The sequence below is a fragment of the Hemiscyllium ocellatum genome, chromosome 18 (genome assembly GCF_020745735.1).
Source record: "Hemiscyllium ocellatum isolate sHemOce1 chromosome 18, sHemOce1.pat.X.cur, whole genome shotgun sequence".
Taxonomy (NCBI): domain Eukaryota; kingdom Metazoa; phylum Chordata; class Chondrichthyes; order Orectolobiformes; family Hemiscylliidae; genus Hemiscyllium; species Hemiscyllium ocellatum.
Window position 1 is genome coordinate 54,568,104 of NC_083418.1, and position 62,016 is coordinate 54,630,119.

General features: G+C 40.3%; 1 protein-coding gene across 1 annotated transcript; it reads right to left on the reverse strand.

Annotated features, from left to right (window-relative positions):
- Positions 1 to 1,070: 1,070 nt before the first annotated feature.
- On the reverse strand, positions 1,071 to 41,433 carry olfml1 (olfactomedin-like 1). Its single transcript, XM_060839035.1, has 4 exons — positions 41,392 to 41,433; positions 41,056 to 41,280; positions 37,203 to 37,488; positions 1,071 to 7,270 (listed from the first exon to the last, which is right to left on the reverse strand). Exons 2-4 carry the CDS (start codon positions 41,185 to 41,187, stop codon positions 6,471 to 6,473), a joined length of 1,218 nt encoding a protein of 405 aa, XP_060695018.1. The 5' UTR covers positions 41,188 to 41,280; positions 41,392 to 41,433; the 3' UTR covers positions 1,071 to 6,470.
- Positions 41,434 to 62,016: the final 20,583 nt, after the last annotated feature.

The window sequence follows — 62,016 nt, forward strand, 5'->3', positions numbered from 1 at the left end:
ATGGAAATAAAGCAGGGTCAATGGTTCAGGTCTAGTGACTGTTTATCAGAACTGGCGTGTTACTGGAGAAATCCAAATCTAATTCCAATGAACTGCCACTTACCCACAGCCATCTACTTTTTAATAATTATTCAATTTTGCTTTAAAGGATGCAGCAGTCACTGCCTTCACAACTCCCTTTGGCAAAATATTCCATACTCCAACAACACAATGTGCAAAGACATTTCTGCTAATCTCCTTCCTTACTCCTTAACACAACTTCAGATTGATCAGGATTCATAACAAGCTTCTCAAATAGAAGAAATAGTTTTTTTCTTAATTTGTCTCATCTACGACTACCTAGCTCCTCCTGTTGCACTAAAATGAAAGGAGTAGGCCATCAAACTGTTTCCCCATTCAGTGGGTATGTGCATGATCCGTAAATTTAACAGTATCTTGACCCCTTTTGGCTCCATGTATCAAGCAAGAATCTATTGATTACTGATTTAAGGATATTAGTTAAGGTCACATCTATAGCTTTCTGCAGGAGCAAGCTCCACATTCTAATATACACTGGAATGTTGTCTCTTGAAGAGTACTGCAATGGGAAGGCAGCTGTGTGATGTTAATGTCTCTGTACTAATAATCCAGTAATCCCAACCTAGAGTTCTGGAGACAGAATCCCACCATGGCAGATTATGAAACGAGCATTCGACAAAACGTCTGGAATAAAAAGTTAGCCTAATAGTGACCATATCACCACTGTCAATCCTCACAAAAACCCATCTGATTCACTCGTATCCCTTACAGAATGAAATCTGTCATCCTGACCTGGTCTGGCCTACATTTGACTCAGACCAACAGCAATGTAGTTGGCTCTTAACTGTCCTTTGAACAAGTATGTTATGGCAATAAACAGCCAAAGTTGTCCACATCCCATTAAAGAATATTAAAACACAACTATTCCCTTGAGTTTTAATTAACACCCTCTAGGTTGGGTTTGGCAAGACATTCATTTTGATAAGCAACCGCTTGGATCAGTATTGAATGATAATAAATAACTGAGAACAAATTGAAGGAGAGAGAATATATTTTGGCATTGTTATTTATTTGTACTTAGCATATCTTACAGAAAGCTGAAAAATAGTCAGTCACAGGTTATTATTTTGCTTACAATTTAAGCTGATGAACTGGAAGATGTACAATTGATGTGCTACTGTGCCATCATTAGTTGGAGGATATAATTACAATGTGACAGAATTACATAGGAATTTTGATTGAAAATGTGAAAGCATGCAGAGATAGACAGCTTTTGAAATATATAGTTGGTTTTGGCATCTGTTGAAAGGTTGAAGGGTGTAGACTGGACCTGGCTCATTTTCAGGTAGAAGAAAATTCTTGCTGAATAAGATTCTGTACAGTTTGTGGGGGTGGTGTGCTTTGTAGCTCAGTATGTGGTACAGTTTCTAGCACTTACATTAGAAGTGTTGTTTAGACTCAATTTTCTCACTAGAGTAGTGGACAAGAAAGCTCCAAAGCATAAAAAAAAACTGAGTTGAGATTGAAATTGAGCAGAGGCACTAGCCAGACAACTTTTTACCAGTAAACCATAATGCCAATATACTGAAATACACAACAGGGTAACTTGTAGATGAGCAATACTGTACTGCAAATTTAAAGTTAATTAAAGATACTAATTAAAATCCAATTTCACCCCTCAAGTATCAGGAGCCAATTTAGCTTAAAGTGTCATGTACGAACAATTAGCATCCTGAGGAGGAAAAGGTGCAAACCTTTGCTAAAAAGGTTGGGAAGACAATGACATCTTACAACTCAAGCAATATTTCCCCAACATTCAGTCTTTAGCACATTCTCCAATATGGTCAGCAATGCTATGGCACTGAGAAACTCAGTTCCTGAGCTGAATACTTGATGGTACAAACTAAAATTCACTGAATGCAAGGGTTCTCTGCCACCTGCTTCGGGCTTCAGGCAAAGGTTTCACAAGGTTGGCTACGAAGAAAAAAGACTGATGTGATGATTAGCCAATTAAAATTGGAGTCATGTGAAATGTTAGCTGAGACTTCTTACCAATAAAAGGATGCTATCCAATGAAAGTGTGTTTTTTTTTGTTTGTTTTTATACAGGCATTGGTTGGTGTTTGACAACAGACAGAGACAGAGACAGAGACAGAGACAGAGACAGAGACAGAGACAGAGACAGAGACAGAGACAGATCAAGCTGATCTGTAAATGAAGCAGTGGTGTGGTTGGTGGATGGCTGCAACATATGAAGGGAGAATCCAGAGTGAGGAAACACATTGGAGCACTCAGCAAATTTAATCCACATAATTTTGATTTGAAAAATTATGTTTTGGTAAAATGGCTGCTGGCGAGAGCTGGGCCTGTTGTAGATATTACATCTGTGAAGTAAAGAGACTTGCATTTATGTAGTACATTTCATGATCACCAGATGTGTCATAGTGTTTCAAAACCAATAGAGTGAAGGCATTCAGGTAACTTAGGGAACATTGAATCATTGGGCCCATCGAGTCTGCACCAACCTACTGAAGAGCTTCTTGCCCAGATCCACCCTATCCCTGTAACCTTGCATTTACCATGGGTAATCCACTTAGTCTGCAGATTCCTGACACTATTGGGCAATTTAGCATAGCCAATCTACCTAACCAGCATATCTTTGGACTGTGGAAGAAAAATGGGGCACCCAGAGAAAATTTACGCAGACATGGGGAGAATGTGCAAACTCCACACAGTCGTTTAAGAATGGAATCAATCCAGGTCTCTGGCACTGAAAGGCAGCAGTGCTAACCACTGAGCCACTGTGCTTCCCTTCTTCACTCTGCAAACTCATAAGAGTCAGATGATGACAAGATAAACTGTTTTTGTGATGACAATTGAACATGTCATAGGACAATTCATCTCCTCTCCAGAAGTCAGACAGGACCTTGATTTAGTGACTCTTCAAAAGACAATATCTCCAACAGTACAGCATGCCTGCAGTACTGCACTGGAGTGTCAGTCTGGATCAAGTCCTGAATTAAGCTGGAATCCAGAAAATTCTGAGTCAGAGGCAAGAGGGCCATCCACTGAGACAGAGCTATATGGCTGGCAGTTTCTGAAATTCCTGTCTGGAATGTGGCAAATACAGCATTTGTTGAATGTCCTTAATTGCCATCAAGTAGTTTACTTGGCCATTTCACTGGGCAGCCAAGGGTCAACAACATTGCTGTGGATCTGGAGGCACATGTAGACCAGAAGGCCGGTTTATTTGCTTTTTACCAGCTGCCAGGATGAGATTTGTACCCCTACCATTGGGAAGTAGAACTCGGTCTAGTGCCATGTTTTACACGGTATATGCATTAAAAAATGCTTGCTTAAGCCATAAAGAACTTGCATATTGGAAAGATTATTCTATGTAATATCTTCAGACTGCAGAGAGGAAAAAGAGAATGTCATCACAAATAGGGGAAAAACTGGAACATAGCAGGGAAGATGCAAATAAAACAAACTTAATGACAAATATATACATTTAATTGTATAACTAACTTTTATACAGAAAAATGCTTATGTTACAACCGGGGTCAGGAAGTTTTATAGCACTGGGGAGAGGCCGTAGAAGCAAAATGGTTGCAAACCATAAATGCGAGGTGCTTCATTTTGGGCAAGCAAATCTTAGCAGGACTTACATACTTAATGGTAAGGTCCTAGGGAGTGTTGCTGAACAAAGATCTGGAGTGCAGGTTCATAGCTCCTTGAAAGTGGAGTCGCAGGTAGATAGGATAGTGAAGGCGGCGTTCGGTATGCTTTCCTTAATTGGTCAGAGTATTGAGTACAGGAGTTGGGAGGCCATGTTGCAGCTGTACAGGACATTGGTTAGGCCACTTTTGGAGTAGTGTGTGCTATTCTGGTCTCCTTCCTATCAGAAAGATGTTGTGAAACTTGAAAGTGTTCAGAAAAGATTTACAAGGATGTTGCCAAGGTTGGAGTATTTGAACTATAGGGAGAGGCTGAACGGGCTGGGGCTGTTTTCCCTGGAGCGTCGGCGGCTGAGGTGTGACTTTATAGGAGGTTTATAAAATTATGAGAGGCATGGATAGGATAAATAGACAAAGTCTTTTCCCTGGGGTCAGGGAGCCCAGAACTAGAGAGCATAGGTTTAGGGTGAGAGGGGAAAGATATAAAAGAGACCCACAGGGCAACTTTTTCACAGAGGGTGGTACGTGCATGGAATGAGCTGCCAGAGGATGTGGTGGAGGCTGGTACAATTACAACATTTAAGAGGCATTTAGATGGGTTTGGAGGGATATGGGCCGGGTGCTGGCAGGCGGAACTAGATTAGGTTGGAATACCTGGTCGGCATGGACAGGTTGGACCGAAAGATCTGTTTCTGTCCTGTCCATCTCTAGGACTCTATAACCGCTGATTTATAGAGATTTCAATTTGCCTGAAATCAGATGAACTTTTAAAAAGGGGAATGGAGAGGATTAAGCAATGAAATCAATTGTGTTTTAATTAAGTGCTAAAAGCTTATAAAAAGCTGAAAAACCAGTGCACTGAACACATTAAAAACGATGCCTTTGTAATTTTATCCAGTTGGGATGGAAAAAAGGTGATGGTTAATTGTCTAGTATAAAAGGTTACCTCTTATTAGACATAGTTAGAAATCACACAACACCAGGTTATAGTCCAACAGGTTTACTTGGAAACACTAAGGGCGGCACGGTGGCACAGTGGTTAGCACTGCTGCCTCACAGCGTGACTTCAATTCCCGACTCAGCTGACTGACTGTGTGGAGTTTGCACGTTCTCCCCGTGTCTGCGTGGGTTTCCTCTGGGTGCTCCGGTTTCCTCCCACAGTCCAAAGATGTGCGGGTCAGGTGAATTGGCCATGCTAAATTGCCCATAGTGTTAGGTAAGGGTATGGGTGGGTTGCGCTTTGGCGGGTCGGTGTGGACTTGTTGGGCCGAAGGGCCTGTTTCCACACTAAGTAATCTAAACTAGTTTCCAAATAAACCTGTTGGACCATAACCTGGTGTTGTGCGATTATTAAACTTTGTCCACCCCAGTCCAACACTGGCACCTCCACATCATTCTTATTAGATATGATAGAGACATCATCATTTACAAATGAAAAGCAATTTCACAAGATTTTAAAGTGGGGAAAAATGGATTCAAAGCAAAATCAATCAGCATAAAACATGATGAAAAGCAGCTTGTTCAGGAAAAGAGGAGCCAATTTGTTGCTCCTTTATCAGGATCGAGAACCGGAAAGTCAGCAATGTCTCTTAATAGAACGGAAAGATTTTGGGAGGATGTGATGGAGTAGGAAGAGGGAAGAGCAAAAGACACAAACAAGAATCTGCTCTTATCATTCCCTCTTTCTATCATTTTGGCACAACTTTAAACATTGCCTATTCCTCATCACCACTTTGTAGTCTTTCAATACAAGTGCCTAAACTTGCTGCCTCTCTGCAACAGGTGGAAGCTACCTTGCTCTTGACTCTGGAGTCAAAAATGCACAATAAAAGTGACAAAAATACTTGAATTTAGTGAGTTGTGTTGCCAAGATATTCCTCCCTTTGACTCCTCATAGATGATCCTTTCTGGACAGAGTAGTTAATAGTTACAGGAGGTGATTAGGTCAGCCTCTTGAAAAATGTAGGTGATACACAGAAGATCTGTCATTGTCTATAAACAGCGAGGACACTTCTCTTCATTTGCGCAGTTTCCCAATCCCATTTTTAAATACCCACCATTCTCTCCATACAGATATGGTCAGTGCTTCTGTGTACTATTCACATTTTCAGTTTTGTTTTACCTGTCTTATTTTGTTTCATCAGAATAAATTAGCAATGTGCTAATTGGCAAACACTGGCCCTGTTCCCAAATTACCCTTGAAGGTGAGTTACTTTCTTGAACCACTGGAGTCCCTGTGATGGAAATATCCCCACAGAGCTGTTAGGAAAGAATAATGAATGAACAGTGATGTATTTCCAAGTCCCAATGAAATCTGACCGAGAGAAGAACTTGCTGGTAGGAGGTGCTCCTAAATATCTGCAGCTCTTGTCCTTCTAGGTGGTGGAAAATGTAGGTTAGGAAGGTGCTGCTAAACGAACCTTGGCAGGTTACTGTATCTTGTAATGGGTCCACACTGCTGCCATTGTGCGCTGGTTGTGGAGCGATTGAATGTTCATAGTATTTATTGGGATGACAAATGCATGTATTGTGTCTTGGATGCTATTAAGTTTCCAGAGTGCTACTGGAGCTGCTCCCATTGGAGAGTGGAGAGAATTCTGTCACCTTCATGACTTGTGCTGTATCAGCAGAGGAGAAGCTTTTGGTAAATTTAAAAGCCAGTCATTCTGTTTGGAGATTGAATGGATTATATGGTCAAGTTGCAGGTATGATAACCATTAGTCAGCAGTTTAGGCCACTTTATAATAAAGCGTGTAAATATAAAAAGATGCAATTATTAGAAAGAGGGTCGACTTTCCAATTTCTTTTTTGTGATGAGTTTGTAAATTGTCTGATAGCCTTCATCCCAGGCATACAGTTGATGTTCCCGGGGGTTGTAATGAATCATGGAGTGTTTGCCATAGCGCTTGGGGAAGTACAGGCTTGGCACATCAGCGGTGGTGACCACATCAGTGACATCGTACAGGCACTGGACATGGGAGCGACCACCATGACGGGTGTTGTAGACAACATAAAGGGTGCCACAGATCATGAAGGCCGCCTCAGCTCCCTTGCTGGAGCAGGAGGTGTCCCAGGAGTGTTCCACTGCCAAGTTGTTGTGGTCAATCTTGGTGACAATGATGCTGCCACCTCTATCGTCTGGTTCGGCATGGATGGACCAGAGGCCCTGTTCATCCACAGCCAAGTCGATGAAGGTGTACGGAGAGAGTTGGTAGGCAGGTACTCGGCCTGCTCCCTGCAGAAGCATACGGTCTTTGACTGTCCCATTACGGATGTCAAACTTGACAATTTGGTTGAGGGTGCCATTGCGATGGAAGTATAGGTAGCCGTTGTACACCACATGACCCGTCCCCTGCCAGGCAAAAGGGAGGGTGACTCTCTTAGCCAGTTTTCTCCCTGCGCTCTCCGTGAAAGCCTTGATGCCAGCAAACTCGGTGAAAACATCACCATTGATTCCACTCAAGATATAAATCTTCTGAAAATCTCGGGAAGGGTCCTTTATCCAAGAACCTTGGTTCGCACCTATTTTCTTAACAATTTTTAATGACTTGATTCCAATGAGCAAGAGGTCGCAATCTGCAAGAGAGGGGTGAGGGCAGAAAAGGTAAAAGACAATAAAGATAGCTCTTTAGTAAAACCTAGATTAAAAGTCAGAAGAATATAATTCATTTTGCAGAGATTACTGATGCAAACTCTCTTTTTCATAATTAGACAACATAGGAATACAGGTTCGAAGGAGGCCATTTAGCCCTTGAGCCCATTCTATCATTTGATTAAATCACAGCTGATCTACAACCTATCTGCATATTCTTGCTTTTTCCACATATCCCTAAGTGTGTTTAGTTAACAAAAGCCAATCAATCCAGAACTTAAGATAGTAGTCAATGAATAGGATGAAAATTGCCTTACAGTAGATGAATCACCTGGTTTGGATAGCTTGATAAGAGAAGTAAGGGTGGCAGGAGGAAAAGTCTCAACATTATCTCCCAATCTTCTATAGATATGGCAAAAATGTGACTCTATTGATCAGGGAAGAGTGTAAAGGATATTAGTGACTTTTTAAATCAGTAGTTTCAACATCCATGCAAACGACAGTGCCCTTTGGCCCATCAAGTCTGTGCTGACCTACTTACATGAATCCCACTCTTCAGCACTTGTTATTACATTTCAAGTGCTCATCTACATACATTTTAAAGTTTGGTAGGTTTCCTCCCAGGCAGTGCATTCCAGATTCCCATCACCCTCTGGATGAAAACATTTTCCTATCTAAACCTCCTGCCCTTCATCTTAAAATTCTGTCATCTCATTATTGGTCCTGCAACTAAAGGGAAAAGTTAATTTCTATCTTCCTCATTCATGCCCCTTACAATCTTATACATCGCAGTTAGAACCCCCTCAGCCCTCTATGCCCCAAAAGAAACAATTTGAGCTGATCCAGACTCTCTGCATGGCTGAAGTGCTCCATCCCAGGCAATACCCTGGTGAATCTCCTCTGCACCTTCTTCAGTCACATCCTTCCTGTAGTGTGGTGACCAGAACTGTGCACGCTACTTCACCTGTGGCCTAAGCAAAATTTCGTACAGCTCCCGCTCAACCTCACTGTTCTTATGTGTCATAGATGTCCACGGTAGAGAAAATAACTTTTGGCCATCAAGTCTATGATACTTGAAAACAACCACCTAAATATTCTAAGCCCATTTTCCAAACTTGGCCTGTAACTTTATATACCTTGACATCACGTGTGCACATCTAAATACTACTTAAATGTTCTGAGGGTCACTGCCTCTACCATCTTTACAGGCAGTGAGTTCCAGAATCCCATCACCCTCTGAGTGAAGAGGTTTCTCCTCACATCCCATCTAAACCTCCTGCCCCTTACCTTAAATCTAAACCCCGGTCATCGATCCTTTTACTAAGACAAAAATTTCCTTCTCGTCTACTCTATCTTTCCCCTTCATAATTATATACAACTCAATAATGTCGCTCCTCAGTCTCTTCTGCTCCAAGGAACACAATCCAGTCTATCCAATCTCTCTTCATAACTAAAACTCTCGAGCCCAGGCAACATCCTGGTGAATCTCCCCTACATTCTCTCTAGTGCAATCAGATCCCACTTATAATGTGGATCCCAGAACTTTAGCTGTAGCCTTAATAATGTTAGAACTGTAGAAAACATAACCTCCCTCTCTTAAACTCTCTGTGCCTCAGCATGGTGTGTAAATTTTCAGAAACAATAATCAGGGAAGAAATGAACAGGTACTTGGAGAGGTTTGACTTCTTCATAGAATCATGGAGTCACAGAGCTATATAGCATGGAAACAGACCCTTCAGTCCAACCTGTCCATGCTGACCAAGTTTCCCAAACTAAACTAATCCAACCTGCCTGTTTTGGGTCCATATCTCCTTGGAGAACTGCTGTTCCAACTTGTTAGCAGAGAGTCTCTCCCACATGTCTACTGAGCTCACATTTACATCACAGCACATCTCAGATGCTCATCTAAATACCTATTAAGCCTCATCTCCACAGGATTGAAAGCAACAAGTTATGGGAGCTGGATATTTTTCAGATCAGTTGATGGTAGACATTGGCATTGCCAAAGGGTCAGTGCCAAGACCGCTGCTTTTTAAAGTATTTTTATAAATGACATAAAATTGGAACACAGTAATATTTAAAACATTGCAGATGACAGCAAACTTGGATGTATGAATACAGAATCTCTTGTTTAAAGCTGCATAAGGTCTGGAGATACTATATGGGGAGAAATGTCATGGATGCTTTTGTAATGAACAGTATGTGTCAATTAAAATTAAATCTGATGGAGGAGGTGATAACAATCAGTGGCATCCTGGTAACAATGATTTCTCTATACGTGTTATTTCAGGGTATTTGGAACTCACGTTAAGTAGAATTAGAAGAATTCATCAATCTCCGTAATAATTATTGACCCTCCTTAAGGTTAAAGCCACAATACACAAGAAAAGCATTCATATCAGAGATACCACTCAATTTAAATTGACACACGTCAACAGGCATCAGCAAAATTTTATTAAATAACTGACACATCCACCAAAAATAAAGCCATCACACTCCTTCCGGAGAGTTGCGAGGTCGCATATGCACAAAGCTGGAACATCTTAATTGCAGTTATTACCCTTTTTATAGTATCTCGGATCTCAATCTCAGATTTAATTTTAATTGACACACAGTGGTCATTACACAAGCATCCACTAAATTTCTCCCCATATAGGATCTCCTGACCTTATGTAGCTTTAGACAACAGATTCCATTTTCATTTGCAAGGAATTCATCACCTCAGTGATTTCAAGGTTTCTTAGCGCCCACTTTGGTGATGATTTGTTACCATGTTAAAAATTGTTCTCCTTCTCCCCTTCTAAGCTCCCTCTCCCTACCCCATTTAAATTCTCTCTCACCACTTAGAAACCTTGCAGGTTTCTTCTCCCCAACCCCTTACACCCTCCCTTTTCCCTAATCTTGCAGTTTCTTTTTAACCCTCATCATGTTTGCAGCCTTCATCTTCACCCCACTTGTCTTACAGCCTCTTTTCCCCCGCAACTCCTTTTGTAGGCTCCTTCTCCCCACTGCCACATCCCTCCCACAGCCTCCTCCTCCATAAATGCTCTTGCAACCTCCTTCTCCTCCGTAACTTGCTTTGTAACATTTTGCTCCCCACACCACTCTTGAAGCCACCTTCTCCACTCATACCCCAATACCCCATTTATTTTTTATTGTTCTGTATTTTTGATTGTGGAAATAGCAAAACTACACTTTTGAAAACCAAGGAATTTAATAACCTTGTACAATTGCAGTAAGAAGTCCTACTCTTGCACACCAACCCCTTTTGAAACAAGGGGCCAACATTCCGTTATCCTTCCTGATTATCTGCTGCACCTGTGTTAGCTTTCTGCGTTTCATGCACAGTTGAGGCACAGGTAGATAGGATAGAGAAGGTGGCATTTGGTATGCTTTCCTTTATTGGTCAGACCATTGAGTTGGGAGGTCATCTTGCAGCTGTACAGGACATTGATTAAGCCTCTTTTGGAATATTGCGTGTAATTCTGGTGTCCCTCCTATCAGAAGGATGTTGTGAAACTTGAAAGGGTTCAGAAATGATTTACAAGGATGTTGCTTGGACTGGAGAGTTTGAGCTATAGGGAGAGGCTGAATAGACTGAGGCTGTTTTCCCTGGAGCATCAGAGGCTGAGGGGTGACCTTATAGAGTTTTTTAAAATCATGAGGGGCATGATAGGGTAAATAGACAAAGTCTTTTCTCTGGGTTGAGGGAGTTCAGAACTAGAAGGCATAGGTTTAGGGTAAGAGGGGAAAGATTTAAAAGGGACCTAAAGGGCAACATTTTCATGCAGAGGATGAGCTGCCGGAGGAAGTGGTGGGAGCTGATATAATTACAACATTTAATAGGCATCTGGATGGGTATATGAATAGGAAGGGTTTGGAGGGATATGGGCCAAGTGCTGGCAAATGGGACTTGATTAGGTTAGGATATCTGGCTGGCGTGGACAAGTTGGACCAAAGAGTCTGTTTCCATGCTATACATCTCTGTGTCTATGACCATGACTCTAAGTACCAGGTCCCTTTGGTTGCGCTTTCTGCAGTTTCTCATCATTTAAAACATGCTAACATCATTTTTTGCTTATCTATGTCTGTCTGATGTAATTTTAGAAAGGGGTTAAAGTTTTGATAGTAGAGTTATTTGTTGACTGTTTACCTGTACCAAGAATCTATTTACTTATAGTAAATAGAAATTCTCTCAGTATAAAAACTTTTTTTCTGTCAACCTGGATTTACAAAGGCAAGTAAATTGGCGCATTTGTATGCTTTGTTAAAATCTTTAACTTTTGGGACATCTCTGGGAATAGTCGGGTTTTCATCTCCAGCATACTACCCCAATGTGGTACATCAATTTTGGTGTTCCTTAGATTATAAATATTGATTGTGGAGAGCACTGCAGTTGTTCTTCGCGCTACCACTATGGGAATTTATTTACTGCACTGGGAATGCGTGGCTGAATTATTGGTTAAAGTCACTGGGGTGCAGCATGAATGCTAAAGTTATTAATTCAAAGGCAGAAGTGCTACCTACTACAATAAGGTATCATAACAGTTTTGACCGGAATTTATTTTAAAAATAGCAATGTTGCCAATTATTAACAGGTACATTGTCCAGAAACTTGTGACAAGGAAGGGATATCCCATAAGTTGTGAAGCTGTGTGTTTTGGGACAGTTTCTTAGTGAAGAATGTGTGAGAGATAACCAGAAAGCAGACTCTTCCAAATCTGAATGCGCAATGAGACCGGATTAATTCATGACCGCATTGTGAAGACATTCCTGGTAACGATAAATGTAAGACATTTTAAATTTGCATTCAGTTTGAGAGAGAGAGAGAAGAGTGTGTCTAGGGCAAGGGCTTTAAACTTAAATAAGGCAATAATGAAGGAATAAAGCATGTACTGGCTAAAATAGCTGAGAAAATTGGCTATGAGATAGTTCGGTAGAGATTCACTGGCAGACATTTAAAGAGAATGTTATATATCTCTCAGTAAAGATACATTGAAAAGTAAGACTCCAGAGGAAGGATTCACCACTCATGGCAAACTAAGCAAGTTAAAGGTCCTATCAAATAAAAAACAAAAGGATGCAATTCCATACAAATTAGTGGTAGGTCAGAAGATTGGACAGAATATTTTGAAAAAGATGATGGAAATAGTAATGAGGGAGCAAATAAATACTGGAGAAAGCAAACTATAAATACAAAAACAGACAGTGAGAGGCATTTTAAAAAGGAAAAGAGAAAATTAAATGAGCATTAGTTCCTTGACAGAATGGGTCTGAAAAGTAAAGAAATGGCAGATGAAGTGAACAGATATTTTGCATTTGCCATCACTATATAAGATATGGTTGACATCCCAGAAACAATTTTGTATTAAGAGGTGAAAGGAAAGGCAGAACCTACAACAATTACAATCACCATGAAAAGGATACTGAGAAAATTATTTTAACTAAAGGCTGACAGGTCCTCAGATCCTCAGCTGAGCATCTTGAAAGAAATGGCTGGCAAGGTAAAAGATGCACTTATTTTAATTTGCCAAAATTAGATTAGTAGATTAGGCCACTTGTAGGAAAGGTTGGGTCTGTATTCATTAGAATTTACAAAAATGAAAGCATCCTGTTGAAATCTAAGATCCTGAGGGTATGGTTCAATATGGATACTGTAAAGAAGTTTCCCTTGGCGGGAGAGACTAAAACTCAGAGGCACATTTTAAATAAGGAATACTGCATTTAAGACTGAGATGAGAATGATAGAGTAGGACAGGAGTGGTTGTTGCAGGTTCCAGGATTTAGATGTTTCAGTAAAAATGGAGAAGATGGTAAAAGAGGCAGAGGTGTGGTATTGTTAGTCAAGGACAGTATTATGGTGGCAGAAAGGACGTTTGAGGACTCAACTACTGAGGTAGTATGGGCTGAGGTTAGAAACAGGAAAGGACAAGTCACCCTGTTTGGAGTATTCTAGATACCTCCAAATAGTTCCAGTAATGTAAGGAAAGGATAGTAAAAATAGTTCTGGAGAGTATATTGACTAGAAATAACTATAGTTCGAGTACTTTAGATGGGTCAGTTTTTGTCCAATGTGTGCAGGATGGTTTCCTGACACAGTATACAGATAAGCAGCAACGGGCGAGGCCACATTGGATTGGGTAATGAACCCGGCCAAGTGTTAGATTTAGAGGTAGGTGAGCACTTTAGTGATAGTGACCACAATTTGGTTATGATTACTTTAGCGATGGAACAGGATATGTATATACCGCAAGGCAAGAGTTATTGCTGGGGGAAAGGCAATAATGTTGCAATTGGCAAAATTTAGGAATCATAGTATGGGGAAGGAAGCTGCAGGGGATGGGCACAATTGAAATGTGGAGCTTATTCAAGGAACAGCCACTGCATATTCTTGATAAGTATGTACCTGTCAGGCATGGAGGAAGTTGAGCAAGGGAGCCATGGTTTACTAAAGAAGTTGAATCTCTTGTCAAGAGGAAGAAGAAGGCTTATGTTAGGATGAGACATGAAGGCTCAGTTAGGGTGCTTGAGAGTTACAAGTTAGCCAGGAAAGACCAAAAGAGAAAGCTAAAAAGAACAAGGAGGGGACATGAGAAGTCATTGGCAGATAGGGTCAAGGAAAATCCTGAAGCTTTCTACAGGTATATCAGGAATAAAAGAATGACTAGAAAAACGTAGAGCCAATCGAGGATAGTAGTGGGAAGTTGAGCGTGGAGTCCAAGGAGATAGGGGAAGCGCTAAATGAATATTTTTTGTCAGTATTCCTACTGGAAAAAGACATTTTTGTCCAGGAAAATACAGAGTTACAGGTTACTAGACTAGAGAGCATTGAGGTTCACAAGGAGGAGGTGTTAGCAATTCTGGAAAGTGTGAAAATAGATAAGTCCCCTGGGCCAGATGGGATTTATCATATGATTCTCTGGGAAGTACAGAGCTTTTGGCTTTGATCTTTATGTTGCCATTGTCTACAGAAATAGTATCAGAAGACTGGAGGATAGCAAATGTTGTCCCCTTGTTCAAGAAGGGGAATAGAGACAATCCTGGTAATTATAGGCAAGTGAACCTTACTTCGGTTGTGGGTAAAGTGTTGGGAAAAGCTAGTAAGAAAGCGAATTTATAACCATCTAGAGAGAAATAGATTTATTACAGATATGGGCAGCAGGGTGGCTCAGTGGTTAGCACTGCTACCTCACAGTGCCAGGGACCTGGGTTTGATTCCCACCTTGGCTGACAGTCTGTGTGGAATTTACACATTCTTTCAGTGTCTGCATGGGTTTCCTCTGGGTGCTCTGATTTCCTCCCATAGTACAAAGATGTGCAAGTCAGGTGAATGGGCCATGCTAAATTGCCCATAGTGTTTGGTACATTAGTCAGAGGGAAATGGGTCTGGGTTGGTTACTCTTTGAAAGGTCGGTGTGGATTTGTTGGGGTGAAGGGCCTGTTTCCATACTGCAGGGAATCTAATCTAATCAACATGGTTTTCTGAAGGGTATGTCATGCCTCACAATTCTTATTGAGCTCTTTGAGATGGTGACCAAACAGGTGGACGAGGGTAAAGTGGTTGATGTGGCGTATGTGGATTTCAGATAAGGTTTCACACGGTAGGCTATTGCACAAATGGGATTGAGGGTGATTTAGCAGTGTGGATCAGAAATTGGCAAGTTGAAAGAAGACAGAGGGTGGTGGTTGATGGGAAATGTTCATCCTGGAGGTCATTTACTAGTGGTGTACCATAATGATCTGTTTTGGGCCCAATGTTGTTTGTCATTTTTATAATGACCTAAATGAGCGTGTAGAAGGATAGGTTAGTAAATTTGTGGATGACACGAAGGGCAGTGGAGTTGTGGATAGTGCTGAAGAATGTTTAGGTTACAGAGGGACATAGATAAGCTGCAGAGCTGGGCTGAGAGGTGGCAAATGGAGTTTAATGTGGAAAAGTGAGAGTTGATTCACTTTGGAAGGAGTAACAGGAATAAAGAGTACTGGGCTAATGGTAAGATTCGAGGTAGTATAGATGAGCAGAGAGATCTCGGTGTCTATGTACATAGATCCTTGAAAGTTGCCACCCAGGTTGATGGGGCTGTTAACTTTTCTTGGTAGAGGGATTAACTTTCGGAACCATGAGGTCCTGCTGCAGCTGTACAAAACTCTGGTGCGGCCACACTTAGATATTGCATACAGTTCTGATCACTGCATTACAGGAAGGATGTGGAAGCTTTGGAAAGAGTGCAGAGGAGATTTACTAGGATATTGTCTGGTATGGAGGGAAGATCTTATGAGGAAAGGCTGAGGCACTGGAGGCTGTTTTCATTAGAGCGAAGAAGGTTGAGAGGTGACTTAACTGAGTCATATAAGATAATGAGATGGTTAGATAGGGTTGATAGTGAAAGCCTTTTTCCTTGGTTGGTGATGGTTAGCACGAGAGGACATAGCTTTAAATTGAGGGGTGATAGATATAGGATAGATGTCAGAGGTAGTTTCTTTACTCAGTAGTAGGAGCATGGAACGCCCTGCCTGCAATAGTAGTAGACTCACCAACTTTATGGGCATTTAAGTGGTCATTGGATGAAAATGGAATAGTGTAGGATAGAATGGTTCCACAGGGTGGCGCAACATCAAAGGCCGAAGGTTCATGAGTCTTTGGATTTTCTTTTCTAGAGAATGGTGGATGCAGGGTCATTGAATATTATTCAGGCTAATAGGGGAGTCAAAGAGTATTTGATTGGTTGGCAAGTGGACTTGAGGCTGCTCAGATCCACTATGATCTTAATAAAGGCAGCATTAGGTTTGACGAGCCAAGTAGCCTAATCTGCTCCTAATTCTTATGTTTGTATGACTTGCATCACCCTGCTGTTTGCTTCATAGAGTTGGCATCTTCAACTTTCCTTTGAGTTTCATAGAATTGCTGGATTTGCATGTGAGTATCCCATTAGGCTGTCCATGAGAGATCAGTCAAGTAATTAACAAGTATCCAAAATAAGTATCCTTATTTAAGCAACAAATGAATTATTGCTAACGATTGCCAATAGTGAACAGTTAAAAATGTAATGTCTCATACGGTTGTTGTTTGGAGAGTTTTAAAATGTCCATTTTAATCTGAAGAAGAAAATAAACCCCATCTTTTCATTTTGTCTAATGTTCTCTCCCTCTTAATCCTTTGTCTTTTGCTCACTTTATCTCTTCTTCCTCAGAATGATTTGACTTTAATTCACTTGATTTCCTTCTCTGTCATTGCAATGCTTCTTTCACAATCCTAAAAACGTATTTGTTAAGTGGTTGACTGGTCTCATAATACACTGAAATTCTGGGGGCCCTGTTTCCCCACACCACAAGCAGCTCACACTACCAGCAATTTGATGGGCAACATCCTTTGACCTAAAGCACTTTGGAAAGGGTTTAGCTAATGGGCGATGGTGTAGTCTGACCCATTCCACCAAAATCCATTTCACTAAAGCCTAACAAATAATATCAATGTTTTAAAACCAGTATTCACAAATTTTTTTTTTAATCCTAGTGATTGGTGACAGCATTTTAAAAAGCAAATCTGTTTTGGCTTACACAATGTTGGATGAGCTTATGCCTCATTTCAGCATTTCAGGAACTGCCACGAACTCCAGCTGTTAGTAATAGCTGGATCCATGCTCTGAATGTTCGACTCGGACTTGAAATTGGAAACAGACTGCAACTTGGACTACAGTTGGGTAGCTAACCTTGAACTGTAAGAGTTGAAGCTGCTCCCAGCTCTGTACATTTAGAGGTGATTTTCTCCATAGAAGCAGGAAGAAGCCATTCAGCCCCTCAACCCTGTTCTACTTTTTAATTAGATCATTACCTTAACACTACCTAGCCACCCTGCTTCTGTGAGACTTAAATATGTTTAGCCAACAAAGGAATCTATCAATCGCCATTTTGAAATTTTCATTTGACCCCCCTGCTTTAACTGCGTTTTTTGGAAGAGCAAATTTGAGATTTTACTTCTGTGAAAAAGTGCTTCCTGACAACCTCCCTGTAAGACCTGGCGCTAATTTTAATGCCACAATTTCTTTATTCTGGATTTTGCCCACCAGAGGAAATATGACCTCCTATCAGTCCTATCATGTCACTTTGTTCAGGTAGGTCACCCTTTACTCTTCTGAACTCAAGGGAATATACGCTGAGTTCACACAAACTCAATTTAATTCTTTAGCCACCAATTTGGTGAATCAATATTATACCACTTTAAATAACTATTTAATCTTTTGAGGCGTGGGTGCACTGAGTTGAATCAGATATGTAAGATGAGATCTAAACAAAGTTGCTATAGTCTTACCAGACCATAGGCTACTCCCTCATTAGAGAGACACAACTGATGGTGGTTTCCCCGAGGATCACCATGCCTCAGGCGAGGGGTGAGGTTGAGAGGGAGAGTCCTTTGTGGTAACGTCAGCCGGTGTGGGAATTGAACCCTCACTCTTGCCATCATTTTGCATTACCAACCAATTGTCCAACCAACTGAATTAACTGATTCCCCTTTAGTGAGGTGAAAGTGAGTACTTCAGATGCTGGAGATCAGAGTCAAGATTTGAGTGGTGCTGGAAAAGCACAGCAGGTCAGGCAGCATCCGAGAAGCAGGAAAATCGATGTGTCGGGCAAATGAAGGGCTTTTGCCCGAAACATCGATGTTCCTGCTCCTCGGATTCTGCCTGACCTACTGTGCTTTTTGAGCACCAAACTAATTTCATCCCCCCCATTAGAGAGGTCAAAGCAATACTTTGTAACATTTATATTCCAGTCATCTTATGATAATGAAGTACACATAAATTTTTAAAATTTGTTTTTGAGGCATGAGGTACATGTCAATTGATGATGACTTACACACGAGATTATTTTTTAGGCGAGTCACAATCGAGGTTGTCAACAGTTTCCTGAATGAAAATCAGACAAAGCATGCAACTAACTGCTGATCCAAGACTCTCCTTTCTGTTCCACGGTCTGAATTTTCATTCACAAATCTGGTGCACAGATTGGAAAATTGTCAGTTCCACAAACCTGATTTGGGAACAAGTTTCTGTAATGGTCTAATTTCCATTCTGGGTTAGGAGGGGTGGGTGGAGTGGGGCTTATTATAGGCAATGGGTTTGCTGCACTGGGAACATTCTGGAAGCAGCCAGGTGCAAAGGAGAGGAAGAAAGAAAGTTCTGCCTCGATGCTCCAGCACTTTGTTCCAGCTGTAGCAATAAGAAAGTAAGTAACGCCCTTCTAACTCTCGCCACAGCATCCTCCACATATATCCTATCCCCTATCCGTGCCAACTTTTGGCATCTCAAGACATCATCTAGCTATCTAGGTACCACATAACCTCCAATCATTGCACTGATGGCCCCTTGTACCTTCCATGCCAAACAATGTTCCCTCAAACACTCTATGCCATGTTACTCCCTCTACATACTCCTTGGCCCATAATACATCCTATTTCAACCTAATGTTGACTCATGCCAACCCATTCATCTTTCTCCCTAATACCATCTCAGCCAGATTCTACCATGGAAAGACCTCAGGACCCATGCTGAGACAAAAAAAAATGAAGGACCTGTTGATGAATTCATAATGTTTTTTAAACCCTTTGATTTTAAAAAACGCTACATTTAAGTTCTTTGAACTAATTCTTACGAATACAAACATTGGTATTCACAGGTCCACAAAGACGATTACCATTTGGAGCTGTCAATCAGATGGTGAACTGATATGCACCCGACCAAGATAGTGCTAGTTGTGAAACTGATCCTACAACACATGTCCAGTAATTATAGTCTTCAGGCATATATCAATAAATAAAGTTAAATAAAGTTTTTTTCATAATCGCAGTAACTTTTCCCCAAAAAATGTAAATGCCAAGACATTTAACCATAATGATCACCTGACAATTCTCCTCACACGTGGACAGTGCCAATGAGTCTATTTTCTTTTAATAGAAATTCACATCTACTTTTAGCAATGCAAAATGGCAATTGTCTTTTACCAAGGGACAACTTACCTCTCCCAAAGGTGTCCTAGACCTAACTAAAAGGGCACCATATTCTCCAAAAAGACAGTCTGCATCTCCAATAGCTTTGAATTTCACCTGGAAAGTATAAAGCCTAAAAATCATGTTTTGGATTTCCCACTGGGGAAAACTGTATATTTTTGATGTAAGCTGCGCTTCAACATGAGTGGCTGCCTCCCTGAGTTATTCAAGCGCAAAGATCAATGCATCTTCGATTACCCCAGTGAAAATGGTGGGTGCTGAATATTGCTTCTGGAATTGGGACTTGGCTATGGCTTAGGAAAAAAAAAAGAGCTCTTTGTCATTAAGAAAATACAGACCAATGCCTAAAACTAAAATTATTCTGACAAACAGGGAAGACCTGAGTGAACAAGATTACGGAAGGGCACATAGCCTTAATTCAGTCTCTAAAGGCAAAACTCCAGTCTAAGTTGTCTTTTTATCATTCTATGAGAAATGTCTATGTACGTATTTGTAATAGGAACTGTTTATGCAAACTTGTCCCTGAAAATACTTTCCCCCACTAGCTGCAGCTGTATATAGAATCACGTGTGCATGTGTTTCTCATCAGATCTGTCAAACATGCTCAAATATAATCTGGGAAGTCAGCTACCTTCTACAGGTTACTAATGTTAAGATCACAAGCAACATTTGGCATTTCAGCACCGATATGTCACATCCTTGCTAACCTTCCTGGTGGCTCAGTGGTTACCACTGCTGCCTCACAGCAGCAGGGACTCAGGCTGGAGTCCCACCTCAGGTGACTGTCTGTGTGAAGTTTACACATTCTCCCAGTGTTTGCGCAGGTTTCAGCCAGGTGCTCCAGTTTCCTCCCAATCTCCAAAAATGAGCAGGTCAGGTGAATTGGCCATGCTAAATTGCCCACAGAGTGTAGGATGCATTAGCCAGGGATAAATATAGGGTAGGGCTCTGGGTGGGTTACTCTTTGGACTGTCAATGTGGAATTGCTGGGCCAAAGGGCCCATTCCCATACTGTAGGGAATCTAATCTTTATTGGATCCCACCCACCCAGTGGATTGCATTCAAAATTGTAGTCCTTGTCTTCAAGCCCCTCACTTATTCCATGTGTTCTGGATGTCAGCTCATTCTCCCTGCTCCGAGACTGGAAGTCCTAACTTGACGCCTCCTTTTCATTTTTATTGTGTTGTCATTCACCTTGTATAATAAGTCACTGTCCCTTGCTACCTCTTCTTCAAATGATTTCTAACTGCGTGCTTCATTGAGCAGCTATTGGTCTCTCTGCCTTTTTCAGTCAAAGGGAGTGCAGCAGATGGAGGCAGAATTTCAGCACAGTATGTTTTATGTGTGCTCCCTTTCACATTAGTTACTCATTGGATCCAGGGAATCAAGTTTTGCTACAAATTTAAGTCTTCTGTACATACCGTTAGACTTTCAATGGCATGAATCATGGTTGCAAGTGAGTCCTGTGGCTTTTTCATTCTGAACAGGATCTACATAACCCATTGTCTACATTCTTGCATTATATGGCACTTAATTCATTAAAAAGCTAAGGTGCCTCATATGAGGGTTATCAGGCACCAGGGAGGCCACATATTGAGCATTGTGAGCAGTTTTGGTCTCCTAGTCTGAGGGACATTGTTACCACTGAGGGAATCCAGCAGAGGTTCACCAGACTGATTTCCAGGTGGGCAGGACTGACATATGAAGAAAGATTGGATCAATTGAGCTTGTACTCACTGAAGTTTAGAAGAATGAGGAGGGATCTCATAGAAACACAAAATCTTGATGGGACTGGACAGGCTAGATGTGGGAAGAATATTCCTGATGTTATGGAAGCCCAGGACTAGGGATCACAGTCTAAGAATAAAGGGATAAGCCATTCAGGACTGAGATGAGGAAGAATTTCTTCACTCAGTTATGAACCTGTGGAATTCTCTACCATAGGAAAGTATTAGGGCCAGTTAATTAGATACACTCAACAGGGAGCTGGACATGGCCCTTGTGGCTAAAAGGATCAACAGGTATGGAGAGAATGTGGGAATGGGATACTGAAATTACATGATCAGCCATGATCACATTGAAAGGTGGTGCAGGCTCGAAGGGCTGAATGCCTACTCATTCACTTAGTTTCTATGTTTCTATGCATAAAGGAGGAAGATGTTAGGAAAACTTGGTCTTGGAGTTAGATTTTAGGGAATATCATAAAGGAGGAGAGAGAGATAGAGTGACAGACAGATTTAGTGTTAAAATTCTAGAGGTTTAAAAAGCTCATTAACATAATCTAGGGATATAATCTGAAGTAAACATTTCTCTCTTTTACACATGCCCCTTCAACTGTTTTGGACATTGATTGATAAACCATCTGGCAAGACAAGAACAGATATTAAAAAAAAAAAGAGCTGATTACTTTATTTCACTGCAAGCGAATGACAGAGCAACAGTTATGATCAGGGTCACTTTATTAACCAGTAAAAAAATTAACGGAACACAATGAAGTAATCATTATGATATGTTTCCTTGTATCTGTAGACAGATTTGCTTGACTTAAACAGGAGAAATATGGAACCACTTCACTACAGTTTTCTTATGAGCCCATTGCATCTATCCATGCAGCCTTCTGTTTAAAGAGACGGAGTCAATAACTGATTCAGATTCACTTTTATTTTAAAATCTTGTTTTGCTGACAGTTCAACAACAGGTTGCAATGTCAAATGGTTTGCTGATAAATCAGAAACAAAATCCAAAAACCAATGTCCTACTAACTCACTGGGCGTGAGTCATGTTTATCCCTTGTAGGATGAGGCTAAGGAATCAATTATTAGTTACATGAGAACATTTTCAAATTGATAACATTTTAGTCATACTTGCAGCATTGCTTATCTTTTAAACTTGACAAAGATTTTTCTGTACAACACTATCCGTAAATGCAGCTGTTATTTCTAAATCCACTTTGTGTAAACAGATCAACACAGATCACAATATGTGCTTTCATGTAGGTGTAAATTATTAAGTTGTTGTTGTTATCCTGCATAAGAACAGTGAGTGAGAAATTCAGGTCAAATCGTCATGTGTAAAGCATTTTGTGATGCTTCGTCATAACGAGATGATATAACAAAAGACGCAGCTTTTTTGCTATAACACCTTTAGCAGAAGAAATGTCCCACGGTACATCATCGGAGCATTATAAAATAAAATGAACAAAGAAAGCTCCGGCAGGACCTGTTTGAGATGCACAAAGTTATGAGGGGCATAAATGGGTAGGGAGAAACTTTTCCCCTTAGTAGCAGGGTCAGGAACTGGGGTAGGGAGGGGTCAGGTTTTAATGTAAGGAGCAGGAGGTTTAGAGGACCTTTGAGGAAAAGAATTTTCACCTAAAGAGGGTGTGTATCTGCAACTCACTGACTGAAAAAGTGGTAGAAGCAGGAGACATTTAAGTAGTATCAGATGAGCACTTGAAATGCCAATAGTATGCAAGGCTATAGGCCAAGTGCTGGAAATGGGATTGGAATAGATAGATGTTTAATGACTGTCGAGGACAGGGTAGAACAAAGGGCTTTTGTCCCTACTTTAAAACTCTTACTCTAGGTCTCTAAAATGTACTATTGAGATATATCAGATGAAAATAGATCAAGTGAGCAACAGTTTTGTCAAAGAAGTACATTTTAAGGATTATCTCAAAAGGAGGAATGAGGAGTATCTCAAAGGGGTAGATTATGGTAGGGAGGTGGAAATGTGTAGCGAGGGAATTCTAGACCTTTGCACTGAGGCAATTAAATGTGTAGATTAGATTAGATTAGATTACTTACAGTGTGGAAACAGGCCCTTTGGCCCAACAAGTCAACACCGACCCGCCGAAGCGCAACCCACCCATAACCCTACATTTACCTCTTACCTAACACTACCGGCAATTTAGCATGGCCAATCTGACCTGCACATCTTTGGACTGTGGGAGGAAACCGGAGCACCTGGAAGAAACCCACGCAGACACGGGGAGAACGTGCAAACTCCACACAGTCAGTCAGTCACCTGAGGTGGGAATTGAACCCAGGTCAATGGCACTGTGAGGCAGTAGTGCTAACCACCGTGCCGCCCACCAATGTGTAGTAATCAATGGTGAAAAAATTTAAAATACAGAATGCTGAAGAAGCCAAAATTACAGGAGTTGATATCTTGAAGTATTATGGGACTGGAGGAAATCACAGAAACGGGGAGCATGTGGAGGCATTTGTAAAGAGGTAAGAATTTTAAAAGCAGCATTTGTTTGATGAGGGGTTATTGGAAATGACAGATAAGCAGACACATACTTCCAAGTTTTTGTTGACCCCAAGTTTATGGAGGGTGGAATGTGTAAGATGAAGCAGCAGAGTTTTGTAGTTGTCAAGTCTAGAGGTAACAAAGGAATGGTGATGAGCTGTGATGGATCAGTATTGTGAACGTCCAGTATCAGTGTGAATTTGGAGTTAGAAGCACAATTTGCATTTATATAGATCCATTTGTGATCCAACGATGTCCTAAGGTGATTTGCAGCGAGCAAAGTACTTTTGAAGTGTAATGACACATCTAGGAAACACAAGTAGCCAAATATTCAGAACAGCAGGAGAAATACATCACCCTGCTGTTAACCTTACAGAACTGCCTTAGGATTTTTTACATCAACCTAAAAGAGCAGGCAGAGCTCAAGTTCAAATTTCATTAAGAAATGACACCCACAGAGTGTAGTTGTTCTCATCTAAAAATATAAGACTTCCTCAGTACTACCTTCGGATTGTCAGCTTAGACTATGCACTCAAATAACTGTGTGTGCCGTACTGCTTGAACCCTAACCCTCTGATTCAGTGACTAGAATGTTACTCACAGATCCACAACTAGCACCTAAATGCAAGTGTTATTTTACTGCAAACAGGATGACAAAGTCAAAAGAACGAGATCAGCAGTTCTGACGACAATGTTGATTAATTGTTTAACAGGAGGTCACACATCTAAATGAGGAAAGTGCACCTTTGATTTTAGTCCTCACTTGTTCAGCACCATTTTGACTTTGTTGAAGACTTGCTACATCAGAATATTGTGATGTGTACTCAAAGTGTTGCGGGAGTTAAACTTGGAAACAAGACAGGGGTCTAGTTTTAAAGCTGGCATTGGTGAAGTAAATGTCGACATGTCTCATTAATTCTGCTGAAGCTAGACAATCTGGCCTAGTTCTCTCTGCGTGGGCACAGTGCCTGCTGACTAAAGACATTTGAAAAAAAAGAGACTGTGGGTTGGTAATGTATCTGGATTCACAGAGGTATGTGGAAGTGGTCCTGGTAATTTAGTACATCATAATGTCACCAGTTAAAGATGCTTTGGCGAATCTTTACATTTTGAAGCAAAATCAGAAGAAAATAATGGAAGAAAGAAAGATATAACAGATTTCACAATGTTATGAAACTCCAAAGCACTTTCCAAACAATGAAATGCTTTTGAAGTTTAAACACTGTTGTAATGCTAGAAATGCAGCAGCCAAACTCAGCCTAGCAAGCTTCCAGAAACAGACATGAGGTAATAACCAATAAATATAATGACTTTGGTTGGTTATAAATATTGCCAAAGGCTATAGGGAGAACGTCTGCTTTGTGCCACCATTCATTTTTATTAAATCTCTTTTGCCTTTCTCCCTTAAGACTTTCCATTGTGTTCTTTCCTTTCCTCCCTCCTTATCTATACTCGCTGAGTCCCCAGTTGATCTCTAACATTTCTCAGTTCTGATGAAAGCTCATTGACCTGTAATATAAACTCTGTTTTTCTCTCTACACAGCTGCTGCCTGAGCTGCTATTATTTCTGACACTTTCAGCTTTTATCTCTTCACTACTCTTTGAAAAAAAAAGTGTCACGGGAACTTTAGATCATCTTGAGAGGAGTATGCTGGACCCAGTTTGATGTGCCTTCCAAATGACAGCACCAACAACAATGAAGCACTCCCTGTGCTGGGATTGTCAGGAACCATTTTGTTTTCAAATCTCCAGAGTGAGAATCAAAAGCTTTAAATGCCAAAGTGCAATGCACTGAGCTGTGGCTAACAATGTCAGTGCACCAAGATAGTATACCAGGAAGTGGTAGGATACATGCCTGTTTGTTATATTGTGTAAAAAATATTAATTTAATCCTTATCACTAGGAGCCCTGACAATTAACTACTGATTAAGTCACTTAATCTAATATCAAGAGTTTCACTTATATCTCTGAGTTACAAGATTGTGGGTTCAAGTCTTTTTCACAGAATCTTGAGTGCAAATCTACACTGACTCTCCCAGTGCAGGGGTGCTGGACTGATTGATACCATCTTTCTTATGATGAATGTAGCTGGCAGATGTGAGTGGTTGATGAGTTTAATTGAGGATTAAGATTAACCAAAATTTATTCCTTAAGAACCATCATGAAAGCAGATTTATCTTATTATTGTCATATTACAGCTTATTGGATCTTACTCAGCATGAATTAACAGCTATATTTCCCACGTTACTACAGTGACTACACTTCAAAAAAATACATAATTGGTCTGGAAAATGTTTTGGGATTCTATAAATGCAAGCTCTTTCTCCTTGGATCACCGAGTGGAATCTCATGTCAGCCGGACATGTTGAGCAAAAACATTGCCTGGAGAGAATGGCAAACCAGCTAGATTTGTATAGTAGCTTTCTTTAGTTATTTTAAGAACCCACAAATTACCAATTTTATTGAATTTGGTTTCATAACTTGGCACGAGAAGAGTCAAACCATAGCTTTCAATGTTATCAATCTGTCACCATGTGGACGGCATGGTGGCACAGTGGTTAGCACTGCTACCTCAGTGCCAGAGACCTGGGTTCAATTCCTACCTCAGGTAACTGTCTGTGTGGAGTTTGCACATTCTCCCAGTGTCTGTGTGACCCAGTTTCCTCCGGGTGATCCGGTTTCCTCCCACAGTCCAAAAATGTGCAGGTTAGGCGAATTAGCCATGCTAAGTTGCCTGTAGTGTTAAGTGAAGGGGTAAATGTAGGGGAATGGGTCTGGGTGGGTTGCTCTTCGGAGGGTTGGTGGGACTCGTTGGGCCGAAGGGCCTGTTTCCACACTAAGTAATCTAATCAAACCATAATCAGATACTGTATCTGTGTGACAAGGATCTTACCTCTGCTTTCTGGAGATTTTGGGAAGATTTATGTACAGTTTTGACTGTTTTCCAACATACAGATGGATTAAACCAGAGTGTGTGCAATATACCACCTACTCCCATCAATTTGTTAACAGCTGTTTTGCACTTCTTAATGCCCTGCAGAAGAGCAACACAAAGGGAGAAAGCTCCAAATTAGATCTGTCAATCATAGAGTCTTGCACCAAATTAACAGGCTATTCTGTCATTTGCTAGCTCTGTCAAAGAGCAAGCCAATTCAATCCTACATGTGAGCTTTTCCCCCATGGCTGTGCAACTAACTTTTCCCAAAGTAAATGATCAGTTTTGAAAGTTCCTTTGAAATTTTCTTTTACTACCCTTTCAACCATTATGTTCCAAACATTAATCATCCAGAATTCTCATTTCCCATCTAGTTCTTTTGCTTAACCTGTCTGAGCTTGCAGTACATGTGGTGTGTGGGGGGATAACAGAGAAGATGAGGGTTTGATTTGTTAGGAAAATATAAGGTAGAATGGAGAAGATGGAACATATTTGGAAAACAATATTATTGATGTCAGGTATGAGTGATTAGAAAAGTTAACCCGTCTTGAACAAACAGATTAACATCACTGCTAAAATGGCAGAGGGATGCATTTAATACAACCCATTGCAGTGTATGCTGCTGGAAAAATTTGGAGTATTTGGCAAATAGGTCAATTTTGACCAGTGGTAATCTCCAATCATCAGCCCCTTAAACTTAACACACACTATAAAGTCCTCATACATTGTTAGTGTTTAAATTCACTAGTACCTAAATAACTACATCTCAAACAGTATATATATGGTAGATCTTGGTTTAAAGCAGAACTCTCAATGAATAGTGAGTTAACCCTCACTCTTCATCCTATTTTCTTATTGACTTATTGTCCCTCGGCCACAACTGCAAACAGTGTCAGCTTCCAGAAGCACACTAATGACATATCACCACCATCATTCTTGAGACCTCCACTGTTACTAAATTATCATCCTATTGTCCAACAAATGGATAAGCAGAAATGTCTTCCAATAAAGTACCAAGAAAAGTGAAGACATTGCTTTCCACTCCTATTAGAAAATCTGATCCCTATCTCCGGATTCAATTCCTCTCCAGGCTGAACCAGACATGGCAATCTTATATCATTTGACCCTGGTGTGAGCATATGGTCTCTTACATCTACCATCTCCAACAATGCCAATTCCACCGGCATAATATTGGCATCTTTATAGAGTCAGTCGGTCCAATCAGTCCATACTGACCAGAATCCTGGGAAAAACTAGTCCCATTTGTCTGCCTTTGGCCCATATCCCTCCAAACATTTTTTATGCTAGTACTTATCCAAAAATTTTTAAACATTGTAGTTGTACCCACATCCACCACGTGCTGTGTAAAAAAGTTGCTCCGCATGTCTTTTTTAAAAAAATCTTTCTCCTCTCACCTTAAAAAATATGCCCAGTAATTTTTAAAATCCCTCACTCTAGGGAAAAGACACCTACACTCACCTTATCTATCCCCCTCACGATTTTGTAAACCTCAATAAGGTCACCCCTCAACCTCCTATGTTTCAGTGAAATTGGTTCCAGCCTATCCCTATAACTCAAACCTTCCATTCCCATCATACTGGACTCATCCCTGCCCTTTAGAGCATAGAACATTGAACATTACAGCGCAGTACAGACCCTTCTGCCCTCGATGGTTTCACAGGTCAGTGCAACAATGTGAAGCCCATCTAACCTACACTACTCCATTTTCATCCATACATTTATCCAATGACCATTCAAATGCCCTTAAAGTTGGCAAGTCTACTACTATGGGGTAAAAACAATGACTGCAGATGCTGGAAACCAGATTCTGGACAAAATCTATTACTATTGCAGGCAGTGCATTCCATATTCCTACTACTCTCCGAGTAAAGAAACTGCCTCTGACATCTGTCCTGTATCTATCGCTCCTCAATTTAAAGCTATGTTCCTTCATGCTAGCCATCACCATTCGAGGAAAAAAGCTCTCACTGTCCACCCTATCTAACTATCTGATTATTTATATGTCTCAAGTAAGTCACCTCTCAACCTTTTTCTCTCCAACGAAAACAGCCTCATGTCCCTCGGCCTTTCCTTGTAAGGCCTTCCTTCCATATCAAGCAACATCCTAGTAAATCTCCTCTGAACCCTTTCCAAGGCTTTCACATCCTTCCAATAATGAGGTAACCAGAACTATACGCAACATTCTAAGTGCGGCAACACTAGAGTTTTGTACAGCTGCAGCATGATCTCATGGTTCTGAATCTTGATCCCTCTACCAATAAAAGCTAACACACCGTATGCCTTCTTAACAAACCTATCAACCTGGGTGGCAGCTTTCAGGGACTTATGCACATGGACACTAAGATTTCTCTGCTCATCTACATTACCAAGAATTTTACCATTAGTGCAGTACTCGACATTCCTGCTACTCCTTCCAAAGTGAATCACCTCACATTTTTCTGCATTAAACTCCATTTGTCTCCTCTCAGCCCAGCTCTGTAACTTATTTTATGTCCCTCTGCAATCTAAAACATCCTACTGCACTATCCATAAATCTACCACCCTTAGTGTCATCCGCATATTTACTAACCCATCCTTCTACATTCTCATCCAGGTTGTTTATAAAAATGACAAAACTAGCCAATTTCTGATCCAAATGGCTAAATAACTCTAAATCCCATGCCTCCGTATTTTGTGCAATAGCCTACCATGGGGAACCTTATCAAATGTCTTAAGGGAATCCATATACACCACATTAACCACTTTACCCTCATCCACCTGTTCGGTCGCCTTTTCAAAGGACTCAATAAGGTTTGTGAGGCAAGACCTACCTTTCACAAAACTGTGTTGACTACTTCTAATCAACTTATTCCTTTCTAGGTGATTATAAATCCTCTCTCTTATAACAGTTTTCAACACTTTACCCACAACTGAAGTAAGGCTCACTGGTCTATAATTATGAGGGTTGTCTCTACTCCCCTTCTTGAACAAGGGAACAATATTTGCTATCCTCCAGTCTTATGGTACCAATCCTATAGACAATGCTGTCATAAAGATCAAAGCCAAAGGCTCGGCAATCTCCTCACTGGCTTCCCAGAGAATCCTAGGATAAATCCCATCCGGCCCAGGGGGCTTATCTATTTTTACACTTTCCAGAATTGTTAACACCTCCTCTTTGTGAACCTCAATCTCGTCTAGTCTGATAGCTCCATTTTCTCCTCGACAACATTGGTTTTCACACTAGAAAAAGACAATGAAACAATGCATTTTGCCTTGAGAATTTGTTTATTTTTTTAGAACAATCCTGACTGACTTTCCATAGTCTACTCTCTGTGGTCTGCCAATCTCTGTAACCTTCTCCAGCTTGACAACCCTCTGACAAATGTGCACTCCTCTAATTTTGGTCTCTTGAGATTCACCAATTTTAATCACACTACTAATAAGTGTTGATTTGTTCACCTGCCAGACCCAAAACTCTGGAATACCCTCCTTAAATACTGAGACATACACAAATCATGTTATAACATCTTGCATGATTCTGATATCAGTAAGAGGGAAAACGCTAATCTAAAATGTGTGGAGTCATAGAGCCATAGAGATGTACAGCATGGAAACAGATCCTTCAGTCGAAATCGTCCATGCCGATCAGCTATCCTAATCTAATCTAGTCCCATTTGCCAGCATTTGGTTCATATTCCTCTATCCCTTCCTATTCATATACCCATCCAGATGCCTTTTAAATGTTGTAATTGTACCAGCCTCCACCACTTCCTCTGGTAGCTCATTCCATATACGCACCATCCCTCAGGTCCCTTTTAATCTTTACCCTCTCACCTTAAACCTGTGCACTCTAATTTTGGACTCCACCATCCAAGAGAAAAGATCTTGTCTATTTACCCTATCCATGCCCCTGATGATTTAAAAAACCTGTATAAGGTCAGTCTTCAGCCTCCAGTGCTCCAGGGAAATTAGCCTTAGCCTATTCAGCCTCTCCCTACAGCTTAAACCCTTCAACCTTGGCAATGTCCTTCTAAATCTTTCCTGAACCCTTTCAGTTTCACAACATCCTTCCTATAGCAGAATTGCACGCAGTATTCCAAAAGCCTAACCAGTGTCCTGTACAGCTGCCACATGGCCTCTCAGCTCCTGTACTCAATGCGCTGATCAATAAAGAACTGTCTTGGAGATCTTAATGCATACATATTTTAATAAAGGAGGTTTACAGGACATATGGAGTGGAAGAGCCTTACTTAGTGATAAGGAGAAAACAGCCTCAGGGACAGTGTATGTGTAGACACCCACGGCCTGAGATAGTACAAACTGCCGGTTCAATGTCCATTTGTAGTATACTTTAAACCAATAATTTAAAGCTTGCTAGCAGTAAAGGGAAAATAAACTTCCAGAGCCAAGATCTGAACTTAAGAGAGTCCAAATGTTGTCACTAAAAAGGAAGAATTTGAAGATAGGACAGGACCTTGGAAAATTTTGAAGCTGAATAAAAAGCAGGAACACTCTGCAGACAGGCCAAGACACGAAGACTTGAGAAAAATAAGGTAAAAAAGGAGAAGCTTCTAAAGGTAGATAAAAGAACCTTGGAAAACCTTGAGGTCTAGCTATGAGCTTGTACAACTCTTTCACTGAGTGAAAACACAGGACTGGAACTCTGACAGTAAAATAGAAAAAGCCATGTACTCACCCAGGGTGGTCATCGACAAGAATCCATAGAGAATGATAGCTCTGACAGAGACATTACCATTACTCCAATCATTTGATAATGTGGACTGCACACAATGTCAGAAAGATTTGGAAGTTGCAGTTTAAACAATATAGAATGGTTTTGGGCTGATATACGAAGTAGTAAATTATTCAAGTCAACATATTTATATATGTTATAGGTTTAATATCTAATGATGTTCTTGTAAGACAGAGCATGGTACAAAGTATTGCAGAGTATGAAATTTTCACTACAGCATTTGATATGTACCTTAGCCCCAAAGAAATTTGATGATAAAACTGAACAGATTCAATTAGTGATCTCAGGATTTGGGAAACCATTGAAGTCTTTTTGTTTTAACAGATTTATGTAATCCAGCAGCATACAGAGCTTTGCAGGATGAATTAGTTGAACTGTATAGTTGTTGATGGGATGAATGAGAAAGTATCAGATTCCTTTTAATCCAGTGAGAATTTAACACTGGAACATGCAATCCATTTCCCTGCTCAAGGTGTATTCATGGTCCCAATCAATCGGGTGCTGTGAGAAAACATTGAGGGTTCTTCTGGTGCAGTCTGATGAATGAGTCTAAGATGGCAATGTCAACAGCCTGAAAGTGTACCAAAATGCCAAAAGAGCAATAATCAACATCAATCACATTTGGTTATTGAAGATGTCTCCGAACAGAATCACGAGTGCTGAAATGTTCAATTGGAAGTTGAATGTGAGAAGTCATGACACATTGAAAATATTATAACTTAATAGCATCTTCCACACTTCAAGAAAGAAAGAAAAGTCCCTAAAAAAAAAGCATCTGGAAAAATGGAAATCATACAACAAAAAAAAATCAAAGTTAGGAATACAGAACAAAGAGTGAAGGCAACATCCCAATGAGAGGACAAAGATGGTCAAAAACGTTTAGGGGTGGCACAGTGGCTCAAGGGGTGGCATGGTGGCTTAGTGGTTAGCACTGCTGTTTCACAGCACCAGGGACCCAGGTTCGATTTCAGCCTCAGGCGACTGTCTGTGTGGAGTTTGCACATCCTCCCCTTGTCTGTGTGGGTTTCTTTCGGATGCTCTGATTTCCTACCACTCCTTGCTAAATTGCCCAAAGTGTTAGGTGCATTAGTCAAAGGGAAATGGGTCCGTATGGAAACTCTTCAGACGGTCAGTGTGGACTTGTTCCAAAGAGCCTGTTTCCACACTGTAGGTACTCTAACCTAAAACATCACACTGAATACAGAAGAGTTTGAAACAGCTTTTAAACTCAACAAAAGGAGAATTTGTCTCTGTTCTGGCAGATAGCTTGCCATGCTCAAAGTCTGCAATTGGAGAAATGTAAAAGTTCAAAGTTCAGGATGCACAACTTCAGGTGTGTGGGTAAATCGCTATGAAGATTAGTCAGAGAGCAAAAAAAACAACACAATCAGAACATTATATACCAGGGAATCAGAATACATAATTGCTCAGTAGAAATATTTATTTGTCTAGGCCTCTTCAGGAGAATGGATACAATAATTTAGAGTGAAGACAGGAGAGAGTTTGGCAAGAATTTCCAGTCTTTCAAAGGCGGAGGCAAATTGAAGCAAGAATGCTGCATTACTCTGCCAGACAATGTTAAACACGTTTGGTTGTACATTCCCAGGGAAATTCCTCATGCTTTGATGAGAAGTGAAAAAATCCAGTCGGACGGCATGATTGAAAGCAAGATCATATCACCAGTGACAGACCTGACATGATGGTGCACAGGGCCAGCAACTCATCTGAAAGGGAGGGAATCTAAAATTTGTGTGAATTTCACAATGTTAAACACAGGATTTAAGAAAGAAATCCTTGCTCTTTCGTCTGTTGCTGGTAAGTTAAGAAAATTGACAACAAACAAATGTATAACGAAACTGGGTGGCAACAATTAGTTATGACAGATAACCTTAGATGAAAAGTCAAGATTTAGGACTACATTAATACACTTTCCAGGTGATATTGTTTCAATAGTCTATTGTTTGGGATCTCCTCTGCACCAGAGATTTTCCAGAGGGCAATGGTTAGAATCCCAAACAGAAAACAGTGATCCATTTGCTAGATAAATTATATCTTATTTCATGGTAAAACACAAAACAAACATGACCAGACCAGACATATAAACACAATGTTCTGTAGTGCCTTTAACAGTGAACGGGAAATACTAATTCTCAGATTCACAATTACTTTTCTAAGAAACTCTCTTCAGGAACAAACATTCTTTGTAATGGATCCAAGGAAGAAAAGAACTATTAGTGAATTTCCACATTTAAGTATGTAAATGATGTACTGTGTTTCTTAGGTGTGGTAAATCATTTCAGAAAGTTAATCTCTGATTAACTACCCAGTCTTACTTAACTCATAAGAAAATTTTTGAAAACTACCAAAAATGGTATCAGACTCAAGAATAGCATGGGCTGAAAATGTGCTGCTGGTTAAAGCACAGCAGGTCAGACAGCATCCAAGGAACAGGAAATTCGACGTTTCGGGCCAGAGCCCTGATGAAGGGCTCTGACCCGAAATGTCGAATTTCCTGTTCCTTAGATGCTGCCTGACCTGCTGTGTTTTAACCAGCAGCTGCAAATGTGTTGCTGGTCAAAGCACAGCAGGCCAGGCAGCATCTCAGGAATAGAGAATTCGACGTTTCGAGCATAAGCCCTTCATCATGAAGGGCTTATGCTCGAAATGTCGAATTCTCTATTCCTGAGATGCTGCCTGGCCTGCTGTGCTTTGACCAGCAACACATTTGCAGCTGTGATCTCCAGCATCTGCAGACCTCATTTTTTACTCAAGAATAGCATGCACCATTTGATAAGATTAATTAGAAGCTACCTTCTACTGATGTTTTAACACATTACATCCATTCAAATTCACTATAGTAGCCACAGATACTTTGCCCGATGGACTAGTAGCAGTCATCATTCAGGTGCAAATTTATACAACACAAAAGCAGGTATGTTTTATATTGAGAGCTTTGATAGAGGCTGAACAGAGAAGGATTCATTTGCAATTGAATGAGGATGAGAGAGGCTCACAAATCTCCTCTTGACACTGAAATTTCCAGTCAAGACAGATCCCAAGCCTCTGGTAACATTGAGACCAGAAGAAATCTCAAAAAATGTTGTTACGCATCAGGATTTGGCTGATAAGATATGACTATTGTATCATCTATCTTCCAGACAAGATGCAAGTAAAGGCAGATACAATTTTGGAAACAATGGTGGATTAAGCAGAAATATTTTATTCTTGAAAAGAAGTAGATTATTCTATCGGCATAACCAATACTCTACCAGAAACCTCTGTCAAATTTGTGCAGCTCAAAATGGTAGTCAAAATATAATCCACCAGACCAAGGGCTAAAACAGGCAGAAACAATGTTTCAGAATAGTGTGAGATACATTGGCATATGACTATAGAATAGTCACACCAAAAATGCGAAGAGAAATCCTACAGAAACTCCATGAGGGATATCTTGGTATCAAAAGACACAGAGCAAGATCGGAACAATTAGTGTGGTGATCAGGCATTTCGAAAGACATCGGGTTATACTGTGATGTATCAAACTTGTGTCATGCACAGTCAAGAGCCTAGCCAGCCAATTATTTTATCAACATTTTAACAAAGCCAGGGGAAATATTAGCAACAGATTTTTTTGATTTTGGAGGGAAGAAATATTTGGTACAGTCAACTATTACTTAAGATAGATAAATGGTAAGATGTCATTCAATCACAGCAGACTCAGTGATCCGAACATTGAAAAGGATGTTTGTTCACAATGTTTCCTGAAAGAATTATAATTGGACAATAATCTTCGGCTCAGCAACGAATGTTTTATGAAGGCCACTTTGGCAGCAGGTATCAACGAAATGAATAGTTCTCTACTTCACCCTTAGTCAGATATGAGGCAGAAACTGCAGTCAAGACTTTGAAATCATTGATGGCAAGAAGAATCCAGACCAGGAATCACTCTACTCAGTGAACAACATGATTCTGTATTCACCAGTGGAATTGTTAATGGGGAGAATGCTAAAAGCAGACATGTCAATTTTAGAATGTATCCTTCGGCCAAATATAATCTCACAAGAGCACCAGAAGGTAAAGCAGCTAGAGAAAGACCATTGTGAAAATCATCAGAAGTGATGTAACTCTAGACACAGGACAAAAGCTGTCAACTTGAAAGTTGGACCAGAAAGTTTGTTTAAGGGACAGGAAGTCAGAAGTTACAGTATCAGAGAACCAGCTCAACTAAGAATTAATATTGTCAGAATGCCTAAAGGGACTTTCAGCAGTAAAAGGTCAAAATTAATCTAACTTGAGCCAAGAAATGAGACCAAGCATGATTATCATAGGATGTGAAGTAGCTATACCTATAATACGTCAAGTTGTGCAACACCATTACCTTGGCGTAAACTCAAGTGAATCAAACTGGCTTGTCCAATCAAAGTTTCAGATTGTCTCAATGTTTGTGATTCAGACTTTGATGGGGTGGGAGTTATGAGGGAGAAAACCATAATAAATGATAATGATAGAAATGATGGTAATAATGGTGTCAATTATTAAGAAGACTATATAAGTAAATGAAAGTAACTAATAGTTAATTGGATTATGTAGAACACAGATACTGGTGAAATAAAGATACATTTTGTTGAAGTGTTTTGTCTTGCATTCTTCTCAACAATTAGCAAAGTTTCCAATTTAACATAATGTACATGAGAGGAAAGTGTTGAATAGTTAGCAAGTGGATTCTGATTAGTAAAGTTTTGGAGGTGCCAGTGTTGGACTGGGGTGTACAAAGTTAAAAATCACACAACACCAGTCCAATGCCTGTTGGACTATAATCTGGTATTGTGTGATTTTTATCTGATTAGTAAAGGCATTGTCATGAAGAATGCACAATTCTGAAATGGTGGTGAGAGAAAACTTTTGTACACTCAGGATTATCTAGCAAATGCTGTCCGATTACAGAGACATATCTAATATTGGATACTGTATTGCAAGCTTTGTTAACACATGGCTAGCAGAATATAGTCAATACATTACTTGAAGCATTGATGTCAGTCAGGCTCGCAGTGTGGTGCATTTGTCTATATTAGATTATACATGTATTAAGATATAGACTGCATAAGGGAACATGTAGAAACAGTGCACTCAGCTCTACAAAATAGGTAAGTCTTTTGCTGGTTAAGTTCCTAGAACAATGCCCTGACTAATTGGAACTTGCCCAGTTTAAAGTTTAAATGAAGTCTGACAGTTAAATGCCACTAATCATTAATTTGTGAATTAATAGAATCAGAGAAGCCCTACAATGTGGAAGCCAGCCATTTGGTCCAACAAGTCTACATTGACCCTCCAAAAAGTATCCCACCCAGACCCATTCCCCTATCCTATTACTCTACATTTTCCCTGACATCTCTGAACACTATGAACAATTTAGCATGGCCAATTCACCTAACCTGTACATCTTTGGACTGGTGGAGGAAACCAGAGTGTCCAGAGGAAACCCACGCAGACACGGGGAGAATGTGTAAACTGGGTGGTATAAATATTCATTTTCTCTTTGAAATGGTATTCTTGTGAATTGTCCTGATGAATGCTAAATGAAGGCTTCAATAAATTGTTTTTTTTCAAAAGCAAATTACTAAAATATTGTGAACAAAGTGGAAAGAAAACTTTGAGGGATGTGTTATATTGAGATTCATGTTAGTCATGATGCTGCAACTGCTTACATGATTCTGATATCAGGAAGAGAGAAGATTCTAGTCTAAAATGAGCATGTGAACAAAAAGGAAAACTATATTGATAATCTAGTGATGTGATATAAAGTGATGAAGAGCCTTACTTAGCAATAAGAAGCTAACAACCTCAAGGGCAATATACATGCAGATACACACAGCCTGAGATAGAACAGGCTGATATCTCACATTGCAGAGAGCAGGATTAACTTAAAGCACGAGATTATTGCCATGGTAGAAGTAAATGAAGAACACTCACCTGCAGCCATCCGAAGCTTGGCTTTTCTCTTCTCCTCTGCTTGCTGCATCTGCTCTTCAATTAACTTTTCATCGACCTCCACACATGGCTGAGTTGGCTGCAGTGTCTCCAAATAATCAATATCTTTTTCAATCCTGTCAATTCTGGATCCAACAACCTCCATCTCATTCTTGAACTCAGTTTTATAAATATTCAACCTATCCAGACGGACTGTGATTTCTTTCCGGAAGTCTCTAAACTCCCTGACATATTTGTTCATGTCTTGGTTACATTTCTCTAGCCGGTCCTGTTATTAAGATGAATTCGTGAAGATATAATCTTAACATTAAGTAGTTGATTTCCTTCTAAATGGTTTGATGACATTGTTAACATACAAATGACATTTTGTGTGTGAATTCAATATTACTATTAAAGGAAACATGCCATTAATTAAAACATTACCTGAAACAAAATAAGTAATATGTGGTTTGAAAACGCTCCCAGTGGTTGGAGGGTCAGTAAAGAGACTGTGGATTTAAATGAATTGGCAAGTGAACCACATTAGAAGAATTTTCTTATACAGCTGGTTGCTTTGAATGCACTGACTGAAAATTCAGAGGAAGCAGCTTCAATAACAACTTCAACAGCAACTCATTTAAGTAATTGTTTAATTGGTTAAATGAGAGGAAATTACAGAGCTGAAAGAGTGGGGAGTGAAACTAATTTGACTGCTCTTTCAAAGACAGACGTGACAGCAGAATATGTGCTGTAGGACTCTGTATCTCTGTGTATTGTGAAGAGACACTATTGATGTAAGCTTTGCTTACAATCATAATGTTAACAATTATATAACTGCATGCACATACATTTGTTATTTGTATTCTACCCATGCTATTTTTAGCAGATGTCTGTACATCTGGAACTTTTATACAAAATGGGAACAGGAGTAGGTCATTCATCCCCCTTGAGCCAGTTCCACTATTCAATTAGACTACAGCCAATTTGTATCTTAACTCCACCGACCCTCCTTTGTTCTGTAACCCTTAAGAACCTTGACTCATGAAAATGCATCAATTTCACAATTGATTGTCAACCCTCCTCCATCCACCCTCAATACATTTCTAGGGGAAGTAAAATTTCAAAATTCATGACTCTTTGTGCAAAGAAATGCCTCCTTGCATCAGCCCTGAATAAATTAATTTGTACTTTGAAGTTTGGTCTCATTACTACAGAATGCCTACAGTGTGGAAACAGGCCCTTTGGTCCAACAAGTCCACACCAACCCTCCAAAGAGCAAGTCATCCAGACCCATTGCCCTACCCTATTACTCTACATTTACTCCTGACCTACACAGCCCTGAACACTATGGGCAATTTGGCATGGTCAATTCATCTAACTTGCACATCTTTGGATTGTGGGAGGAAACCGGAGCATCCAGAGGAAACCTAAGCTGACATGGGGAGAATACACAAGTTCCACACAGACAGTTGTCCAAGGCTGGAACTGAACCCGGAACCCTGGCATTGTGAGGCAGCCATGCTAACCACTTAGCTGCCGTGCCGCCCCCTCCTGATGTTCTGAGCTGCCCCCTTCAAGGAAATTGTTTAGGAACTTCAGAACAGGAGATGGTCATTTAGCCTGCCAGCTTGCCTGACCATTCAATACAATCATGGCTGATAAGTCTTCAATGCCTTTTATCCACCCCATCCCCATTACCCTACACAACACTGGTGATCAGAAATCTATCAATCTCTTCCTTGAGCATATTCAGACATTGAGTTTCCACAGCCTTCTATGGTAGAGAATTCCCAAAGTGCACAACCCTCTGAATTAAAAAAACTATCTTTCGTATCATTAACCCCCAATTAAATCTCTCTCAAATCTTCCATACCCAAGGGAATTTAGGCATAATCTATGAAGCCTGTTCTCATCATTTGACTCTTGCTCAGCTAAACACTTTGAAAGGCCAAGGGCTGGATATTAAGAAAAAATCATTATGCAATGTTCAAAACTTCAAAACTTGGTAATGCTTAACAATAGTTTGCTAAAGTATTTTCTAATTGCTTTACTGTTCCAAATTTGATACAACAATAAAAAACTACTTAATAAATAAAGCTTACGGGTGAGTGTGTTTGGACAGTTGAATATTGCTTGAATAAATAACTGGAAACATTTAGTTTTTTGCAGAATTTGCAAGAGTGCAACATTTTTTAATTGCTGTGACCGTGTGTTACTGCATTCCCTGTAGTTTTGACTCTTTTTCTATCTAAACTCATTTCTTTGGGTGTGGCAGAAAGTTTTCATTGTGGGTCTATTCACAATGGTCCCTGATAATGGTGCTAAATCCACTTTTGGGAATTGCATTATTTTGGCTTGTTTTTGTGGTCTTGTGGTGGACTGGTCAAGTGGGCAGAGGAGTGGCAAATGGAACACAGTCCAGAATAGTGAGAAGTGTTGCATTTGGAGAGGACAAACATAATGAAGAAACACACAATGAATAGTGAAAGATCAAATGTGGAGGAATAGAAAGACTGAATTAAATTTTCATAGCAGAAGACCATTCAGTCCATTGTTCCTGTGCCAGCAATAAAGTTGGAAATGATATTTGCATCATCAGTCTAGCCAAAAGCTGATTAAAGAAGAAGAATGAACAAAGGCTCTGGTGAAAACATTTATTTTCGCTAACAGAGAAACCACATCACTCCTTCTATTGCACAGAGTCCCACATGAGGCAGCAAGATTTATCACCCATCCAGAGTTGGAGGAAATTCACATGAAGAACAATCACCCAACCTGGATTTGTTGTGCTGAATGTCTACTGAGGATAAATTTATTTTCTAATCATTGTCCATTCTCAGAATGTTGCAGTTATTGCTTATCTACTGTTGCCCTAAGAAGGAGGTGGCCTTCTTAGAACAGTTTTTTTAACCACTTAGAGGTAGGGCTCTGGATCTCACTGTCTATTGGAAGCCCTAATCACGTGTAGACTTGCAGTTGCAATGTCATGACGTATAGAGCTTCTGGCAAGGAGCTGGAAATTAGGGTTAAGCTGGATAACTCTATCAACCAGCATGGATATGATGGACCGAATGGACTCTTTCTGTGCCATAAATCTTCCTATGTTTCTAATTACTGCAACCTGAGACCATTCATATACTCAATTATAAGGTGTGGTTGAGAAGTCCTCAAATGATACAATGTGGTCTTGTGGTGGACTGGTCAAGTGGGCAGAGAAGTGGCAAATGGAACACAGTCCAGAGTAGTGAGAAGTGTTGCATTTGGAGAGGACAAACATAATGAAGAAACACACAATGAATAGTAAAAGATCAAATGTGGAGGAATAGAAAGACTGAATTAAAGTTTCATAGCAGATGACCATTCAGTCCATTGTTCCTGTGCAGGTTAGAGTTATACAATTAATCTCAGATCTCCAATTCTTTCTCTACAGACTTTAAAAAAAACTTTCAAAATTATTATTCAATCTGCTTCTACCACCCTTTCAGGAATTCAGGGCATAGCATTGTACTGAATAAAGTTATTTCTCATTTTCCAGGCTGCAGTGATTTTTCCAATCACCTGAAATCTTTGCTGTCTGGTTGTTGTCACTCTGACTACTGGAATGTCAAATTCACCCTACTTGTTCTATCAATTTAACTTGTATTTTTTAAAAAAGGCTATTGTCCTGCTTAGTAGACTATAATCAATGTCATCGCTCAAACAGTATTGAATATCACAACTAAATAACTCATAAAGAAATGTTTCAGGCACAATACAATATAGATGCAAGCTGTTGATGTTCGCAATTAGATAGCTTTTCTTTTGGTCTAATTTTGAGGGTAAATGAGACAGACATGGTGTTGACTATATCACTTACCTCCAGCAACATGATTCGTCTCTCAATATATTGCATGAGTAAAGCATCTTGAGTCATCCGTTGGGCTTCTCCAAAGCTTTGGGTTAAAAAGAGAAACATCAACAGCCTTGGTAACTGGATCCGATCGACCATGATTGGGAGTTTTATTCCAGAGGTTCAATGGAACAGAATGAACTACCAAGCCCCGCTTGTAATTTTTGTTTGAGGTTTTCACTTTTACTTGTCCTGAAAACAGGTAATAGCAAGCAATCGTTTGAAATTTTGATGAAGAAGTTAAGAAAATGTATGCAATTAAAACTATGCCAAGAGCTGGTAGGTCAGTACTTGATAGCTTACACAGAGAGAAGTCTCCGGCTGTGTCTGAAGGGTGCATTTGTCTGTGGAGTCAAAATATTTTTTCCCAGATCCTAATTGTTTCCATGTGCATTGAAATGACTCATGCAGACTCAGATCCAGCCAAATAAAACAGCAAAAAAGCAATGGAAAGAAATAGAGCTATTTTAATTAGACTGCAAACCTATTATTACATAGTGAGGAAACTGTGGGCAAAATTATTAAACATGGCACAAAGTAAATCTCAGAATGGAGTTAGCAATCAATGGTAGGTAATTGCTTTGAAAATCAGTCCTGCTTTCAGTCATTTTCTGGGATACCAAAATAAGGTATATTTAATGATATAGTATGCTCAATGTTTGTATTCCCTTAACTAGCAAAGATTAATTTAATCTAATCTAATGCAATCTAATTTAAGGACTTGATGGGATAGTTAGGAACAATTTGCCTGGGAGTAGTACAGTTCGTGTCAAGAACCTTGAAATCAGAGCGAGGCAGTTCAGGGCGATATCAGGAAGAATTTCTACGTATGAAGTGTGGTGGCAATTTGGAACTGTCTCCCCACAGCTGTTAGCTGTTAGGCGTAAGTGAAAAATTTCAAAACTGGAGTTGATAGGTCTTTGTTAGACAGGAGTATTGAAAACTGAAGTGAATAAATGGATTTTAGATGCATCTTTTAGTTCTGTTTTAATTGAATGGTGGGACAGGTTGGAGGAGATGAATGGCCTCCTCTTGTGTTCCTATTGTTGACTGGTGGGATTGAAGGCGACACTCAATTATTGGCCAAGGGGCTTGTCTATGACATTTCTTTTCCTTATCAAGCGATGTTTGGGTGGCAGTGGCTCAGTGGTTAGCACTGCTGCCTTATAGCGCCAGGGCCCTGGGCTTGATTGCATGTTCTCCCTGTGTTTGCGTGGGTTTCCTCCGGTTTCCTCCCACAGTCTAAATATGTGAAGATTAGGTGTATTGGCCATGCTAAATTGTCTATCATGTCCAGGGATGTGAAGGTTTGTCGGGTTATGGGAAATGTGGGGTGATAGGGTAGGTTGAGATGCTCTTTGGAGGGCTGGTGTGGACTTGTTGGGCTGAATGGCCTGTTACCACACAGCAGGACTATATGATGACTTCAGTCTGAATGTCACTGTACTGAACATTTACATTGAGCAAAATATCAATGCTGTACCATATGCATTTCATTTTTCTAAAATTTCTCTTGGTGTTTCTCTGCTAGTGTCTAAGCGAGTGAACTGTGACAATACTGATGAGCTTGCTGCTTGTGGAAAAACATAGGACATATGGCACAGAAACAGACTATTCAATCCAGCAAGCCTATGAGGTTCTTGGGAATAGCAACAGTTAGACACTGACCAGAATTAAAGTATTCAAAATGGTTTCTTTACTTAAACATTCTCTCTTCTGCTTCCCTCTGCTGGTATATTTCTGTGTGGCAGCTTCAAGTGAATAAAATGAACAATATGACACTGCTCAAAAAATTATACTCCTCTGTAAAAGAGATATTGCATGTTTAATTGATTTGTTTCTAAACGGCAAATAATAAACTTAAGCATCACTGGAATACAGAACACCTGGACAGACATGGATGTTGGGAAGATGTTGCCATTGGCAGGAGAGACTAGGACCCTAGGGCACAGCCTTAGAGCAAAGGGAAGATCCTTTAGAACGGAGGTAAGGAGAAACTTTTTCAGCCAGAGAGTGATGAATCGATGGAATTCATTGCCACAGAAGGCTGTGGAGGCCAGGTCATTGGTTAAAACGGGAATAGATAATTTCTTGATTATCAAGGGGATCAAAGATTATGGGGAGTAAGTGGGAGAATGGGGTTGAAAGTATTATCAGCCATGATTGAATAGTGGAGCAGACTCAATGGGCTGAATGGCTTAATTTCTGCTCCTATATCTTATGGTCTTATGGTCTAATATTCAATTTATTACATTTTTAACTTGCGCATTTTTTAACATTGCACTGTTATCTACAATGAAGTGAAATATTTCTTCACCGATCAAAAACAGTTCACTTTGCAAAAGAGGGCCGGATTTCCTGACAAGTGTCAGTCACACTCAGGTTACCACTCTGCTCCTTATGTTTTATGAAATCAGTAAGTTCCACATTTCTGACAAGAGACACTGCTCAAGGCTCCTTCAGAAATATGGACCCATCCTTCTATTCTGACAGATCCCTAACAGTGTAAAACAGTCAGGGAAAGGCAAATCATGCCTGTTCTATCACTGTAGTCAATTGCTACAATCTGAAATTAAAAAGTCCAGTGTCACAGACAGTGACTATGAGAACTCTTGTGAATGGGTAAGCGCATAAGGGAAGTGTGAGGTTGGGATGCCAGCAGAGTGGGTTGCCAGGTGGAAAGGGTGGTAGGGAGTTAGTTACATAAGGTGCCAGGCAAATAGGATGCCAGGTGGATAGGATACTAGGGTATCAGTATATAGAATGCAAGGGCTCAAGGGGGCCAGTTAAATGATGGAGTGTTTAGGGTAGACCTGGTTTAGTGGAGATATCAGGTTTGTTTGGGGGTGAGTTGGATCTCACAGCAGAGCAGGGGAGGTTGTTGAGTCTGGAATGGGAGATGATTGAGTCAGGTGTGGCAAAGTTTAGGCTTGAATCAGCTTCAGTGAGGAGGGGATGTCAGATGGGAGAGTGTATTGTGTCATATCTGGCACTAATACGTGAGTCAGCTTCTGGAGGTTGTCAGGCTAGGGTTTGTGTGGTATAAGTGATCTGGAGGTGCTGTAGATGCAGATGTGTAAGGTAAGATGTATAGCTACTCAGAAATTAGATTAGCTATTGATCCACACAGTCAACCAAGGTTGGAATGGAACCTGGGTCCTTGGCACTGTGAGGCAGTAGCATTAGCCACTGGCCACTGTGCCACCCTGATCTAGTCATCAGAAAGTCTGAGCCATACTCATTTAAGTGTGATGGATAATTCACTCACAAATTGCACATCATTTAACATCAGGTCTGGTCTCATTTAATTCATGCTTTTCACTGAGACTTCGGCATAATAATTGTTTTCAGAGTTCAAGATTGATCATTGATTCTTTTTGGTGGTCACAACAAGTAGCTATATGTTATAAGGGGTTGTTTGCTTTCTAATATGACCATCATATTCCACAATTAATTTTTTCATCATTTTGGTGGTCTACCTTTAAATTTAATTGCTTGCTTTGCATTCACTCTCATTAAATCATTCTGTCCTCAATTGTATTTGCTGATACTTAGCTCTGGAAAACTGTGTATGCACAGGATGTTCCTGGTGATGTAGCTGGAGATTTGATTGCTCTATTGTAGTGAAGAAAATAATACAATTCTTGCTTCCATGACTTGATCTCAACTGTAGAGTTGTACATAACACTTTTTCAAAGTATCCATAAATCTTTTTGACTTCTCAATTAGTTCGAGTTTAAGGAGGTGTGATTTTATTTGGCAAGTGCAACATGGTTAGTTCACAGATTTGTGGGACCAACTGCTGTTGATTGGTGTCTATTGTCACTTTTCACCCCAAAAGGCAAAGCTCTTGTAAAATGTTGGAATGATGATCTTCATTGAAGTAAACACAATTATTTCCATGATTGTTGTCATCAGTAAAAGCAAACAAGTATTCATGACTGTGCAAATCTACTAAATAAGTGCTAATTCCAGTCCATGGTCCTGGATTCTTGTTCAGACATCTTGACAGGATCATGAAAATTTAACGTTGTAGTTGCTTGACATGACACACACTGATTGACTTTGTGCTGTACCATACATTTGATTTTCATAACCTTTCTCTAAGGGATGGTTTACTTTAGAAACTTCCAGGTGTCCTGGACATACTAAACAAACACCATTTTGCTTCAGTAATTGTGGAACGACAAGGCAGTTTTTACATAATATAGATCAGATGTAGTTGTCACGATTTGCTTATTTTCATAGAGTCATAGAGATGTACAGCATGGAAACAGACCCTTCGGTCTAACTCATCCATGCCGACCAGATATCCCAACCCAATCTAGTCCCACCTGCCAGCACCCGGCCCATATCCCTCCAAACCCTTCCTATTCATATACCCATCCAATGCCTCTTAAATGTTGCAATTGTACCAGCCTCCACCACATCCTCTGGCAGCTCATTCCATACACGTACCACCCTCTGCATGAAAAAGTTTCCCCTTAAGTCTCTTTTATATCTTTCCCCTCTCACCCTAAACCTATGCCCTCTAGTTCTGGACTCCCCGACCACGGGGAAAGACTTTGCCTATTTATCCTATCCATGCCCCTTATAATTTTGTAAACCTGTATAAGGTCACCCCTCAGCCTCCGATGCTCCAGGGAAAACAGCCCCAGCCTGTTCAGCCTCTCCCCATAGATCAGATCCTCCAACCCTGGCAACATCCTTGTAAATCTCCTCTGAACCCTTTCAAGTTTCACAACATCTTTCTGATAGGATGGAGACCAGAATTGCATGCAATATTCCAACAGTGGCCTAACCAATGTCCTGTACAGCTGCAACATGATCTCCCAACTCCTGTACTCAATACTCTGACCAATTAAGGAAAGCATACCAAATGCCTTCTTCACTATCCTATTTACCTGCGACTCCACTTTCAAGGAGCTATGAACCTGCACTCCAAGGTCTCTTTGTTCAGCAACACTCTCTAGGACCTGACCATTAAGTGTAAAAAGTCCTGCTAAGATTTGCTTTTCCAAAATGCAGCACCTCGCATTTATCTGAATTAAACTCCATCTGACACTTCTCAGCCCATTGGCCCATCTGGTCAAGCTCCTGTTGTAATCTGAGGTAACCCTTTTTGCTGTCCACTCCACCTCCAATTTTGGTGTCATCTGCAAACTTACTAACGGTACCTCTTATGCTCACATCCAAATCATTTTTGTGTCAAAAATTGCTCTTTCAATGAGCCTGATTTAATGAGTGACCTAGTAGCTTGTGAGCATTGGTCAAAAAGCGATCAAAATGTGATCGAGCTTCAAGTAGTGTTTTACAAAGATGAGATTTGGATTTCAATGATTAAGTTATGAAGTGAGTTTAGATAATTAGTTCTTTATCCTGTAGAATTTAGAAGATTAAGGGGTGAATTAATCATGGTCTTCAGAAAATTGACAAGGAAAGACAGGGTTGGATAAATTATTTCCACTGGTTAGAGATTTTAGAAGCAGATTTCATAGTATAAGAATTTAGGCCAGGTTATTCAGTAGAGATTTTAGAAGCACCTCTACAAGAGAACAGTACTAGAGGGTTGGAACTCTCTTCCTCAAGTGGAAGTCTATACTCATTCAACTGTTAAATTTAGATCTGCCATTAACAAGGCTAACATATGGAGTTAGACAATAGAATAACTATGATCTTACTGAACAGCAGAGCAGGGGCTGAATAGCCTACACCTGTTCTTATTTTCTAAATCACATCTCATGATTCCATAGCTACTATACATTGTGTAATACTTCATCTTGTGTTGCCCCTTGGAAACCCGTTTGTTTGGGCCACTTTGACACCAGCTTATAATGCTAAGATGTTGTTTTGCAGCAAGTTTTCTGACCACAAGGACTGTGTTGGCAATGGATGTCATGAAAGACCATCCATAAGGTTGAGCTTCTTTGGCTGGTACTCAACACCAATCTCATACTTTTGAAGTTGAATATACAACACACTGTAGATGGGTTATTATTGGACAAGCCTATGAGTGGTTTATAATCAAACTTAAACTTTAACTGGTTTCTGTAAAAATTGAAATGGAACTGCAGGGGATCCCATATGATTCTGACCACTTCTATCTCTGTTTGTAAATAACTTTGCTGCATAGATAATTGTGATTTCCTTGCCATTGCAACAATTGAGGGTTTTTCTGCCTTGTTGTGCATCCATGACTAGTTGGATGATTTTCTCAGCATTGCTATTGGCATTTGGGAAAACTTGCCAGCAACCTTTATTTAATCTGCTGTACATCCTGTTTTGTGATACACTCCCACTGTGTGGTGTCCTTTTCATTAGATCGCATACAGAAGCAGATAGTGTAACAAGTCATTATAGTACTTGATGAGTCCGAGTAGTATTAGGTTGAAGGGTAATGGGGAGAAGGCAGGAAAACAGGTGTCAGGAGTATATTAGTCACGATTGAATGGCAGACTAGACTCGATGGGCCGATTGGCCTAATTCTGCTCCTATTTCTTATGAACTTATGAGTGGACATTGGATTCTGCATATTTGCTGGATTTGCAACATTTGCAATGACTTCAACTTTAAATGGATCAGACGATGCTTCTTCGCCACTGTACACACAACTGAAGAATTAGATTCTACTTCTACTGTACAAACATTTATCTTTGTTCAAGGTCAGGTTACATTCTCAAAAATATTGTAGGCAGGTCTCAAGCTCACTTTCAGTGTGACTGTAGATGAGAATGTCATCATTGGTGTCCATAATGCCCTCACGTTCTTGAAGTACAGACTGAACCATGCGCTGAAATAGTTTAGCTGCTGAATTGACTCCAAAGTCGGTGCTGTTGCATTAAAAAAAAGTCCACTGTGCATGTAGAATACTACAAGATATTTCAGTTCTTCTGCTTGACTTGACTAGAGCCCATATCGAAGTCAAGTTCAGTGAAGTGTTTAGAATCATGCACTTTATGATATCATCAGTTTGCAGTATTGAGTGTTTTTTCTTGTTATATGGCTTGGTTCAGTGACTGCATATCAATGGAGAATTGGATTGTTCCTAGTGTTCCTTGTATGGGTGAGATGCAAAGGCAAAGCTCATCCTTCAGTTTCTCAATCATGTCAAGGTCAAATAGACTTGGACGTTCCTTCTCAATCTGCTTTCTGTCATTAAATATTATTCAACACTGTTCATGTTCTTTTAGGATCTACACATAACTTACATATGACATATTTCTGTTTGCTGATTCCAGTAAGAGGTCAGCATGCTATTTGATAATGTTGTTGGTATGCATGTGACACTCAGCATGTGGCACAAAGTGATCAACTTGAAAGGGTTCAGAAAAGATTTACAAGGACATTGACAGGGTTGGAGGATTTGAGCTACAGGGAGATGCTGAATAGGCTCGGGGTGTTTTCCCTCAAACATTGAAGGCTGTGGGGCGACCTTATAGAGGTTTATAAAATCATGAGGGGTATGGATAGGATAAATAGACAAAATCTTTTCCCTGGGTTGGGGAGTCTAGAACTAGAGGGCATAGGTTTAGGGTGAGCAGGAATGATATAAAAGAGACTTAAGGGGAAACTTTTTCACGCAGAGGGTTGTACGTGTATGGAATGAGCTGCCAGAGGAAGTGGTGGAGGCTAGTCCAATTGCAACATTTAAAAGGCATTTGGACGGGTATATGAAAGGATGGGTTTGGAGGGATATGGACCGGATGCTGGCAAATGGGACTAGATTGGGTTGGGATATCTGGTCGGAATGGACGAGTTGGACTGAAGGGTCTGTTTCCATGCTGTACATCTCTATGACTCTGTAACTTGAAATACACCATTTGTTCTGATGCCTTTGAATGAGATTGGCATTTTGGCAGTCCTGAGAATGTTCAGTCCTTTATTACTGTTGCAATGGAAAACTTCTGTGTTCACTGCTTTAAGGTGAATGAAGCAAACCTGAAGCCTCTTGAACATTTTGTATACTATTACACTGAAAGATGTTGATGTGTCTATGATGTATCTATGTCCAAGCAACAAATTGTCACTGTCATGTGGCCGGGTGCTATGTCTAAAAGAGAGCAAAAGAAAAGATCCGGATCATCTATCTCCATTTTGGTTGAATTCACTCACCTTTTTGATGTTCCTGGCGTATGTAGCATTGGTCTTAGTAGTTGATTATGCTGGTATGGGGTAAAGACCAGAAAAATAGCTGAGTTTTCTCAAGATTTCCTTTTTTTACTCACACATACTCTAAGTGCTTTGGGTAAGTACTACAACAGTAGAAACATTGTTTGAACACGTCAGAGTTTATGAGATTCTTGCTGATGGTCTTCTGGTCAGCAAGCAATGAATGGTGTTCATAGAGGTTGAATTTGGATTGTGGAAGTTACTGTTAGAAGTTTCAACCTTAGTAGCTCGAGACTCTGGAAATGATAGTGGATTTGCTAGTTCCAGTAGTTTCAAAAGTTTTCTTTCCTTCTCAACTATTTTTTGATGTGATAGTAAGGTGCGATAGCTGACGGCATGGTGGCACAGTGGTTAGCATTGCTGTCTCACAGCGCCTGAGACCCAGGTTCAATTCCCGACTCAGGCGACTGACTGTGTTGAGTTTGCACGTTCTCCCCGTGTCTGCGTGGGTTTCCTCCGGGTGCTCCGGTTTCCTCCCACAGTCCAAAGATGTGCAGGTCAGATGAATTGGCCAGGATAAATTGCCCGTAGTATTAGGTAAGAGGTAAATGTAGGGGTATGGGTGGGTTGTGCTTCGGCGGGTCGGTGTGGACTTGTTGGGCCGAAAGGCCTGTTTCCACACTGTAAGTAATCTAATGATCTGCAAAAATCACGCAGTGATAGTGTGTTGACTCCCATAATATAAGGACAAGACATGGTCATGGAGTGCTGATGAGTTCAGTGAACTTTTATTACACCTCCTGAAATTTAATTGATATATTACAATCCAGGCACTTAAACCACCTGATGAAGGAGCTCTGAGGCTAGCGCTTCCAAATAAACCTGTTGGACGATAACCTCGTGTTGTGTGATTTTTAATTTTGTACACCCCAGTCCAACACCAGCATCTCCAAGTCATGACTAAATAAATGGTTGGCATGTTATACATTTTTCTGGACTGGCGTCTCTGCTTTCGCAATGTAGCACCATGATCTTAAATGATTTCATGTGACCTAGCTAATTGGATATCTTAGAAGACTTTTCTGGTATCCATAAATTTCTGATTTGCACTCTGCAACTGGTGGGTGGTTGTGGTCATTGTTTACTTGTTGTCTGATCATACGTGTCCTTCATTCTCCTCTGTCATTGAAGAAGAATGTCCTGTGTCTCAAAATGTTAGACAATTGATTGAGAGGGAAGGTCATTCACACTTGCCTTCCTGGATAATTTATGCTGGAGATAGTATCCATTAATGTTGCCCAAAAATGTAGCAATGCAATCTGAAAATCTTGTTTTATGCCTTGATAGTTGATGGCAATTGATTGCATTTGATGGTACACACTGCACATGCTGCTCAACTGTTTGAGCATGTTGTTGATGTTAGCCTATCCCCGTCAATGCTACTGGAAATCTTCACCACAATGGCTGCAACTTTCAACTATTTGCCCTTTGTAAACAAATCAGAAACAGATCTACATAACAATTAAAAAAAGATTTATCCTTTTGACTCACCTTTTATTTCTAATTTATATGCACACATGTTACATTACTTATTGTTCTTGAGTTAATAAATTCATAAATTTCTACAATCTAAAGAACAGTTTGTTTTGCAGAGAGTAATTTAAACCTCCAGAGAAATTCATAGTTCCTTATATTGCATTGTTGTCATTGTTCACATGATGTCTTTGGAATGAGAAACAGCTCGGCAGTGGGACTTAAATTCAGAACATATAATTCATAGACAAAAGGGTAGTGAATACTGTTACAGCTGCATCATCCTGGTTAAAGAAATCTCTGATCACTGCCTCTGGGTAAAGGAGTTTCTTCTGAAATTTCTATTGGATTTCTTAGTGACTATTTTATATCAATGACCTTTAGTTTTCCTTTTCCCCGAATCATAAGACCATACAATGGCTGTAGATAGAAGTAGCTGAAAATGTGTTACTGGTTAAAGCACAGCAGGTCAGGCAACATCTAAGGAACAGGAAATTCAACGTTTCGGGCCAGAGCCCTTCATCAGGAATCTTTCCTGATGAAGGGCTCTGGCCTGAAATGTCGAATTTCCTGTTCCTTGGATGCTGCCTGACCTGCTGTGCTTTAAATCAGCAGCACATTTTCAGCTCTGATCTCCAGCATCTGCAGACCTCACTTTTTACTTGTAGATAGAAGTAGGTTTGTTTTCATACTGGTGAGCAGAAACTTTAATTAACCATTTACACTATTTACATGAATGAATAGGAGAATGCATTCATAGAACCTTGCAGTCCGAATTCCAAGTCTCTCAGTGGGGCTGCATGCTGGTCTATGAGCCCAGCATGGTGGTCTTTCGGTGGTACATGACAGTCTCTTAGCCCGATGTGGCCTTAGATTTCCGGTCTTGATGTGACTCCTTGAAGTGCGGTCCCACTGTGGCTAAGAAGGACTGTAATGTTTGAACTTTCAGCTTTATTTCTTTATTTTCTATTTAAAATAAGAAAGTCTGCAATGTGTAACTTTTAACTTATTATTTTGTATGATTTAGACTATACTATCATTACTACCATATTTAACTTTTAACTTTGTTATTTCTTTCTACTTTGTTCTTAAGTTCCTGTACCTAGGTACTTGTACGTAAGATGACATCTAGTTTGGTGACATTCTACACTTTTCAACGTACTTCTGTACTTCAGTACAAGTGATAATAAAACCAAATCAAATCAAATCACAGTGAGTCCTTGCAGCAGAAGACATCACTGATACCAAACATTAACACAATGGGGATTACATTTACTCCACGCATCTCTCCGAAGTCTCCTTTTAAATCATTGTCATTCAATTACTAACATTTTCCTGATGTTTAACCATTAACATTTTCCTCCCTTCCATTCTCCAAATCTCTTTCTGATTCTGTTTTCAGCCCATTCCTGGGACAAGATGGGATATTAGTAATTGACTTTCTATTGGTTGGAAGGCAGAATCATAAGCATCTGGACATGAAATCTGCAACAACATTTTTTTCAAGTCACTCATGAAATATAGACATCACTGGGCTGTGTCAGCCATTATCATCCATCCATTGTTTACATTGATAAGTTGCTAATGAGCTGCTTTCTTTAGATTTATACAACTGAGTGGCTTGTGAAGTTGAGAGTGAGCCACATTATTCTGGGTCTGGAGTCATATTCAGGCCAGACCACGTAAGGACAGCAGTTTCCTTCCCTAAAGGACATTAATGGACCGAATGGGTTTTTCCTGACAACTGACAGTGGTTTTATGGTCATTATTGGACTTTTAATTTCAGATTTTTATTGAATTGAAATTCCACCATGTGCCGTGGCAGGATTTGAATCTGGGACCCCGGCACATTATGTGAGTTTCTGAATTAATAGTCTGGTGATAATAACACTATCCATCACCTCCCTGCTAAACTGCTGGCATCAGGGATGTATACTTTACAGCAACTTGAATTAGCAGCATTGAAAACTGATCAATGAAAGGTAGTCTGAGAAGACAAACTGTCAGCACCTAGAGATGGAAAAACTAAAAGAGGATAGGGTGTAATTTGTATCCATTTCACACATGTCTCTGTATCGTAAGTAGAAACTTCAATGCCCACTTTGTGAAATGGAGCATCTGAATCTCCAGCATTCTCTGTCATAGGAATGACCATGGGCAAATAACATCTTTATGAGAGCAAGGAAGGATGGTGGGCAGAATACTATGTATTGGCCCAAAACAATGGATGGACATGTCCGTTGCAGTAGGTAAGAGGATAGTTTGTCCAAGTTCAGGAGCTTGGAAGTACTCCATTCTCTGTGGTTCCTGGATGTAGGCTTCCCATTGGCAAGACTTAGGCATGCATCCTCTAGAACGTACATTTACAAAACCGAATCCTCATGAAGGATTGGCTAATCTGTAGTGTATGTAAGGGCTGCTATGCAACCACGAACACTGTATTGTGCGTGACAAGGAAGCTCCAGTACTATGGAGTGTAGGAGATTATGGAAGATCCCAGGGATTCACATGCTCTTAGATATCATTACTGAAACCTGAAGAAGGTGGACTTTTTGTGAGGTCATCAGCAGACATCTGATCTAATTAGGACATTAAAATAAAACCAAGAACCATAGAAGCTGGAAATTTCAAATGTAAACAGACTTAGCTGGAGAAACTCAGCTTGATGAAGAGTCACTGGACTCAAAACATTGGTTCTGCTTTCTCTCCACAAATACTGCTAGATCTGTTGAGCTTCTCCTGAAATTTCTGTTTTTGTCTAAATAAGGATTAAAAAAAAATGTTCAGAGGATGAGTGTTTCTGGCTAGGCCAGCATTCATTGCTCATCTGTAATTTCCCAGAGGGCAGATGAGAGTCAGCCACATTGCTGTGGGCCTGGAACTTGGAAGTACTCTAGAGTGGAAACCATTCTCTGAATTTCCTGGATTGAGGTTTCCCATTGGCTAGCTAATGGCAAGACTTAGGTATGCAGCCTTTAGAATGTGCATTAACAAAACCTGATCCACAAAGGGCCACAACAGGTAAGAATGGCAGCTTCCTTCCATAAAAGACATTTGTGTACCACATGTGTATTTCCTGACCGTTGGCAATAGTTTCATGGTCTTCATTACAATTTTAATTTTTCAGATAGTTATTGAATTCAAATTCTACAACCTAAAATGATGAGACTCAAACCTGGTCCTGAGAACATTACCTGAGTTTCTGAATTAATGGTCAAGCGGGAATATCATGAGGCCATCACCTCTTCACCACTGGGTTGTAGGTTGTGGAGGAGACATTATTGATATAAAAACATTAACACACAGGATCTCTGCAGCACCTTGAGGTGTAGCCTTGCTTGATATCTAAGGAGATCAAGGAAAATTAGAATGGAGAATCTCACGTGGCCAATCAAAGAACTCCAATGATATAACATGACAATACAACATCACATTCGTACAATGGAACTCTATAGCAGAATGGACTGCTGACCTTTTTGAAGACAAAGAAGGACCTGCTTGTCAAATAACTGTTGCTGCAGTACTGTGATCCACAGGCAAACTTATAGAATTAGAGAATTCAATGGCATCTGTGTGAAAGATTGTCAGTATATACTTACTCATGGATATTGTGGAAGACTTAGAAGTTTCCACTCTGTCCTCAGGCACCTGGTAGGCAAATGTGTTGGGAAGGACACCTGCCATGATCATTACTACATAATCAAGAAGAATTGCTTCCACATGAACCATTCCAGCTGAGGAAGGAGGTCCAAGTGGGACATCACTTGGGATAAAAGGAGCAATCATCTGCTTATGGCTGTTGTTGTACAATACTAGAATATTCAGTCAAATTGTTAGATGAAGGTACAGTTGTATGGGTGCAGTGAAAGAACAGTAGAGAGTACACAATTTGCATTGGGCAACATGAGATCTGGATGGGAGAAGATCAGGTAGAGCCATAAAAAAGTCACAAACTATGATACAGTCTCAGGAAATGTATCTTGTAGATTCCTGCAGTCACAGTGATCTGCTAAATAGTAGAGGCCAATTAAGAAATAATGTTTCCTCTCTTGGCTCCTGACTGCACTGATTAAGCCTCATGCGATTAGTACCTGTGATAGAGCTGAAATAAGTGTTGACAGCCTTAAACAAATTACAATATTTTGCCATTTCTTCCGCTATACCAAATCAGGCAAAATTCCAACAGCCAGGTAACTAATATGGGTGTATAAAAACATAATAATCTGCTCTCCATTAGGTTTGGAAGGGACGTCTGAGGTGGGAGACCATTGGGGCTGTAAGATTCCTGATCCTGGTCTACCTTATGATCCAAAATTTCTATAGGGGCAAGGACTCACTCATTCCAAAATTATATCTGTGTTTTGGGGTCAAGCAAAGTGTGTGGGTTGATTAATTTGTGATCAATTGCTGAGTCATGTCATTAGACCCTTTGCTTGCCATGTTATGGATCTTGTGCCATACGCTGACCATTTGGCTGATCATCTCTGCAGCTCTTCTCCAACTGTAGGGTCAATGTACCTCAGTTTTTCTGCTTCGGGCCTTCTCTGATCATTTGCCTTGTAATGAGAACTGCTTTAAATGTTTCACCATAAATCAGGATGATTAGGAAATTTTACTGAGCAAAGGATGCCACAATGCTGTGAGATCATACTGACGTTGTAGAGAGGGATGAGGCTGGTAAACTTTATACTATATACATAAGTGGGTTGGAGACAGTATTCCTTGGATCTTGCTGTCGCAGTCGTTATTTCAAGTGAGTCCTTCTGTCAACAGGTGTCACTCTTGATGTATGTCATTCATTAGTGCACAGACACAACTAGAAACACTCTCATGTGTCTAGCCTAACAAACCTCTCCTGATATGTATTCATAGTATTCCAAACTGTTTCACAGCCAGAGACCTTTGATGTACTTTCACTTATTTCTTGTGGGCAAGGCCTATGAGAGGGATAGCCACTTTTTAGGAAGTTTTCATAGAAACTTGCAACACGAAATGAGGCTATTCTACCTATTGAGGAGTTGTTGGCTCTTTGAAAGAACATTTGTGGTCAGTCCCACATTCCCATGTTTTTGTTTATAATTCTTTAAGTTCGGTCTCCTCAAGTGCCTGTTCAACTTCTCTCTAAAGTTATTTATTTATATTGCTTCCACTATCTCTTCATACAGAGCACTCTGGATCTTGGCAGTTCTGAGTGAAAAACATTTTTCCCATTTCTATTCTAGACCTGTTGACAATATTTTAAAATCCATGACCTCTGGTTATGGATAGAGAGTCATAGAGTCATACAGCATGGAAACAGACCCTTTGGTTCAATCAGACCATGCCAACCATAATCCCAAACTAAACTAGTCACACCTGTCTGCACTTGGCCCATATCCCTCCAAACATTTCTTATTCATTTAGTTACCTAAATGTCTTAGAAGTTGCAACTGTACTCTAATCCACAATTGTTCTGGAAATTCATTCCACACACCAACCCTCTATTTGAAAATAATGCCCCTCATGTCTTTTTAAGTCTCCCTCCTCTCACTTTAAAAGTATGCCCTTTAGGCTTGAAATATCCCATCCTAGGGAAAAGACACCTGCCATTCATCTTACCTACACCCCTCATGATTTTGTAAACCTCTAATGAAAGTTCCAATGAAAACGTCGCAGTCTCTTCCCATAACTAATACTCACTATTCCCAGCAGCATCCTGGTAAATCTTTTCTGTACCCTCTCATTTTTCTCTACTTTTTCAAAACCTTTACTTTTCTTTAAAACCTCTTAAGCTTCTCTGTTTCCAGGGGTTAAGCCCTAATCTTTCCAAACTCACGATCCTCATGAGAGAAGACCCCCATCCCTTGTAACACCCTGGGAAGCCTCTCCTGTGCACTTTCTGAGGCCTGTACATCTTTCCTGAAGTAGGATGCATAGAAGTATCTGCTCTGTTAAGCTGAATCCTAGTCGATCTCTAGCATGATCGCTTTGAATTTGTATTCTATTTCTCTTGTTGCTCATGTGCCTTTTTAACCATTTTATTAACTTGCCCTGCCATTTTCAAGGATTTTATTTTTGTACCAAGGTTTGTCTGCTCATTTACATTTTGAATTCATATTATACCGTCTCTCCTTGTTAGCCCTCTCAGGTTTTTCTCCCATTGAGCTCTGTAAATGTTGCTCGAGGAATGCAGTCTGGATAGGGCACATATGTATAACGTTGATTCACATATTGAACCATTCATTGAGAGCTGGGGCTCTGTGTGGATTGTAGACGCTACATAATGAAAGAGGTTTTATAAGTAAAGCATAGGAGCATAGGAACAGGAGGAAACTATTTAACCCTCTAGGCTGTTCTGTCATTTAATGAGATCATGGACTGTACTGAAAAGGGTTGAGTCAGACATTGAGTATATTGATTTCGAAAACCGTCTACTGAAAATACAGGGCAGCATGCGGAGAGATCTAGGGCAACTGGAGAGAATGGGGAAAGCACAGCAGAAAATAGGGGTGATTGCAAGAGTATTGAAGGTCTTACAAGGAAAGGCTAAAGGACTGAGGCTGTTTTTGTTGGAGAGAGGAAGGTTGAGAGGTGACTTAATAGAACATATAAGATAATCAGAAAGTTAGATAGGGAGGACAGGGAGAGCCTTTTTCCAAGTATGGTGATGGCGAGCACGAGGGGGCATAACTTTAAATTGAGGGGTGATAGATATAGGACAGATGTCAGAGGTAGTTTCTTTACTCAGAGAGTAGTAAGGGTATGGAATGTTTTGCCTGCAACGGTAGTAGATGCGCCAACTTTAAGTACATTTAAGTCATCATTGGACAAGCATATGGACCTACGTGGAATAGTGTAGGTTAGATGGGCTTCAGATTGGTATGACAGGTTGGAACAACATCGAGATCCGAAGGGCCTGTATGCGCTGCAATATTCTATATTTCTAGCTTGCACTTTTCCATTCTGGCATCCAGTCAAGAGAAGCTTAATATGGATATTTAGTTTTCTCCAGACTATGAATAAAATGGAATAAATATTAGTTCCATAGAATTAGATAGATCCTAAGCACAAAACAGGCCATTCAGTTCAACTGGTCTTGCACTGATGTTTAAGCTCCACTTGAAACTCCAACCAACCAACTTGATTTGATGCTATCAACATATCTTTCTCTCTCATAATGTTAATGAAGCTTCCTATTAAATGCATTGTGTGCTATTCACATCAACAATTTCCTTGTCAGGCAGGGACATATATCAGGGTCCAATAACCAGCACCCAAGGTTTTAGAGGGCCTAGTGTGATTGGGTCAGGGTGGAGTGGGAAGAGTCACTGTACTTGGATGGAACTAGAAGCAGGGCTGGTGGCCTAGGCCAGGAGAAGCACTGGTGCTTGTGGTTTCTGCCCCTGCTCCTTGAAGTGACAAATTCTACTTTCAACTAAGATTTATAAATGAGGGCGGAGCAGTAGATGTGATCTATACGGACCTCCGTAAGGCATTCAACAAGATTCCCCATGGGAGACTGAGTAACAAGTTTAGACCTCACGGAATACAGGGAGAACTAGCCATTTGGATACAGAACTGGCTCAAAGGTAGAAGACAGAGGGTGGTGGTGGAGGGTTGTTTTTCTGACTGGAGGCCTGTGACCAGTGGAGTGCCATAAGGATCGGTGCTGAGTCCTCTACTTTTTGTCATTTACATAAATGATTTGGATGCGAGCTCAAGAGGTACAGTTAGTAAGTTTGCAGATGACACCAAAATTGAAGGTGTAGTGGACAGCGAAGACGGTTACCTCAGATTACAACAGGATCTGGACCAGATGGACCAACGGGCTGAGGAGTGGCAGATGGAGTTTAATTCAGATAAATGTGAGGTGCTGCATTTTGGGAAAGCAACTCTTATCAGGACTTTTGCACTTAATGGTAAGGTCCTAGGAAGTGTTGCTGAACAAAGAGACCTTGGAGCGCAAGTTCATAGCTCCTTGAAAGTGGAGTCGCAGATAGATAGGATAGTGAAGAAGGCGTTTGGTATGCTTTCCTTTATTGGTCAGAGTATTGAGCACAGGAGTTGGGAGGTCATCTTGCAGCTGTACAGGACATTGGTTAGGCCACTGTTGGAATATTGCATGCAATTCTGGTCTCCTTCCTATCGGAAAGATGTTGTGAAACTTGAAAGGTTCAGAGGAGATTTACAAGGATGTTGCCAGGTTAGGAGGATTTGAGCTATAGGGAGAGGCTGAAGAGGCTAGGGCTGTTTTCCCTGGAGTGTCGAAGGCTGAGGGGTGACCTGAGATAGGTTAACAAAATGTTGAGGGGCGTGGATAGGGTAAACAGGCAAAATTTTTGCCCTGGGGTCAGGGAGTCCAGAACTAGAGGGCATAGGTTTAGGGTGAGAGGGGAAGATATAAAAGAGACCTAAGATACAACTTTTTCACACAGAGGGTGGTACGTGTATGGAATGAGCTGCCAGAGGAAGTTGTGGAGGCTGGTACAATTGCAACATTTAAAAGGCATTTGGATGGGTATATGAATAGGAAAAGTTTTGAGGGATATGGGTCGAGTGCTGGCAGGTGGGATTAGATTGGGTTGGGATATCTGGTCAGCATGGACGGGTTGGACGGAAGGGCCTGTTTCCACGCTGCACGTCTCTATGACTCTAGTATAGAAATACAAATCATAAACTTATTGGATGTGGCATTTTTTTTGGGGGGGTGTGGTATTGCAAAATAGACATTGCAAGCATTCTCTTTATACCATAATGCGTTAACACTCTGCTTGGGTGAATTGTGCTCTATTTGCTGCTGCTGTTGTTTCATCTAATTCCAAACATTAATTAAGGTGAGAGCTGGGAGAAACGCACTCCTGTTGATAGGTTCTCAATTAACAACATGTGAGTTTTTATTTCACCGTGCCTTAAAAATTTCAAGCGGTGGTAATGTGAAACAGAAGTCATAGTGGTTTAATTTGAATTGTCAAAGTGCTTGCATCGAGCTAATGAGCCATCAAGTTTTGATTCGCTTTGTGCTCTTGTTATACAATTATTTCAAATAGCTAGGAACTTGAGGGCAAAAGCTCAACCTTCCTGTACTTACCTCCTCCCAAAGGCTTTTCTGGATGTCCAAATTGCATCTGTGTGTTGAAGCAAAATGGATTAACGGGAGTGTATATACTGTGAGGGTTGGAACATAGGGAGTCACATTTCTTGCATCTCAAAAATCAAACGTATCTATATTATTGACACTCATCACTATTTTTTTAAATTAGAAAATCCAGCCAGGCACAGAGTTTGGCTCCTTGTGGGATTGTTTGCGTGTACTCAATGTGAAACAAACACTCTTCTTGTTTTGGCAAAGTAACAAGGCAAAGGAAATCTGCTTTCTTCAGGTTAAGCCACAGCTTGGTGGGTGTTAGGCTGAAAGTTATTGTGACCTCAAAGCTTGCCCAGAGTGGACCTGCTGAATTGTATTGTTTATGGGCTCATTGCCCAATTGAAGATTGTGAACAGGCTCCTTATGCTACTGGCCCAATCATAGGCCTGGATGCTCTAAATCCTCAGTAGCACTAGCAGGGGAGCTGTCAGCTGCTGAAGTAACGTGGATAACCTGGGATACTGTGAAATAGAAGGAACCATGGATGGGTATTTGAAAATTAAAACGTTGCAGTTAGTGGGGCTGGAGGGATGAAGGGGAAATGTGCAATTACTGAGGCCATGGTGCTGCTTTTGTTTACCATAGCTCCCTTCTTTGGTTGATGATGTCCACCCAGGCTGATGGAGGACACTATGGTGCCATTTCTTTTTTTGTTCATTCACTGGACATCATTGGTTGGGCCACCATTCATTGCCCATTCATAATTGCCCAGAGGGCAGTTGAGAGTCATAGGTAGGCCAGACCAGGTGAGGATAGCAGATTTCCTTCCCTCAGGGCATTAGTGAACCAGATATATTTTTTCTGACAACTGACAATAGTTTTATGGTGTCATGAAGATGTGGGTGTACTTTAAGAGAGCAAAAAGCAGCAGAACTATCAGACACAGCACCAAGTGTTCCCAATAAGGCAACAATATATATAAAATACTTGGTCAAACAACTTGATTAGTTCATTTCCTAGAGATAACAAATTTGAATTCGGCCAATCAGTTTAAATTATATTATGAAAAAGAAATACCAATTTCCAATCAAGTTTGAATGGAATATGTTGATAATCTAAAAAGTCAATGACACAATCTGATGCTCTGGGGTATAAGATTGGGGGAAAATTGAACAGTTGAAAGGAGACTGCCAAGTCCTAGCATGTAACAGACTGCTTGAAAAATATCTCTCTTAAAAGTACCTTTCGCTCAGTAACCTGTGACACAGAAATTCCTAACAAGGAGACAAGAAGACACAATAAGATCTGAAGACAAGAACTGACAGCTGCCTGGTTTTGAGATAAGATGGGTTGTTTTGTAAATCTTAATTGGGAGTTTTATCAGACTAGTATTATAGAAGGGAAGGTAAAAGGTAAGTTAGAGAAAGAAATTGTAAGCAGTGGTTAGTTAATTATTTACTGTTATACTTTAAGAAATCAAGTTGTGAATTTTTACTTTATAAAGTTCTTGGCCTCTTGATTTTTTACAGGTTACTTCACCGGATAAATCTTTTCTGTGTTGCTGGTTTTAAATTAAGCAGGAGGGTTTACCCTGTGCCCATAACAATGGTCATTTGTAGATTCTTAATTCCAGATTTTAAAAAATTTAACTCAAATTCCACAATTTGAAATCAGATCCCCAGAATATTAGCTGAATTTCTTGTCTTGTGATAATATTATTTGACCCACTGACAAAAGGATGCCTGAGAAACAGTCTGATTGGACACCTCGTTATTCAGGTCAGCTGTTTAGCCTTGCAGTGTGGGCCATTGATTATTCACATCACCCATCTTCTGCTACCTACTGCCCCACCCAGGAAGTCTCTCCAGTGGTGGGACAGCAATGAGTTGCAATCCTGACCCAGTTCCCTGCCATTGTACTGTCCTCCCCCTCCCTGCTTTGGTCACAAAGGTTGTTAATTCAAACCACATGCTCCTCTGCTGACTGGTGCAAAGGTGACCCATGCCCATGCCCTCCCGTCCACATAAGGGCTACATTCCAGCTGCCATAGTGTGATGCCCACATTGGTAGTGGTGGTGGAGGAGGGGGTTGGGGTTAGATGGAATACCTTTGTGTGCTTTTCGGAGGCACTAGGCCTTGTGGATGTAGGTTTGCTCGCTGAGCTGGAAGGTTCCTTTTCAGATGTTTCGTCACCATACTAGGTAATATCATCAGGGAGCCTC

Coding starts and splice junctions, on each gene's coding strand:
- olfml1 (XM_060839035.1), bottom strand. CDS start 41,187: ATGGTCGATCGGATCCAGTTACCAAGGCTGTTGATGTTTCTCTTTTTA. Junction 37,489..41,055: donor GACGAATCATGTTGCTGGAG/GTAAGTGATATA, acceptor TCTTAATAACAG/GACCGGCTAGAGAAATGTAA. Junction 7,271..37,202: donor CAAGCTTCGGATGGCTGCAG/GTGAGTGTTCTT, acceptor CCTCTCTTGCAG/ATTGCGACCTCTTGCTCATT.